The sequence below is a fragment of the Perognathus longimembris genome, chromosome 16 (assembly GCF_023159225.1).
Source record: "Perognathus longimembris pacificus isolate PPM17 chromosome 16, ASM2315922v1, whole genome shotgun sequence".
Taxonomy (NCBI): Eukaryota; Metazoa; Chordata; class Mammalia; order Rodentia; family Heteromyidae; genus Perognathus; species Perognathus longimembris.
This window is the reverse complement of record NC_063176.1, coordinates 3572686-3644774: the sequence shown is the minus strand read 5'-3', so window position 1 is coordinate 3644774 and position 72089 is coordinate 3572686. Positions and strand designations below refer to the sequence as shown.

Below are 72089 nucleotides of genomic sequence, written 5' to 3'. Positions count from 1 at the left end.
GTGTATTAGTAACCATAATAAGGGCCACATACTACTTTTACAATACAAAAACAAGATTTATGTTTTTATTTTGAAAAGAAATTACAATTCTTTAGCAAAAACTAATGATTTAAGTACTGTCCTAGGATAGTCAATCTTGTATGTCAACTTGAATGTGTACCAAGGTGTTTAGGTAGTTGGTCAAGAAGATTTTGGACGTGTCTATGAGGGTCTTTCTCAGTAAAACTAACATTTGAATCCATAAAGCAAATTTCCCTGCCCACTGTGAGTGGGACTTGTTCTTCTGGTTGAAGAGATGAATGGAGCTGAAAAGATGATCATCTCAGAGAAAAAGGGATTCCTGCTGTCTGCCTACCTAGTCACTGGGACCTTAGGTTTTCTGCCTTCAGGCTTCACTCACACAACAATCCTTCTAGCTTTCATTAAGAAGCATATTTTGAGCCAGGCAAGGGAACATGGCTCAAGTGTTAGATGTCCTAACTAGCAAGCATGAGGCCAAGTTCAAATCCCAGTACCATGAGAAAAATAATGTTTAAAACATAGGTAAGTAAGAAATCAAATAAATTAGTAAGTTTAGCCTAGGCTAAAGAATAAACTCAAATCCAACCTGAAATCTGTTTTTTGGTTTGGTTTTTTGCCAGTCCTGGGGCTTGAACTCTGGGCCTGAGCACTGTCCCTGGCTTCTTTTTGCTCAAGGCTAGCACTCTGCCACTTGAGCCCCAGCACCACTTCTGGCTTTTTCTGTGTATGTGGTGCTGAGGAATTGAACCCAGGGCTTCATGCGTGCAAGGCAAGCACTCTACCACTAAGCCCCCAGCTCCCTGAAGTCTGTTTATTTAAATTATTCCTTACAGTTCATAATGTTGTACCCATGTATTGCTCTCAGACACATTTATTCTGTGTGCTATGACAAGGAGAAGAGAAAGCATTTAAGACATACAGCAGATATGAAAAACCACAATGTCTACCCAAACAAGGATGGTAACACAGACAAGTGAAACCAACTACATAGAATATGACTGTAAAGAACATTTTGCTCGGTTGATGAGAACAATCGATACTAAGCTTGTCACATGTACCATTCAGAAGAACAGATGCTTCTCCAAGGTTTTAAATGAGATAATGCATATCATGTAATAAGAACACTGTAGATAGTGTAAGAATTAATTAATATTCATTATTTTACAAAATTATTTAGCCTTTATTAGTAGTCACCTATCTAAAGGAATCACGCAGAGCAAAGAAACTGCATGACAAATTTGCATTTTCTAATTCCTTAACACATTTTTATCTCACAAGTGTTAAAACACTCTCCTCATTCTGATTGCTCTCCTGACTGTCTCATGAAAGCCTAAAACTTAAGGCCTGCTGACTCTTCTCATTTACTTCTGCTCATGAGTCACTCATTTGAAGGAAAACATCTACCCATTTCTTATTCCTTCCGACCTATATTTTCCCTAGATAATTATCCCCTGACATTTTCAGACATTGCCTACCAGGCAAAAATGAACAGTGGACAAACACAGTTTCCTCCAAGTTGATTTAGGCCTTTCATCAAAGACTGCCAGCTCCCAGCAGTTGCTCCAAAGCAAAGCCGTGTGTTTTCTTCTCTTTGAAGTCTTGACTCAATGAAGTGAACTAAGAAATGAGCAAAGAAAAGATCCTGAAAAACAAAATAGTAATGTAAAGTGCAACATGGAGAACACTTTACCATTCTTAACAGCTCTAGGACTTACAAGGGTAGAAATTGATTTTGTTTTTTAATGGATAAAGGCCTATCATCTGGATTGCAATACCTGCATCAAATATGTGATCTTCCTTCTTTTTACAACAATTATTAATTAATATAACTAACATTTCTGAAACACATCAAAATTTCAAGTATATAGGATTTTATGAACAGAACCCATTAAATCTAATTCCTGCGCAGGGGCAGTAGAAGTAGGGTTAGCTCCTACATGGGTGTGAGGGTTTTTTTTGGTGTTTTTTTTCTTCATTTCTTTATTGTCAAAGTGAAGTACAAAGGAGTTACAGTTTCATACACAAGGCAGTGAGTACATTTCTTATCCAACTTGTTACCTCCTCCTTCATTTTCCCCCCACTGCCTCCTCCCCCATTTCCCTCTCCCCCATGAGTTGTGCAGTTGGTTTACAGCATATAGTTTTGGAAGTATTGCTGTTTGCATTGGTTTGGTCTTTTTACCCTTTGTCTCTCCATTTTGATAGTCCCTTTCCTTTCCCTAGTTAGAGGCTTGCGTAGTTTTCTGCCCAGGATGGCTTCAAACTGTGATCTTCAGATCTCAGCCTCCTGAATAGTGAGGATTACAGGTATGAGGCACCGGCGCCCAGCAAGACAATAAAACTTTATAAGGCTGATATGAAAACTAAATGAAACAACATACAAAAAGCTTCCATTGTCTATCATATAGCAGACATTTAACAAATGGTTATTTTCTCCTTTCCAGTCTTCCTCCAGGGCAATGTAAGGACAAGGCAAGTTGCAAATGGATTTCAAATAGAGAGATGATACAAATTCCCCCCTCGCACCTTAGATAAGCACAGTTTCGTGTTTCCCCTCCATCCCAGGTAGATGATTCCGGATTCGCTGGATTGGAATGTTAGTTGTTCACTTCTTTATCCAACAAAACCTCTGATGCAATGGGCATTGAAGATACTGACAGCAAGTGATTCCGGTGTATCCTACACTGTGACACATTCACTTTTAACAGCGTTTCCGAATGTGTGGTGGGCAGAGCACCAGGCTCCCAGGCCATTGCCACGTTTGGGGGAAAGTTTCCAAAGTTTCTTTACCATGCAGTTTTTTAGAACGAGTGACATTCAGAGGGACATAAAATGCAGAGCGTATCAACAGGCTAGTTGAGCTTATTAGCACATGCTATGGGCATGTCGACATATGCAAGTCCCCCCCCCCCATCTTCTGTCACTTGCAGGCCCCTGGAGGAGACAAGGGAGACGTGGATATTCTTCTCCGGTGCCATCGTGAATCACCATGTCAACCCTATGTGCTCTGCAGTAATGGGACAGCTGTGAGCTTTGGGCCCAGACTGGATTGAAATTGGATTCGGAGCTTAACTGAAGAGATTAGGAGGGGGAAAAGGTATTTTATTCTTATTTCCTTATCTAAAAGTTCTTAGATCCTTATTTCCCAATGGATGTCATAAAATAACATATAACTATAATATATAAACCCTACTATCTGTTTCCTGGGGTTCCAGTTAAGAATAAATATACTATCATAGGGCAGGTCCCAAGTATGGAGTGAAAGTAGAACTTAACAGATACTATTCCCCTCCTCCCCGAGGTCTATGCGAGATTTTATTATATCCTAGGAAGTGCAGTACAATCAGCTGCAGATAAATACATTCTGCTGCTTTCAAGAACAAAATCATATGCTTCATCATCTGTACTTCCTCTACTATTTTGCTTGCGTTTTTGTACCTCTTTGCACTTCTATGGTTCAGCCCAAAGTGCTGAGATAACAGAAAGAAAACAGCAGGGTCGTCTTTTCTGAATGAGAAATCCTGACTGCTTTCTGCATAAAGCAGTTCTTACTTTTACCTGTCAAGTGATTCATCAGCCAAGCATCACCTGCTCTATCTAAAACTCAATGAAAACAATACATTGTATTCATAAACTGCTTTTGAAATGGAAATTCCTTTATACAACTATTTAAAGATAATTTTAAACAGTTTAATTCCAAAATTAAAAATAAATTTTTAAAAAACTCAGTAAAATCCAGTACAATTTGTCATTACTAAAATATGGAAGCAACCTAGATGTCCTTCAGTAGATGAGTAGATCAAGAAAATGGATCAAGAAAACATATACACAATGGAATTCTATGCCTCTATCAGAAAGAATAGCATTGCCCCATTCGTAAGGAGATGGAAGGACTTGGAAAAGATCATACTAAGTGAAATGAGCCAGACCCAAAGAAACATGGATGCCATGGTTTCCTTCATTGGGAATAATCCTAGCAGAAGATCACAATAGCTCAATAGCTATGTCCATGTGAACTCATAAGATGATGCTAAGCGAAATGAACTCCAAGTTATGGAAACAAGTGGTATATCATTGTTGTTGTTATTTTCAACATGCCATGTGAAATCATGCCCTTTTTCTTTTGTATTTCTTTTTTTTTTTTTTTTGGCCAGTCCTGGGCCTTGGACTCCGGGCCTGAGCACTGTCCCTGGCTTCTTCCTGCTCAAGGCTAGCACTCCGCCACTTGAGCCACAGCGCCGCTTCTGGCCGTTTTCTGTATATGTGGTGCTGGGGAATCGAACCTAGGGCCTCGTGTATCCGAGGCAGGCACTCTTGCCACTAGGCTATATCCCCAGCCCCTCTTTTGTATTTCTTTCCCGTGGTTTTACCCCCCATATCAGTGTAACTGATTTTGGTACCCTGGATATTGTATATACGTGTATTGGAACTAGGGAAGGAAAAGGGAATACCAAAATCAAGAGACAAAGGATAAAAAGGCAAACCCACTGCGATAGCAATACTTAAAAAACTATATGGTGTAAACCAACTGTACAACTCATTGGGGGGATGAGTAGGGAGGGGAGAGGCGGGGGAAAATGAAGGAGGAGGTAACAAGTTGGATAAGAAATGTACTCACTGCCTTATGCATGAAACTGTGACCCCCCTCTGTATATCACTTTGACAATAAAGAAATGGAAAAAAAAAAACTCAGTAAAGGCCTTCCAACTTTTCATCTGAGACATTCATGATCAAGAAATTCAAGAAAAGGAGGGAGTAGGATATTTTCGAATGTGTTCAAACCAACATTCCATACCCCCTATTAAATGCAGTACCACTCATCTAGAAATACCTTGAATTTCTTTTTTTTTTCTCAAATTTTTATTATCAAACTGACGTACAGAGAGGTTACCTTGAATTTCTTTTAGTGATAAAATTTACTTTGAAAGAAATAAGAATAAGGATCATCTTATTATGTGAAAGAATGAATATGTTTACAGGTATTACCTAATACATAATGTTCCAAAGCTGGGAATATGGCTTAGTGGTAGAGTTGCTTGCCTGGCATGCATGAAGCCCTGGGTTCGATTCCTCAGCACCACATACACAGAAAAGGCCTTAAGTGAAGCTGTGGATCAAGTGGTAGAGTGCTAGCCTTAAGCAAAAGAAGCTCAGGGACAGTGCCCAGGCTGAGTGCAAGCCACAGGACTGACAAAATAATGATAATGGTGATGGTGATGATGGTGATGGTGATGGTGATGGTGATGATGTATCATTCACTCCGTATATACCCAAGAGTGATCTGATTTCCTGTAAGTAAATTTTCCAGATGATTGAAGTTTATAGATGGCACATTTGTTCCCACCCTAATCCCAAATTTACTAAGAAACTAACTCTAGAAAGTACAGCTGAAAATGGACATGTGGAGAAAGGAAATGTCCCCATTGTTTCCAGAGTCATGTAGCTAGCCTGCGTGGAGAAGCTCTCTTCCTCACCATCGGGCCAAGGAGCAGCTCTCCAAGACCCTCAGGGGTGGCCTCCCAGCTCTCCAAGGCCCTCAGGGGTGGCCTCCATTGAAAGGAATAGACCATAGGATTAGAAACAAAACCTTTGTACTTAGAGATTTCTGAATTAAAACTTTGGTGAGATTCTCGTCTACAGCAATTGATTTAACACTGAAGGACTTGAAGGAATTCAGTCCTCATAGTCTCTGGAATTTAATGAGACAGTAAAGGTATCTCTAGGTCTTTTAATGAAGTAATCATCCTAAGTCAATAGTAGATTACCACAATTTGATTTTTGCCTTCACTACTATGAAAAGTGATTCTTTTCACACTGCATTTCTAATTACAATACAATTGTCACATTTCATTGTAACAATTTCATAGATGAATAAAATGTGGTCTCAAGGGCTGGGGATATAGCCTAGTGGCAAGAGTGCCTGCCTCGGATACACGAGGCCCTAGGTTCGATTCCCCAGCACCACATATACAGAAAACGGCCAGAAGCGGCGCTGTGGCTCAAGAGGCAGAGTGCTAGCCTTGAGCGGGAAGAAGCCAGGGACAGTGCTCAGGCCCTGAGTCCAAGGCCCAGGACTGGCCAAAAAAAAAAACAAAAAAACAAAATAAAATGTGGTCTCAACACCTTTGCTTCCTCTATTACATTCCTTCGCCACCTTCATCTCTCCTACCTCCCTTCCCAACAGTACTTGGTAGGTTTCATGATGTCTTCTTTCTCCAAACAAGCTCCTTAAATACAGAGATACAAAAGAATGAAATTGTTTGATCCATTTCCTATTTTAAAAGAAAAAGGAATAGGAAATGTTTCTGTACTTTTTTCTTCAAGTTGTTTTTTTTTTGTTGTTGTTTTGTTTTGTTTTTAAGCTAGATATCTCTGTGAGTCTGCCAGAATCCTTGGTGTGGTCACTATGGAAAGTGAGAAGGGTAAGGAATTGCAACACCATTTATTTATTTTATCATTTTACCTCTCTGCTTCTTTGACCAGAAATTCAAAGCATAATAGAACCTAAGTTTAATGACACAGTGACAAGGACAAGCATTCATTCATTCCTATTTTAAGAACGGTGCACTGAGAAACATTATCTTCTTTAACAGCCTCCAATGTTTTTGTGTTTTATTTTGGTTTTGTTGTTTTTTATGTTCGTCCTTCGTATCAGCTGTTATTCTGGTTTCTATAAATTTTCCTAACTTTTGGACAGACTTCTCTTTTTCTTCCTATTTGCTTTTTCTAATATCTTATGATCCAAAATGAGAAACTGCTTAATTTAAACATCCCTCAGATAAAAATCAAAAGGTACTAAGAATGTATCCTGCATATTATTTTAGTGCAATATGTTCTTTAGTTTTGGGTGGCTTTGAATAAATTTTTTCTAATTTTTTATTTAAACACATTCTGGGAATCTGCATTTGGAGAAAGATAGCATCCATATACATGAACAACAGATTCACTTGATGAGCTCTGTGTCGTTCTTGGTTGCTTTCTTTTTCCTCTCACCCCACAAAAAGTCCATTAATGTCTCTAGTGATTTATCTTGAAAACATTTGAAATCTAACCATACTTCATCCATTCTAGTACTCCCTTTCTAGCTAAACCACTATTCTCTACCAGTGAATTACTGCAATGTCTTCAATGCTGTGTCTATACTGTTACCTTGAACCCCTCTTTCAATTTATCAGAGCCAGACAGTCCTATTAAAATGCTATCAGACACACTATGTCCTTTTTCTGCTCCAAATCCTCCAATGGCTTCTTATTTCATTCAGAGTTAAAACCAAAGCCATGGCAGGCATCGTGGTACCTACGTGCAATCCCTGCTCTTGGAAGGCGAAGGCAGGATATCATGTTTGAGGCCAGCTGTACTGTGCTACAGAACAAGATACTTTCTTTAAAAAAAAATCCATTACCATGACTACTGAGATCTTACTTGATTTCATCTTTAATAACTCTTTCTCATCTAAATCCCTTCTGCCCTCACCGGCCTCCCTCTCTCTCCTGCAAACACACCTTCAGCCATGTCCCTGCACTTTGGCTCTTTTATCTTCCTACAACATGCTTCCTTCAGGTAACCATATGCTCTTCTCGCTTCTTCCAGGTTTTTTTTTTCCAGATGTCCCATTCCCATCAAGATCTTCTAAATAACCACTCCATCTAACGTTGCAGCAACAATTCGTATGTACCTTAGCCACTTAATATTTTTCTGAATGGCATACTATACATGTGTGTAGTATGTGTCTTATTTACAATTTCTTTACTAGAAGGTAAACTCAATACATATTTTCCCTAAATATTGTTCTCTTTTGTATCCCCAGTGCATAGAACAATATCTGTACATATTGGCTGCTATGTAGTGCAATGAACAAGTAAACCCTTTCCAACTCTCCTTTAAGTTACAATGAAATTCAAACATTCCGTTGATTCTTATTTGTCTTCCTCTCATTAATTTTTTTTAATATTTTGGTTCAATCTCCCTCAATCACCAGTCAGACAGTCTTAGGGAGAATCTGGATTGCCTCTTGTTTTTTAATTTAATTTGATTGTCAAGGTGATGTACAGAGAGGTTACAGTTACATGTGTAAGGTAATGAGTACATTTCTTATCAAACATTGTGACCCCCTCCCTCGTTTTCCTCCCACTTTCCCTCCCCTCTAACTTCCCCCTTCAAATTGTAAACTTCATTTCCAACATATTGGACAAACTATTAAATCCTTCGCAACTCACTTTTCTCATCTATAAAACATGGACAATAACAATATCATTTGTGGGGCTGGGAATGTGGCTTAGCAGTAAAATGCTTGCCTAGCATGCATGAAGCCCTGGGTTTGATTCCTCAGCAGCACATAAACAGAAGAAGCTGGAAGTGGTGCTTTGGCTCAAGGGGCAGAGTGCTAACTTTGAGCAAAAAAGAAGCCAGGGACAGTGCTCAGGCCCTGAGTTCAAGGCCCAGGACTGGCAAAAAAGAAAGAAAGAAAAAAAGAAAGAAAGAAAGAAAGGAAGGAAGAAGGAAGGAAGGAAGGAAGGAAGGAAGGAAGGAAGGAAAGACAATATCACTTGTTCATGGAACTGTTTCAAGATTTACATAAAATAAATGCTCATATCTGGAACATAGACAGGACCGTAAATATAACTTTATTATTTTCATATAAAATTTTAAATACACGTTTCTAAATAACAGATTTTTATACTATGGAGGACAAAAAATCCAACCACTAAAATAAAAGTTTTAATTTTTGTGCCATTATCTTTTTTGGCTACTTATAGTTTAAATGCAGAGAAAGTGAAAGCAAGTGGGGGGTGGGGGAAGATTGAGAAAGAAGCCAAAAAGGAGAAAGTGATTCTAATTTGTCTCATGTTACCCTGGGCAGTTATTACATCTATCTTCCAAAAGGACAAACCATGGTGTCAGTATATTTGGCCTCACACTCAGATCCAATCCTACCAACCAGATACATTTTACTAGATGCCCTAACAATAACCAACCTCCAAAAATTTGCTTATATCTCACCATTATATAGTTAGCTCATTTCTTTTTACAAATTCTTCCTTCACTACATGCATAAGTCTGCCTACCAGTCTGCATTCTTTATATTTGTAAAAGTACTTCTATGATTAAGTCTATATTATTCTAATAACTTAGACATTCCTACAACATTCATGCTAAGTCAACGACTATTTGTATTAACTGTGTGCTTACAATGTACTAGGCACTTTCCTTAGGGAGCTATTTCCCTTACTAATAAGATAGTCCCTTATTTTTTTATTCTCTTTTATAGATGAGGAAACCAAAGTACAGAATACCTAAATGATTTACCCAAAACACAAAGCTGGAGAATAAAAAAACCTCTAATCCAACTAAGCAATCTGATCCCAGTACCCACATTTTTCACAATTAAGCTGTTCATGCTCTACTGATTCTACATAAAGTTTTTGCAAAATATCACTACCACCAGCTCACCTGTCAATGTCATAGTTTCTCCCACTAGATTGTAACCTTTTGAGGGAAACGTTTTTCTCTTTCCCCTCACTAAACCTAATAGGAGGTCTGCACAAGATTGTTGGAAAGCATTCTTTCACAAACTCAGCCTTTAAGAAATTGGCATGCGACATGTTGCTTGCTCACTTTCAAGTTACTTACACCAGAAATGCTGCCATTGTGCAGCAGCAACACCGTCTGGAGAGCTCAACACAGCTTTACCGAGGTTAGCAATAGCGAATCGTAATCCAACAGAAACTAGATGAATCACTGCCTTGACATACACAGCAGGTAGGCAAGCAGCCAACAGCTACTGTGTCTATTACACATAATTCCGCTACAAACTCCCTCAGTTGTAAGGTTGTAATGCCAACTTTGTTCACTGTTTCTAAGTACGTGACTTCAAAATCTACCATGCCAAGAAATGCAGGAGGGAAAGAAGGATGGGACGAACCTGGATCTATAAAGTACATATGTAATGCATATTATATAAAAATTACTATGAAACTATGTACACTTACATACATGGAGGGAGGAAGAGAGGAAGTGGGAGAGAGAGAATGTCTTCTGCAGCAGTTTTTTTTTCAAATTTTTATTATCAAACTGATGTACAGAGAGGTTACAGTTTCATATGTTAGGCATTGGATACATTTCTTATACTGTTTGTTACCTTGTCCCTCAAACCCCCTCCCTCCTCCCCCTTTTCCTTCCCCCCCCCCACCCTGGAGGTGTTCAGTTCACTTACACCAAACAGTTTTGCAAGTATTGCTTTTGTAGTTATTTGTCTTTTTTTACCCTGTGTCTCTCAAATTTGATATTCCCTTTCAATTTCCTACTTCCAATACCAGTATACACGGTTTCCAATATACTCAGATAAGATTACAGAGATAGTGTAGGTACAACCACAGGAAGGTGATACAAGAACATCATCAATAATAGAAGCTACAGATACACATAGGATGTTGAAAGTAGTTACAACTATGATATAATCATTGTTTCCATAACATGGAGTTCACTTCACTTAGCATCATCTTATGTGTTCATAAGGGTATAGCTATTGGGCCTTGTGATGCTCTGCTATGACTTGCCTAAACCTGTGCTAATTATTTCCTATGAGGGAGACCATAGAATCCATGTTTCTTTGGGTCTGGCTCACTTCACTTAGTATAATTTTTTCCAAGTCCTTCCATTTCCTTACAAATGGGGCAATGTCATTCTTTCTGATAGAGGCATAAAATTCCATTGTGTGTATGTACCACATTTTCCTGATCCATTCGTCTACTGAGGGGCATCTGGGTTGGTTCCAGATTCTCGCTATGACAAATTGTGCTGCGATGAACTTTGTTGTTCTGCAGCAGTTTTCAACTGTTTAAACTGATGATCTTTGGAGCTCAGTATTTTTTGTTGGTTTGTTTTTTGTGGAGCTCTGAACTCCTGATCTCTACTTAATAGATGTCAGCAGAAAATTCCTTCTCTTTCCCAAACCATAAAAAATTATGACAACCAAAAATATTCCACCCCCATTCCTAGGAGAGAGCCAATGTTCTCCAGGGTCAGGGGTAATCTGTAATTGAGAATCTGTTCTGTAACATTCTTTTTTGAAGGTTAATCCATGCGGGTTTATGCTTTTGGATAATATATTTTAATGAAGTTGTTGATTAGTATACATTTGAATGATTTTATATATCTTTTTTAAATATCTAATTAATTTCCTACAGACTGGATGGAGTGTTATACTCCTTTGAATCATTCTTTTACTTGGAAATTTATTTTATTTTGACATGATAGATAAAAACAAGAACTCTAGAATAGAAGACTAAGTCTTATCATGTATTAAAAGAAGAGGAAAAGCTGGGCACTGGTGGCTCACATGGGCAATCCTAGCTACTCAGGAGGCTGAGACCTGAGAACTGCAATTCAAAGCCAGCCTCGTTAAGAAAATCCAGGAGATTCTTAGGTCCAATTAACCACCAGAAAACAGGAAGTGGAACTGTGACTTGAAGAGGTACAGCAATAGTCTTAAGCAAAAAAGCTGAGGGACAGCACCCAGGTCCCAAGTTCAAGCCACAACTGACACATACATACATATATACATATATACATACATACATACATACATACATACATACATACATACATAAAAGCATCTTCTTCACAGAGTTCTTGTGATGATTAAATAAATACATGTAAAACAAATGAATGCCAGTCATGTTGAACACTATCCAAATATTGATTGGTACGATATACATCAAACATCAAAGAATGCAAGTTAGCATGTTGAGTTTTACCTTATAGAAATGTTTCATGTCATTAAAAAAAAAACAACATTTTCATACCACATCCCAAAAATTAAAGCACATTTATAAAGTAAAATGTAAAAGGTGTCATAATGTAATGTATGAATGATTGCCAAATGAATGGGGTGTGTGTGTGTGTGTGTGTGTGTGTGTGTGTGTGTGTGTGTGTGTGTGTGTGTATTTGGAACATATATACATTCGGAATATATATATTTGGGATATATTCAGAATATATGTACATATTAGGAATATATACATATATTCGGAATTTAAAGAAGAGAAAAAGTCGTGTTGCAGTAATAGGTGTAAGGTTTTTTAAAGCAGATAGCCGCTGAAGGAGACCACCACGCTGTATTTAGGCAGAAGAGAAAAGTTTATTCCTGAAGCTGCTGGCCTGTGGCCGAAATGATGCATGGTGGGAAAGAAATGCCAAACCACCACTGGGCCCTCTCTGTCTTATCTAGGTCAGGGGCGGGAGATCTGGCCAGGTGGATTGCATATGACCTCAGAGAACCGGGAGGTAACGGCCTCCAGGTGTGCCAGTTACCTAGGTAACTCAGGTACTAGACGCAGACTCAAACATGTGGGGGACATCAGCATGGAGCCCTCCCGGGGGTGAACCTTACAGTAATAAGGAATCATGAAAGAAGTAAAAGTTGAGAAGGACTTTTAAACCTAAATTGAAAAGAAGCGATAAAAATGTTTAGGAAAAGCTACTGTGCTCATAGCCACATTGTTCACAACAGCTTAAGATGGGAAATAACCCAAATGTTTGTTGACAGATGAATGCACAATAAAAATATCATATATAAATATCATGTTTTATATATATGTACATATATATTCTATTTCAAGAGCAGGAAATCCTGCTGTATACAGCTACATAAATGAGACTAAAAGACATTACACCAAATTTAATGAAACGGTCACATAAGGTCAAACACTACATGATTCCAATGTGAGATACCTAGAGTAGTCAAACACACTGAAGCAGAGAATGGAATGGTGACTGTCAGGAAATAGAAAAAGAGGGAAACAAAGAATTTGTTTACAGTGGAGGACCAGCTGTCCGTCATTCAGCTGTAGTTCTACAGAGCTGCTATAGCCCGGTGTCTATAATTAACATTGTATTATATATGTAATAAAATATGCTGATAGTTGGATATGGTGGTACACTCTCATAATCATAGCTACCAGAAAGTATAGCATTAACATATATAAAAAGACTCAAACTAATCCCTGCCCACAATAAATACTATCAAAATAGAATAGGGTAGAATTCAAGACATCCAAGGCACAAGCATGATATTCTATTTGAAAAATAAATTAATTAAAAAGGGCTAGGAGTCTATCTAGTGTAGTAGAGTGCCTTCCTAAAAATCACAAGATCCTGAGTTCAAAACCTCAACTGGAAGGGGAAAATGCTACCCAACTGATTCTACAAAGCTAGTACTTTTCCAATACCAAAACTAGAAAATGACACAATCAAATATATATTCCAATTACTTTGATGAATATAGATGCACATTTTTTTCAATAAGTAAATACTTGCAAACTGAGTTCAAAAAGATCATATACTATTATCATTTTGTTTTCATTCTAGGCATTAATGGCTAGGTTAACAGACACAATTAGTAAATACAATATAACACACAAACAATAAAGGGCAAAAATCACATAATTATCCTAATAGATGAAAAAAAGAAAAGGCCTTTGACAAAGTTCAACATCCATCATGGGAAAGGCCCTGAGGAAACTAGGAATTGAAGGTCTATACCTCAATAACATAAACATTGTACATGATAAGTTTATAGCCAATATCACATGAAACAGAGAAAAACTGAAATCATTCCTTCTAAAGTCAGAAGCAAGACAAGTATATCTACTTTTTCCACTTATTCTATATAGTTCTTGAATTTTTAGTCCAATAAGCTAGAAGAAAGACTTAAGAAAAATAAAAATTACAAATGAAGAAGTCAAATTATCCCTACTTGCAGCTATATGATCCTATCTGTACTTAAAAGATCCTAAAGACTCCACACACAAAAACAATCTTAGATTTGACAAATACTTTTGGCAATTACTGGGATAATAAACCAAGGTAAAAAAATCAGTAACTTTTCTACATACCAATATTTGACATGCTAGGAAATTAATCAAGAAAATAATCCCATTCACAATAGCCTCAAAAATAAAACCCCTAGGAATAAACCTAATAGCCTCAAAAAATAAAACCCCTAAGAATAAACCTAACTATGGAGTTAAAGAGTATAGTATAGTCTAAAAGGAAGACTATAAAAGTTAAAGAAAGCACTAGAAAATGGAAAGATGTTTCATGTTCATTGGATTGGAAAAATTAATACTGTAAACATATCTATCCTACCAAAAGCAATGCAATTCCCATCAAAATTCCAGTGTCATTTTTCACAGAAATAGGATAATCAATCCTAAAATCTATTTGAAAATTTAAAATATCCTGGGTATTGGGAATGTGGCCCAGTTGTAGAGTGCTGGCCTAGCATGCGTGAAGCCCTGAGTTCCATTCCTCAGCACCACATAAACAGAAAAGCCCGGAATTGATGCTGTGGCTCAAGTGGTAGAGTGCTAGCCTTGAGAAAAAGTTGCTTAGGGACAGCATCCAGGCCTAGAGGTCAAGGCCCAGGACTGGCAATAAATAAATAAAGATCGTGAACAGCCAAAATAATACTGATCACAATATCATTTTTCACAGAAATAGAATAATCAATCGTAAAATCTATTTGAAAATATAAAAGATCCTAAACAGCCAAAATAGTACCGATCATATAGAACATTTTAGGTGTCACAATACCTCATTTTAATTATACTACAAAGCTATAGTAACAGAAATATCATGATACACAAAAACAGACACATAAAACAATAAAATAGAATAGAAATAAACCCAACAACCACATCAATATGATGTTTTTACAAATAAGGCAAAAATATACTTTGGCAAAAGAGAGTCTATCTTCAACAAATGATATACAGAAAACCGGACATTCCCATGTAGAATATTGAAACTGGGTCCTTATTTGTCATCCTTGTGATAAAAATCGATTCAAAGTGGATCAAAGATGTTTATGGAAGACCTGAACTTTGAAACTGCAAGAGGAAAACAGAGAAAAGACTTAAATAAGCACAAACAACATCTTTCTGAATAGCACTCATTTACTGAGGAAATAAGAATAAGAATTGACAAACTAGACATAGTGCCTCATGCTCGTAATCTTAGCTACTTGGAAGGCTGAGATCAGAAACCTCAAGGTGCAAAGACATTCAAATCAAAAAGGTTGAGAGACTCTATTTCAACCAATAAGCTAGGTAGGTTGTGTCACATGCCTGTAATCCCATCTATGAGGGAAGCATAAATGAAAAAAAAAATCACAGTCCAAGCCAGCCCAAGAAAGAATTGATTCTCTATCTGAAAAATAACCAAAGCAAAAAGGGCTGGAAATGTGGCCCTAGTGGTAGAACACCTGCCTAGCAAGTATAAGACCCCAGCTGAGTTCAGCCAGGTGCTAGTTTCTCACTCCTATAATCCTAGCTACTCAGGAGGCTATGATTTGAGGTTCATGGTTTTACATGAAAGTCTATGAGGTTTATATCTCCAGTTAGGCCCCCCAAAACTGTGGCTCAAGTGGTAGAGTGCTAGCTTTGAACAAACAAATCTCGGGGACAGTGTCCCAGACCCCAGAGTTCAAACCCTAGGACTGTATCAAATTTAAACAGGTTCTACACACCAAAAGATGCTATTGCCAGATGAAGAGACAACATACAAAAGGGATAGATCTTTGCCGACTGTTCATCAAAGGAGTAATAATATCTACAATATGTAAAAATCTGAAAACTTAAACCCCAAATGAACAAAATGAATTAGACAGCCCTCAAAAGAAATACAAATAGGAAATAACTACATGAAAAAAAATATTCAACATCCTTGGCTATCAAAGAAATGCAAATCAAAACTACACTCCAATTCCATCTCACCCCATCAGAATAGCTATAATCAGGACAGCAAACAACAAATGTTAATGAGGATTCAGAAAAACAAAATCCTTATACACTGTTGGTAGGAATATAAAAAGCTCAGCCACTATAGAAATCAGTGTGGAGATTCCTCATAAAACTGAAAATAGAGTCACCTTGCTATGCTTACTTCTGGGCATTTATCTACAAGAATATTATTCTACATACAATAGAGGAATCTATACATACCCACAGTTATAGTAGCAGTATTCACAATAGCCACATTGTGGAGTCAGCCTATTTGCCCATCAACAAATACATAGGTAACAAAAATGGGGTGTATATATACATAGTGGAATATTATACAACCATAGATAAGACTTAAATTATATGCAGGAAAATGAATGGACCCACAGATCATCATGTAAAGAAAGTAGCCAGATTCAGAAAGGTAAATATCACATTTTTCTCTCATATATAGAATCTGGACCTAAAGGAAATTGGCATCAATATAAAACAAGGATTTGGAGAGGCTAAAGCCTGTAGGAGAGGTAAACCGGAAGAAGAGGAATGCAAATAAGACCAATGCCCTTCATATAAATGTATACAACAGAAAGAATCAAAACTTATTAAAATTATAAATAGCTTGGAATGGGCCTCACACCTGTAATCTACTCACAAAGTAGAAGTTGGGAGGAACATAGCTAAAGGCCAACCCACACGAGGTTTGCAAGACCCCTTCTCACCCATAGCTGAGCATGGTAATACACACTACCATCCAACCTGTATTAGAGGCTGAGATTGGAGGCATCATGGTTCCAGGCCAATCTAAGCAGAAAACTTCCCAAGACCCTCATGCCAACAGAAAAAGCTGAGCACATGGTAGGTGTGTGCCATCTCAGCGATGGTGAACAAAATAGGAGACTGTGTTCCCGGTGTGGGCCTAGGCAAATAGTGGGACCCTATCTCAAAATAACCAGTGCAACAAAAGAGCATGGAGGTAATGTTCAGCAACCACAAGGCCCTGAATTTAAATCCCTCTACCACACAAAAAAAAAGCTTTCAAATAAAAAGGAAGAAAGAGTAATGAAGGAGTAGATTTGTTAAAAGCACACTATATACCTATGTATGCATACCTCTTTATACAGAAAAAATATAGCAATTTTAAGAAATGATATACTAAATATGTATAACTCTATGTACCAATTAAATCCCATAAAATCCAAAGAAGTCACCATAAAGCAATTTTACAGCACATTTGTTTGAGGAATAGTTCATTATCATTGAACACTTTTTGAACACTAAGTAGTCTGATATATCTGTGACACTTCATATTCTTTTACATATTATATCTTATACATTATATTCTTCTATTTAAGTTGAACTAAATGCTGAGCTGCGGTAATTTATATTTCACAGAGTAAAATATGTGTGTGTGTGTTATTTGTATATGTGAACTGCTCATCAATAACCACATGGTTAGTCAGCAAGTATCGCAGAGGAAATGGATCTATCTACGTATTTATTATTGACTGATTGAGTTAGTGCCCGTACCAGGCTTTGAACTCAGGGCCTCCAGTTCTCATCTGCTCATGGCTGACACGCTACCAACTGAGCCGTGCCAGCATTTTACTTACACTAATTTCTGATTTGTTTCAAATCAGCACAGGGACATATTTACCCTGTAAATATATGTTTACAAATAAATATTATACTATTTATAAACCAATATATACCATATATTATTGTGAATATTATATATCATACACATGAAACCAATTCCAACTAATTAGAATAATCATTATCACCATTATCAATGCACAGTATCACATATAAAGTGGTAGATAATATTGGAAAAGTGAAAATAAATGTTCAGTTTGGTGTACAATTATAGAAGAGGAATTTTACTTGTTAGCCTTAGGGATCCTGAAAAGTTCTGAGTGTGGTAGTGAGCTGCTAAAAGTAATATTTCTGAAAAATGTTTGGTGCTGTTAAGGAGGATATTGGAGGGGGAAATGTCAAGTAAGCATCTGAGAAACAATAAACCATAAACAATAAGTGTGAACACGTTTAAAAACAGGAAGGAACAATAGCCACTATGAAATGCCTTATAGTTGGCTTAACAGGAAAGCAGAACGTAAAAATTATGCTAAACCTTATTTCCATGTCAAGAAAAACAAAAAAAAAAGAACTGTGAGGCCATTGACACGTAACGTTTTCCAGTTGAATCATCCACTGGAAAGGTCAAGTCAAAGGATTCAGCGTCAGTGTCAATGCAAAGGAAATGCCTTCACGGGATCCCTCTCCACCTTCCCTGGAGTTCATGGAGCTAACTGAAGTACATCTCCCCTCTCTCCCCACTCCCTATCCCCCATTCTCTCTCTCTCTCACACACACACACACACACACACACACACACACACACACACACACACGGTGTCCTTGTGGCTACATGTTTACACAATTTCTCCCACAAGAAGGACAACTCACTCATTTACTCAGAGTCTACTCTTTGTCATTTTCAAGACAAGCCTGTGGTTGTAAAACAATTATCCTTATAGACAAAGAAAATGGGGCCCAGACAGATTAAGAGACTTGATCAAGCACTGAAACTGGAACAGGAGAGGGAATAATAGTTTTATTTCAATAAATTTTTGCAAAATACATTGACATTATTTCTTTGCTTCCTAAAATAATTCCATTACTGATGAGAGGAGGAGTTGTTGTTGTTGTTTCAGGGATTCCTAGTTAGGTAACATTATTTGATGCTTTGGGGCCTGTCTTTAGTTAGGGTGATGACTTTCTCCCAAAATACTGGCTTCCTCAAAAATCCCTGTAATTGTAAAGATCTCTACTTCCCTGTAGAGTATACTGAGTCATCCCTTCTTCAAAAACCAATCTTAAATGCTTACCCCATATGTGAAATCATACCCTTGGAAAGACTCAGAGGGCAGATAAATAACAAAAGCAATTGATGTTCCATCTACGTATAAGACATGCTTACCTGTTTAGGGAGAAAAAAGTGCATCCATAAGACTCAATGAAGTAACCCAAATATACCTTAGTCATCTGGCTCAGGGCCTTATCTAAAAATAGAAAGAAACAATAGCAACTATTAAGTGCTGAAGTGAGAGTTCTACTCATTGTTTTGTTTAATTCATGGAGAAGTCTGAATTTTGCCTCTTTTCCTTACAAAGAATGGGAGCAAAAGGTTTACCCCAACTGATTCTTGTAAACAGTCCAAGTGAAATGCCTTGTAAAAGCTTGGCTATCCCTAAGTAATGAAGTTCAGATACAAAAACACCTAGCAAATTCTGAGGGGAAAATATCACAATATTTTCATTACCCATGTATCATGTTCATATTCTCTTTAAAACTCCAGGAAATTATTTTAGTGTTTCACTGTAGAATTTGTGTGCACCATTCTTTGGAGTAAAGGAAAGGAGTTAGTTTTATCACAATCAACAAGAGAGTGAAAATCCTCAGTCTAATAACTTTGGGTCAATAGTTTTATCTACATATAAACAAACAAAACAGATAATTGCTTGCTTTGCATATATTTTATATATATTTCCCCCCCCTCCCCAAAAACGATTATCTTCACAGCCTATATGCCTTTACTGTCTTCCCTGCAATTCAGTCCTCTGAATAAATACAGGGGCTGAGTTACAATTAAAAATAATGAGCCCCTTCGGGGGCCAATGTCCTTGCATGAAATAAAAGGGTGTGGACTAATTGCAGGAGCAGGGATTTTTTTCCTCCATTTTGCTTCACTTTGATTGGTGGATTGGCACTTTAAATAAAGGTTTCTGATCTTCTCGGAATGAGAGGTACAGAGTGAGTCCCAGGCACAGTCCAGACAAAAACTGAATCTTCTTTTCTTAGAACTATCTTTACTGGCATCACCAGGCCCTGAGAACACAGTGAATGTCAGCATCCAAGGTAAAATGTGATTTTATGATTTCCATGTATTTCCTGTAAGTTCTTTTTTTCCTATTTTCAGGCAGTCTTTATAAAGAAGACTTATCTTTATTTGTTACCAGATGCTGCCTAATAGCTTATTGTAATCCATTAGAATGTTCCAGGAAAGTCATGACTAATACCCATCTAGATAAGCAAAAAATAAAAATAAAAAATGCTTACCTTTAGATCTTTTTAAAGGATTCCTGATTATTAGTGACAATGACTAACTTTTGAAAAATATTAGGAGATAAGCATATGTCTTTGCTAGTCAGATCTCTATTTATGAAAGGGTAAAGAGTATTTTGAATATAGAATAAATTTAAAGATATAATTTTATTTTAGTATAAGAAGCCAAGTTTGGGGACATATTTTCCACTAACACCAAAATATAGTTTGGGAATGGTTATATAGATAACCTATTATATGTGTGTAAGTGTGTATATACATATGTACATATGTATATTCATACACAAATAAAGGTTTATTGTGAATGATTGTTGGTTACATTTCAAGTGCATGCCAAAATTTATCCCAGTAGTTAAAATGTGAATGTGAATTGTACTTCATAGCTAATATTTCACCAGGTAGAGGGATTTTTTTTTAACTTTATAATTCATCTTACTAAATAAAGCACAGCATTTAAAGACTATCCATAGAGGCTTTCCCAAACTGTTTATTTAGATTGTAGGTCCATTAAAAAGTGGTTAGGTCTTCTCTAACTAATTGTTGACTCATTCCATGAACTTCTGAATACAAACCAGCTGTTAAAAAATATTTGGGGGTGTGGTGTTTTTTTTTACGCCTGACCATTTTAGAACAGAGATACTTATTTTGTAAAATATTTTTTAACCATTCTGAAGTAAAAGCAATTGTGTTTTAGATTCCACTCTTCAAAATGAAGGACCTGATATTGTTCCTGTGCCTTCTGAAAATGAGTTTTGCAGTGCCGGTAAGTCTAGCTTCCAAAGGGGCTTCTGATTGTTGGACACCAAGCAATCCTGAAGGGATACAGTCCCTATGCAGTGACTCATTTAATTTAAATGAGCAATATAGTTCCTATTGAATAACAAGTCATAGTAGCCTAGATGCTTGCCTTACTATCAAAAATCAGGAAGGCAAATACATAGTGTATCTATTCTAAACAATATTTAAACTATCCAAAAGACAATTTCTAAGTCTTATTTCACCTTTTATAAGCCAAAAGATTTAGATGGTCTCCACAATGCCATGGCACAATTTTATTGTAGATTCCTTGCTTATGACTACAGAATTGAAATAGAAAGAGGAAATTTCTCTGAAAAAAAAAAGTAGATGTTCTTTGTTTTAATAAGGACATTATTAGTCGGATTATCATGGTTTCAAAACTGAGCTAGATAATTGTAGTTAAAGCTAACAACTAATAAATTTACTTTGTAGAGGTTTAACTATGTGACTTAAGGCTAAAATTCCTCAGATCAAAATATATCAGGACAATGAGTGGCACACTTGGTAATTTTATCATATATCCAAAGGATATATCTCATATAATATATAATATATATACATACATATACATACATATACATATATATATCACAGGGCTGGGAAAGTGGCTTAGTGGTAGAGTGCTTGCCTAGCATACATGAAACCATGGGTTCAATTCCTCAGCACCACATATACAGAAAAAGCCAGAAGTGGTGCTGTGGCTCAAGTGGTAGAGTGCTAGCCTTGAGCAAAAGGAAGACAGGGACAGTGTTCAGGCCCTGAATTCAAGAGCCAGGACTGGAAAATATATATATTACATACAAATCCAACCCTTTGAGTACTGAACTATTGCAGCCAATATGCAATATGCAATATGCAATTCTGACAACATCATTTCATCCCTACATGATAAGACTTTTGTCTCAAAGAAAGAAAAACAAGCAGGACTGTAGATGGAGCTCAGTGGTAGAGCACTTGTTTAGCATGCCCAAGGCCATATCTTTGATCATCAATACTATAAAAATAAAAATTCAATTTTATTCTATTCCTACTTGCTTTTATTCTCCTTTTATTCAACTGCTATTTGTACTTATTAATAGGTGAAATAATAAGAATTCTTTATAAAGGGAAACACCTTAAACATTTAAAAAGCTAACTTATAAAACAGTAATATTTTGAATAGCTTCTTAGTAGATACAGTAATTATGACAGCATAGTAGTTAGCGCTGACATACATTTTAGCAAAGGAAAATGCCTTAAAAAAAAATATATATATATATATAGCAACAGGCTGAAACATAAAATAAGCATGATGGAGGATTTGTTGTAGCTTTTTGAATGAAAGACAAGTTGGGTTTTCCACATGATTTTCTCAAGGCCATGTTCCCAAAACATATGCATAAACCAAAAAATGTGGGTTTTCAGAAAGATCATGAAAATTCAGCTTTCTTTGTGAACATTTTTAAGAATATCAAATAATATTAGTTTGATATTTTGTTAATTTAGTATTCATTATGTTTCCCTTCAAACTACACCAAATTTTACTTCTAAAATTCAAAAGATACATTCAAAAGATAGATAATTGACGTAGGAGCAAAATCATTAAATGTTCTATTTAGGAGCTGGGGATATGGCCTAGTGGCAAAGAGTGTTTGCCTCATATACATGAAGCCCTGAGTTCAATTCCCCAGCACCACATAGACAGAAAAAAATGGCCAGGAGTGGCGCTGTAGCTCAAGTGGCAGAGTGCTAGCCTTGAACAAAAAGAAGCCAGGGACAGTACTCAGGCCCTGAGTTCAAGCCCCAGGACTGGCAAAAAAATAAATAAAGTTTACACTTTAATACAAAATATATAACTAGAAAAATATTTTTAAATGTTCTATTTAACAATATTTGGGAGAATTATAATAATTCACCCAAGTAGCTGAAATTTTTCTTCAGTCTATCCTAAAGACCAAGTTATTTCCATTATAAATTTAAATGGTGACCTCTCTGCCAGCTCTCTGTGCTGGAGTAACTTTCTATTCCCAGTGTTTATTTAAGAAAGTTCCTAATGAAGGGCATTCAAAATTATTTTTCTTTCCATCCAGGCATTTCCTCAGGGGCCTGGGACACAGGGTATGGCACCGCCAGGCATGGCTAGTTTGAGCCTTGAGGTATGGATTACTAGAATGTTTCTATATTACCTTTACACTTAATCAGAAGTTTGCAAGCGGTTCTAAAGAAGTTAACAACAGTTACTGGGATTTAAACTTATAATTTTACTCTCAGTTGTTTTACTTTTTAGAGCATCATTTATATATAAAATCAAAGTAATACTAATAATCAATATTTATCATTCATACACACATTAATTGAAACATCTTGCTATATGTTCTCAGAGAGTTCATAAAAGCTCTGTTGTCATGTCTTATATGATAAAATAAAATTATCTAAAAATTAATTTAAAAAAAGAAAGTGTTAGTAAAAATGTGTTCATCAAAAGTCTATGGAAAGCCTTAACATTGTCCTATGATATATACTATATACCCTGTATTAATTTTATTACAGTTCTCATAAATAAGTCTCTTCAGAAAATTAAAGCAAAATAGAACTGTTTCACAGTAACAATTAAAATTTGAAAGAAAGATACAAGATCATAACTAAGTACATATAGGGGCAAGGTGTTTATTTCATGTGTAGGCTAATTTTTCTGAGATTTGTTTTATTTTGCTTTCCTTGCTTATACTTTCTAGCTTAAACTAAATTCAGAGCACTCTAAATCCCTTCCCATCAAAAAATGTGAAATGGAGGGGGTGGCAAGTGTAACGAGAAATGTGCTCACTGACTGCCTTTCATATGAATCTGTAAGCCCTCTGTACCACTTTGACGATAAAGGAAAAAAAAGTTTTTAAGAAAAAAAATGTGAAACTGATTTTCTGTACAATAGTGGCATTCTTGACAAACTATCGAGATACCATTTCTTCCTAAGTTTTCTGTATTTATTATTTTGAGATCTGTTTTTCATTTGGGGCAAAAAAGGTGATGGTTAATTTGCTTGCGTGTTTTCCCAAAATTCATCTTAAGGCTGAATTTATGAAACATAAATTAATTGGAGAGGGTAAAAAATAGTTAACGGAGCAATATTTTCCTAAGTACACTTATATTCCAGTTTAATGAGTGAGTTTCTCATGTTTCAATGCAACTCCCACTCAACGAATACTTTTTTTCTCTTCTAGTTAGTGATAAAAGCAAGCTCAATGCTTTACTAGAATAACAACAGCAAACCCATACTTCAGAGTTCCATCTTTCAGAGATGATTTGTGTCTATACAAAGTTGTATCTTCAGTGATGATTTTGTTTTAGACAAATGGACCCACCCCAAACTTCGTGTTGACGATGTTTAACTTCATTAGAAACCAGGTGAACCAAAATGACAGGTAACGTATGTCACAAACACTAATATGAAGCCTTTTTTTTTTCTTGGTAGACAATGAGACAGTTGGGAAGTTTGCAAGGATTAAATGCACTTTCTCAGGTAATTATATCTCAAATACTAATCACAAGAATAAATAGTGGTGGCTGTGATACCAGCAACATTGTAAATCATAAAACTGATAAATATACAAGGTACTAAATATTGAAACACTAAAAAAGTAACTGAGGTATCTTGAAACAAAATAAATATACTAACAAAAGAAATAACAATGCTGACCGTCATTCAGGAGGCTGATAGAGGAGGAATAGGAGTCTAAGGCTCCCCTTAGGTCCATAATGAATTTTCTTTGGTTACTCTGTCTCAAAAAATAAAAATAGGGGCTGGGTTTGTAGCTTAGCAGTAGAGTGCTTGCTTAGCATGCACAAAGCCCTGGGTTCGATTCCTCAGCACCACATACACAGAAAAAGCCGGAAGTGGTGCTGTGGCTCAAGTGGTAGAGTGCTAGCCTTGAGCAAAAAGAAGCCAGGGACAGTGCTCAGGCCCTGAGTCCAAGCCCCAGGACTGGCAAAAAAAAAAAAAAAAAAAATAGAAAACTAAAAACAAAACTAAAGCACAATACTGACTTTTCTTTAGTACGTTAAAAAATATATATATATTCTTTCTAGCACTATCAATTTTAAGCAGTGGCCTAAAGCACAGGTCTTAAGAAGGCAAGTTCATGAGCATGACAGTCAGAGCCAGCACGTTTACACACACAGCATGGTTTTTGTTTTTTATCTTCCGTTTCACGGTAGATGATGAAATGTGAGCCTGTGCATTGCTTTCTCACTGTCTGTAGTATTCGAGGTTCGGCTTTGGCAAGGCGCTCAACTCTCTGTGGTTGCATGGTCTCCTCCCGCCACCGGCCTCCTTCCCATGGATGAGACCCGGGGAACATGAAACTCAGCAGGTGCGTTCATCCCCTCTCGGTGTTTGAACCTCCAAGCTCTCGCCTCTTTCTCCACTTTGCTTTCTTGACTATGTACCTACCGGCAGTGAAGAACCAGTGTGTACCCAAAATTAAAAAAAAAAAAAAATGTCCTAAAACCACATTAATAAAAGCCTATACCTATCCTGACTGCTTAGGAAGAGGTCAGGATTCCCAGATGTATTTCAAGTGGAAAGATGGGGCCTCCAAAGCACAAGAGCTTAAAGATCTTACCCACCTCAAGACCCCAAACATGAAAATGGATTGTATCCTGGGCCATTTTCCTTGTGTACAAAATTGTCCAGATGGTTAGTCCAGGGTTGATGTAAAACAATGCTAAGCGTCTGGTTAGAATAGGAAGAGACTCAGCTGGGGGCCGAAGGCTCACTCCTGTAGTCCTAGCTACTTGGGAGGCTGAGACCTGAGGGTCACGGTTCAAGGTCACCTGGTCAGCAAAGTGTGCAAGGCCGCGTGCCCTCCAATGCGCCCCCACCCGCCCGCCTGCCTGCAGCCCCTCAGGCTCTAGAGATCCTGACGCTCTTTTCACGTTTCTCTACAGTATGAATATTCTTTGCCTGTGCATCCCCCACCTCCCCAATCACAGCCGCCCCTGCATCCTCCACAGCCAGGGATGAAGGCCTTCCTGCAGCCCACCGCCCCCACCACCGCCTTCCAGGCCACCGCCCAGAAGGGGGGGCCACGCGGGCCCCTGCACCCGCCGCAGCTGCCCCTGCAGGATGGAGACCTGCCCGACGCCGTGCAGCAGCAGCAGCAGGGAGGGGTGGCGCCCTCCGAGCCGCCGCCCACCTCCCAGGTGAGTGCTCCCCCTCCGCGGGTCCCATCCACCCATCCACACGCAGAACAATACATACTCATCATCCGCAAGTCAGGACAACACACGCTCATCATCCGCAAGCCCCGGGGCCTACTGCCCTAAAATGCAAAATGACCTGCCGAACCTGCCTTTGATTTCCAGGCTCTGTGTGTGGGATGTTGGGTGTGTTTGTTGTTTTTTTCTTTTAACCCAATAAATATCCATTTCTGTCCTTTGCGCTCAGAGAAGATAGTGAATCCCTTCTTGAAAGATCTGATGCCTTTTTACATTTTGGTTTCTGGGTTGCCAAAGATGACAGGTTCCATAGGAAGTAGGGGTGGGAGGTTGGGGGGGGGGGGTGGTCATACCCTCAAAAGGTGAAAAGAACATACAACAGAAATGCATCTTAACTTGCCTTATTGTGATGGCAAACAACCTAAGTGCATGTTGAGTTTGTTCTGTCCCTTTTGACTGGTCATTTCAATATTTATGATACAGATGCCACTCATGGATTTTGCTGGTCAAGAACTTCCAACGGTAAGTACAAGTCTCAGGGGCAAATGCCTTGAAAAATAACCCCCTCCTCTATGTCCAAAAGAGTGAGTTGGATGTGACTTTTTAAATTATCTCATGTATTCATGAATATGAAGAAAGGTTTGTTTCTTAAATGGTAATGTTTCATGCTGATCTCTCTGAAATGTGTTTTGTGTAATTCTTGAAAATTTGTTGTCATTGGACAATAGGCAAATAAAGCTTTCTAGCTTAAGAAAGAATGAGAGAATACTGCCATGAGAATTTTCCTGTGAGAATTATATTTTTTTTATGTTTTCTACCAATTAAAGGTGTTCCATTTGGCCCGTTTGATATCTCGGGCACCAATAGCAGACAATAAGCCATCTACAGTAAGTTTTCTTTTTTAAATTTCAGTTCTCTGAAACTTAAGTAGAAGTGTTGTTGTTTTTTACTCTGGAAAATGCATTTTTATAACTATTTTGTTTTCTTTAGCTTTATCCAGGAATGTTTTATATGTCATATGGAACAAATCAACTGGTAAGTTCCTAGTCTAGAAAAGGTATCCTTTTTAATTAAATATTCTTTTAATGGCTAACATGATAAAATCCAGGTCCTATACAAGCTGTTCCAAATAAATTCCTAAATGCCTAATTAGCTATTGAAAAGTAAAGTACCTTTCTTATCCAACTTTCTAGCCAAATGCGCACACGCGCACACACACACACACACACACACACACACACAATGGCATTAAATTGGCTACATTTATTCAATAATGACTCAGCTCTTCTCTGCCTCTGAACACAGCATTAATATTAAGGCTTAAGGGAATACTACTAAGAAACTTTTAACTTTGCCATCAGTAAATAAGAAGATAATATAAGACAGCTGGTTCATAATGTGATGCACTATTTCTTTTTGAACAGAATACTCCTGCCCGACTTGGCTTCATGAGTTCAGAAGAAATGCCCGTGAGTAGTATTTTCTAACTCTTCTTAAAATATCGGCCAGGGAAAATGCTTACAGGCGACTGCCTATAATGAACACTGGCCGTGAAAGTACTCAAAGGAGCATAGAACTCAAATATTTTCACTCCAAAACCAAAAGCTTGATTCATTGCCTTCCCCATTCATTCTTTTCTTCTCCTTTTTCTTTCTTTTTTTTTTTTAATTTTTGGTGCCCTTACTGGGATTGAATTCAGGTCCTGTGCACTATCCTTGAGCTTTTTTGTTCAAGGTTAAGGCTCTATCACTTGAGCCACAGCTCCTTTCCAGCTTTTTTTGTGCTTAATGGGATAAAAAGTCTTGAAGATTTTCCTCCCCCAGGCTGCCTTTGAACCTAAATCCTCAGATCTCAGCCTCATAAGTAGCTAAGGTTATAGGTGCAAGCCATTGATGCCCCAGCTATAAGTTATTCTTTTCTAAGTAATGACAATTCTTGAGCATAGGGTTTTGCTCAATTCCTTATATGTAAGAAGAAGAGATGCTTTCACTCAAAAACTGTAATTGAACTGTGAACATTTCAAACCCAAAAAGATATGCAGAGTTCATTTGAGTTCCCACTCCTTTTAGAATCATTTATCCACCCCCAAAAAATTCAACAGTGGCACAAAGTAATTCAAGCTTCAAAATTAAAAAACCAAAGAGAAAAGAAAATTGATCAAGTATGAAATTTGATTACTATGAACTTAAAAATATATTGAGGGGCTGGGGATATAGCCTAGTGGCAAGAGTGCCTGCCTCGGATACATGAGGCCCTAGGTTCGATTCCCCAGCACCACATATACAGAAAACGGCCAGAAGCGGCGCTGTGGCTCAAGTGGCAGAGTGCTAGCCTTGAGCGGGAAGAAGCCAGGGACAGTGCTCAGGCCCTGAGTCCAAGGCCCAGGACTGGCCAAAAAAAAAAAAAAAATGTATTGAGTAATAACAATAGTTACTGTTTGCAAGTTTTTCTGTGTATGTTTGCAAGTTTCAGATGTGAGATAAACTCTAATAACTTGACATTTTTACTCTGAAGCCTCTACCTGTTACAATTGTTAGAGCACAAAACAAAAACCTCAGTGGATTAAGAAGGCATTAATTATACATCCTATTGAATAAATAAACATACGCATATACTAATCACTAAAAGAAAATGCACATATAAATATTTTAAGTGCCTTCTGTGTGCCAGATACATAGAAAAATACTGTAGATAAGATAAATATTCTCAATGATTTTAATAATTTAATGAATAGAAATATATATATATATATACAATAAAGAAAATGTTAAATTCATAGGCAAGAAGTACTTTAGTAGGAGGAAAATGGAAGACAGGAAAGATGGCCTAGACTAGAGAACAGAACAATCTCTGGATGAGATGACAGGACAATTGAAAGTTAATAAAGAGACAAGAAAAGATAGAAGGAAAGTGTATTGTATTGTATTGTACAATAATAACATAAGTAGCTGAAAACGAAGAACTCAAGTGCTAATTGCCATCTATGAAATTATGTTATTTATATTGTGCTTCATTTATGTGAAGCAATCAATAAAGATTTTTAAAACTTGAGGCAGGTTTTAAAGTGAGTCAAAACTGCAAGAAAATCAGAATATGTATACACAAGTCAGATATCCCTGCTCACTTGCAATTCGTTGCTGGTAGTTTCCATATGTCCAGTAGAACAGGGAGAAAAAGAAACAAGGTAAGTTCTGAAATTATGCATGCCCACAGAAATAAAATATTTTAATTCCTCCACAGAAATCAAGCTTTTGTTAAAAAAGGAAGGGTAGGAAGAGGGAAGGAGGGAGGGGAGCAAGGAAAACTTATATTGAGGCTTCATTCATTTGGAGCCATAGGTAAGAGCTTTTAAAACTTTCCTCAACAAGCACTGCTAAGGGTTTATAATAAGGGTTTATAATGGCAGTACACATTTCAACTTCTCGTTGCTTTCTCAAAGTGAGCAGGGTGAAAGGTCCCTACCTTTCCTAGAAGTGGCCTTTCTTTCCACAGGTAATGCAGACTCCTCTCCATTCCGTTTCAAAGCTAAGACGTGTGCTTTCACAAAGCTACCAACCAAATGCTCTGTTCTCTATCAGTTTGTGTGTGTGTGTGTGTGTGTGTGTGTGTGTGTGTGTGTGTGTGTGTGTGTGTGTTTTAATATTGCTTCTCAGTAAATATGATCGGGTATAATTATGTGGCATCACTACCAGCATATAGTAACAGTGCCTTTGATAACCATTTGTTTTCCAGGGAGCAAGAGGTCCCATGGCCTACGGAGCTATGTTCCCAGGATTTGAAGGCCTGAGGCACACCCTCAGAGGACTAGGCCCCAACACAGCCAAAGGAGGAGACTTTACCCTGGAATTTGACTCCCCCGTGTCCGTTACCAAAGGAACCAAGGGTCCTGAGAAGGGAGAAGAAGAGCCCCAAGGGTCCCCTCTGCACGAGGGCAATCCGGAGGGCCCGGCTCTCCTCTCCCACATAGCGCCTGGCGCGCATGCAGGGCTCCTGGCCTTCCCCGATGACAACATTCCCAGCTTGGCAAGGGGTCCCGCTGGGCAAAGGCAGGAATCCCCAGGGGTCACCCCAGCCACCGATGATCTACTGATGACCCCTGAATTGGCTGGAGTTTATGACGCCTACGGAGGTGATGTGACCACCCCCCTGGGTGAGGGAGAGGCTACCATAGATACCACAATGTCCCCAGACATTCAGGAAACACGGGTCCCCGGAAACAAAATGCACCACCCCCAGATGGTACATGATGCATGGCGTTTCCAAGAGCCCTGAAAACCTTGACTTAGCAGCTACGTTCTGTATGCACAAGCTCCCTAGCTTGGTTCCCACAGTGTACCTTCTTGCTAACACACTGATTACCCTGCTGCAGCAAAGGCATTAAAAGCGCTCTGCATGTATTAATAAATACAAGTGGCTAGACATAGTGTAGGTCCCCTCCTTGCTTTCATTCTCTCATTAAAATAAAACGTGTCAACTGTCTCTGTGATATAGAAAACCTATTAATCACATTAGAGCAAGCCTAACAGACTCCGAATTTGTTAATCTTGCTTCTTAGCTATCTTAGACATAATAGAAATTCTCTTACTGGCCTGACACTATTATATCAAGGAGAAGTGGCACCACTTTTTCCTTCAAGCAAAAGCATACAGTCTCAGAATTTCACGGTATTGCGTCTAAGCTTTATTAAATGAGGATTGGTGGAGGACCCCTGGCTGGTATGACTGGGTTTAATATATTGGATTTAAAGTTCTCATTTGTAGCATATTTTATTTAATCTAGTAAAAGAAAAACAATTAGCCTATTTTAAATAAAGAATTTTTCTCACTGAAAATATCAGGAATTGTATGCTTATTATTTATATACTTAAATAGTTGAGAAAAGCATACTCATCCTTTCTATTTGCTATTTACTAACTCTTTTTATAAAGTTCATTAATTTTTATCATCTAAAGTTTACTAATTAATCTAAGTCCTAGGCACAGTGCTGAGGCATCAAACATGCAGACCTTTCCTTCCAAGATTATAATGGATATGACTGACAAGTAGATAGATAATCACAATAAAAACAAAAATAGCCCCCTAAGCCATACTCAGATATGGCACATGTATTGTCTCAAACAAGCACTGCACATCCTACATTCTGTGAAAAGACATAATGCAAAGTGCCCTGTTTTTGGAGCAGAGTCTTCAAGCTAAGCACCACTGAAGGGACTGGGAGATATCAGACGAGTTTTTCTTACAACACAATAAAAAAAAAAAAAAAAAAAAAAAAAACCTCCGGAATGAAGATGTTTCCCCAAGAGGAAGAAATACAAAATGAGTTATGTAGGAATTAATCCATTCCTGTGAAACATAACATGAGAAAGGGTTAAAGAACACGATCCTTGCTTGTTACCATGACTGCCTATATGTCCATCAGAAATTAAGAGGTTTCCAGTCCACATCTAGTCCTCCCTGAAAATTAGCCCTCCACTTTATTTTCTCCACTGCTTCTAAGTTGCCCAGCCCAGGTCTTAGACCCTGTGGGACTCAGACTCTCCTCTCTGCCCTGGCCAAGAGTTTATGGCTATCGCCAAGGAAAAAGAGCCCTAAGATACCTCCTAACCCGGCAATCCTCGGAAGTCTTAGCAGGAGCATGTTACCATGCTTACTGTTTCCCTCTCCTTAGGTAGCTTTCCTCAGTCCCTTAATGAGAGCGGAAAGAGAGATACAAAAAAAATAAAAATTAAGTTTGCCTCCCTTAGTGATTCTGACAAAAGTATAAGGATAGGAAAATGACTTTTATACTGGCATCAAATAATCCCGGAGACCAACCTTTTCATTCAAGACAGTCTTCTAAAAAAGCTATGGGAAAAGACACAGAAAAAAGAAAGAGATCTAGCTCTAATCCTTGACAACAAATCTTACCAGTCATGATACTTTAGATGTGAAAATCTTTGTGTGTGTACTTTATTTCTGTAATGAGACTACTGCCTAGCTCACAGGTTTATGAAGAGAACTAAGTGAACTGATGTACAGAAATGAAATTGGTGAATTATAGCAGTTTTTTCTTTCTGATACACTTCATAAAGATAATTCAGCAATAACATCACTAATGGTGAGAAATAGAATTATTCCCGTTACCTGACGAATTTGTGCTTTTTCATTCATACTCTACATGTAGTCCCCTTCTCTTCCTACTTTGAAAATCACAGCCCTCATTTTTAAGACAAAGTATTCTAGGGAACATTGTCAAATCAGGGTTCAAAATTACCCTCTGCTATTTGTAGGCTGGGTGTTTAAGAGAGGTATAAGCTAAATTTACTTTAGTTAATAGAGTTGTCATATTGCTATGACCTTTTTCTTTTTCTTGTGCTGAGACTTGAACTCAGGGCCTGGGCTTTGTCCCTTAGCTTTCTACCACTTTCTTAGATTGGTTTTCTACCACTTGAGCCATGCCTCTACCACTGGCATTTTGCTGGTTAATTGGAGATAAGAGTTTCACAGAGTTTCCTTCCTGGGCTGCCTTCAAACCATGATCCTCAATCTCAGCCTTATGAGTAACTAACATCAAAGGAATATGCCATCAGCATCCAGCTTGTTAAGTTCTTTAGTAACTTCTATCTCTGCCATCAGAGTTATTTCAACAGTGATATATTGAACCAACGTGGTGGCAAGGGGAAGAAGCTAAATGCCACCACAAGAAAGTGCCATCTTAACTTTGAGAATTTTCTCTTGTGATTTCCTTCACAATAAATGCTTCACAGACATTTACATGAATAACAAAAATCTTCATATGTGTCCCATCCTACAAGGCCTAGCCAAAAAACTTTGTACTAGTATCTCCTTATCACCAATTCTTTTCAAATGTTTTATTCTTTTCTAATTTATGGGCAGGTGACCATTCTGGAATATCCTGAATCAGTTTAATTCTGTATATTAAGGCATGCAACTTTCTATGAAAAATATAAAACAAGATATCATTTAAAGGTTGTAGTTTATTGACTATCCACTTATAAATCATAACAAAATACCAGGCTGAAATATGTGAACCAAGCATACACTCTTTTCTCTCCATAAACTAGTCATATACAGGGTAAGCAAATAAGTGATTCTGTAAACTAGGACACTTTTGACAATAAAAAGGGTGTCATTAATGATTATGATGGGTACCACGTACAAACTAGTACTACCTAAGACAGATTTGGACATCTTGTTAGTCTAGACACATAGAAGTCCCTATGATGACAAACCTATGGATTGGTAGAAAGTCATCAAAGTATAAAGAGAAAATATATGAAAGACTAAAATGACACAATGTACTTGTGCACTCTAGACGTGGTATAATATTTAACATTCCCATGGCTCTTGCTTATGTTCTATTTTTGTTTCACTGACTCTTTACCACCTAGTCCAAAATGAGCAATTTAAATAACCTAATCACTTGGCCTCTCATAGGAAGGCAAGGCAAAGGTTTTCAGAAAACCCAAGGGTTCTAGGATGGCATGGCTCGTGATAAAGCAACTGCCTAACAAGCACTAGGCCCTGAATTCAAACAGCAATACAGCCAAAAGAAAGAGAAGAAGAGATGGGGGTAGGAAGAACAGAAAGAAGAAGGGAGGGAAGGAGGGAGGGAGGGAGGGAGGGAGGGAGGGAGGGAGGGAAGATAGGAAGGAAAAGGAGAGGAGAAGGTAAAATACAGATACTGGGTCTCAGTAACGCCATCTTGTCTTCACGGCCTCTTGGCATCTTAATACATGACAAGGACTTTTCACCCAGTTCAGGAAACTCTAGAGGTGATATAGGTCATTCTTTGAATTGCAGATATGTCACCAAGTTGTTTTGCTCCAGCAAAGACTTTCTGGGGGAATTCTTGCCCTGAGTCCCTGATCCACCTAGCTTGCTTTGCTTCTGTAAAAATGATTTGGGTAGGTTTAGTTCCTCATACCAATCATGACATTTCTGCCTTTGTAAGCTTTGTATTCGCTGCAGAGTGGCGGTGAGTTCTTTGACATGAGTCTACTCACAGTCACAGGCTTTGTAATAAAGATTTGTGATTCGACCTCTCAGAGTGTAGCTTCTCTGTATCTTCCTCATTGAATTCCCATATAACTGGGCTGGGGATATGGCCTAGTGGCAAGAGTGCCTGCCTCATATACATGAGGCCCTGGGTTCGATTCCCCAGCACCACATATACAGAAAATGGCCAGAAGTGGCGCCGTGGCTCAAGTGGCAGAGTGCTAGCCTTGAGTAAAAAGAAGCCAGGGACAGTGCTCAGGCCCTGAGTCCAAGCCCCAGGACTGGCAAAAAAAAAAAAAAAAAAAGAAAAAAAAAAGAAAGAAAGAATTCCCATATAACTAAAGAAAATGGGGAAGGGAACAAGGGGGGGAGGGGGGAAGAGAGGGCGGGAGAAAATCTTAGGAGATAATCTCCTAAGATTCAATACTGTTATTCTCATGTTAGGGCTGGCTGTATGTACCGTACTTCCACAGATGCATATATGTAAATGGCATCACAAGGAGTAACAACTTGCCAACAACTTTAGCTATCCCAGTATGCCTTGTAGAATCTACTATGCCTTATAGAGCCTACTAGAACTCAAGAAATCCTTTATCACTGTGAACATTCGCAGTATTTTATGTTCTAGCCTGTGAGATCCCTATGGCCTTGTGAGAAATGTGATTGGCCACAGAGAATTTGAGAGGTGTCTCAATGATAACCATAGAAAAACCAGGCTGTGTGAGGGTTTTGATCTGCAATCATTCTGTCAAAAGACAAGAATCCCTCTTATTTACTCAACATAGTGATTCTTGGCATTCTGGATCTGCTACCAAAACTAGCTATCTCAGTACTTCCTGATGTCTTGTCATCTACCTCTTGGAATAAACCCTTTCATTTTCCCCATAACTCCATTCATCTAGCCCCAGGCCAATCTGAATTTATAAAGCAGAGGTGGAGGAAGAGAACTACTTAACTATGTCTGTTAACCCATTCCTCACCCCATGGTGGTATTGGATTATTACTTATTTCACATTAAAATTATTAAAACGAAATATCACAACTGCATGGACACTTCTTCATTCCTCACCCCAGAATCTGCTGGTCAGACAAGCACTATCCTGGTTTTTGCTATTATATGATAATGAAACGGTTGCATTATATCTTCCATGTGTGGACAGTCATGGTTTACTTTGGGGCACAAAGATGATCAAGGACTCTGAGAATTATATTATCACAGATTGCAGGACATCTTGTATAGTTCTAAGACAAAACATTAAAAGCCAGGGGCTGGGAATGTGACTTAGCGATAGAGTGCTTGCCTAGCATACACGAAGCCCTGGGTTCAATTCCTCAGCACCACATGAAGAGCGAAAGCCGGAAGTGGAGCTGTGGCTCAAGAGGTCGAGCGCTAGCCTTGAGGGAAAAGAAGACAGGAATAGTGCTCAGGCCCTGAGTCCAAGCCCCAGGACTGGTGTTGGTGTTTTTTAAAAGCAAACTATAGCCAGCATAATCCTACCTACTCAGAAGGCTGAGATCTGAGAATCCAGCCTAAAGCCAGCCCAGGCAGGAAAATCTGTGTGATTCTATCTCCAATTAACCACCAAAAAGCCAGAAGAGAGGGGCTGGGGATATGGCCTAGTGGCAAGAGTGCTTGCCTCGTATACATGAGGCCCTGGGTTCAATTCCCCAGCACCACATATACAGAAAATGGCCAGAAGTGGTGCTGTGGCTCAAGTGGCAGAGTGCTAGCCTTGAGCAAAAAGAAGCCAGGGACAGTGCTCAGGCCCTGAGTCCAAGGCCCAGGACTGGCCAAATTAAAAAAAATAATAAACCAGAAGAGGAACTCTGACTCATGTAGTAGAGCTCCATTTTTAAGAAAAAACAACCTAAGGGAGTTCAAGGCCCAGGAGTTTAAGCCACATTATCACACACACACACACACACACACACACACACACACACAGAGCAAGATAATATCTACATATGAAGTGCTGTGTTCTATATCAATGTGTTCCAGGAAATTTAGCACTTTTAGAAATAAATCTGAAACTAGCAACACTACTTGGTTGAGTTCACAATCACCCACTGTAACACTTCACGACTACGTGACTTCTGTACAACCCACAAAGATGAGTTAAACGGGGAGATAAACCCCTTCCAGGGATCTCTCACATTTTCAATGGTAAACTTAATCTCTGCAGTTTCTCCTAAAGTACTTACTATCTTGTTAGGAATGAGGAAGAAGGAATACAGTTCCAGGGTCTGCTTCCCAGGTGGCCTTTCCTACCATAGCTTTCATCTCGTTGGTGTAGGAACAGGAACCAGCTATATCAATACAGATAGATTAGATAGATGATAGATAGATAGATAGATAGATAGATAGATAGATAGATAGATAGATTCTTATTGTGCAGTCTGTGATTGGAGAAATAGGTAATCACATGATAGATTCATTTTTGCAAGTAATCCGATGGATGTGGATAAAGATTCCATCTCCCATTTGACTTCTATAAATATTCACTAGTAAACTGTAAAGGCATTTCAGGTTCAGAAACATTATGCAATAGCCCCACAAAAAAAAAGTTTTCCCTTCCCATCCTCTACTTTCTTCTGGGTAAACTACCTCAAGACTCTCTCCAGGAGGCATAGGGAAACTTTCATGATATACACATGTATAAACAGGTATAAATACATATATAAGCATGTTGCAAGGAACTCTCTCATAGAGATCTAGTATCAACCTAATTGAATTTTTAGATCTGGTAACTAGATAAGAACCTATGAATCTTATTTTGGTGATTAGTTTAGTTCATTGAACCTAGAATTTCTGTATCAACTATTACCACAACAGGATGTCTATTATTTTTTGCCTAGCACTCTGGTTCAACTGGCAATCATCACAGAAAATTGTTGTGAAGGAGCCTTGACTAGCATTCCATAATATGGGTTTTTGTGGTCACTGAATCTTCCTTGACTCTCAGATGCAAGCACCATAATCTAGCCTCCTTTACTTTTTTTTTTTTTTTGGCCAGTCCTGGGCCTTGGACTCAGGGCCTGAGCACTGTCCCTGGCTTCCTTTTGCTCAAGGCTAGCACTCTGCCACTTGAGCCACAGCGCCACTTCTGGCCATTTTCTGTATATGTGGTGCTGGGGAATCGAACCCAGGGCCTCATGTATACGAGGCAAGCTCTCTTGCCATTAGGCCATATCCCCAGCCCCTACTTCTTTTTTTAAATTAAATTTTATTGACAAGGTGTTGTGCAAAGGGGGTACAGTTACATAATAAGGCAGTGAATACATTTCTTATGATATCTTACATCCTCATTTTTCTTTCCCTTCCCTAGATCAGGTAGGCATATATACAATATCTAGTGTACCAAAATCATATACAGTAACCACGTAGGGTATGCCAAAGTAAAGTATCCTTTACTTCTGATAACGATTTTTTTTCCCATTAAGACTCCAAAACAGCATCCTTCCATTGTATCTAGTCTACAGAGAATAAAATCACAGAGATTTTCACTTCTTAATGCTAGAGTAAGACTGTTTTCTGGTCTCTTGTGGGTGGAGAGAGTAAGAAGTAAATCTATGTTTGCAAAACGAACATCTCATTACCACCACTATGTGCAGTGGAGCACACTGACCATTGCTATAAAAATAATAATCTTTATGCAAAATATGAATAATCTTTTTAACTTGCATCAAGTAGCACTTCCCTTCCATGTATAGATGCAAAGAGGTTCCTTCTTAAATGTTTCACATTTTTAATGTTTAGATGAAAAGTATAAAGTAAACAATATATGTTACAAATCAGATATGGCAATAATCATAGACCATGAAAGACTGTATACTTGAATAATTCTGGGGAAAATGCATTTAATTCATTTGAAAATGCATTTGATTGAGCAGACTAATACCTCAAAGAATGTATCTCTTTCAAAGTTTAGTTCAAGAGCTGGGGATATGGCCTAGTGGGAGAGTGCTTGCCTCGTATACGTGAAGCCTTGGATTCAGTTCCTCAGCACCACCTATACAGAAAAAGCCAGAAGTGGCGCTGTGGCTCAAGTGGCAGAGTGCTAGCCTTGAGCAAAAAGAAGCCAGGGGGGCTGAGGATATAGCCTAGTGGCAAGAGTGCCTGCCTCGGATACACGAGGCTCTAGGTTCGATTCCCCAGCACCACATATACAGAAAACGGCCAGAAGCGGCGCTGTGGCTCAAGTGGCAGAGTGCTAGCCTTGAGCAAAAAGAAGCCAGGGACAGTGCTCAGGCCCTGAGTCCAAGGCCCAGGACTGGCCAAAAAAAAAAAAAAGAAGCCAGGGACAGTGCTCAGGCCCTGAGTCCAGTCCCCAGGACTGGCAAAAAACAAAATGAAGTTTATTTAGTTCAAGTTTTAGGTTCTTTTGAAGGTTAATGAATGCAGGTCTCCAAACTTTTCATTCTGAATCCTCCCACACTGGCCCTGCAGAGCAGTCAAACTGCTGTTTTGTTTGTGTGCTTGCTTCTGGAAGGGGCTGGCTCTGTGTTTTTTGTTTTTGTTTGTTGGTATTTTTTCATCTACTGAAAGTCAGGAATCGTATCTTTCCGGTGGCAGGGGCAGGGTCCTGAGGCCTGAACTCAAGAGCCTGAGCGCTGTCCCTGAGGTTTTTTTTTTTGCACAAGGCTAGTACTCTACCACTTGAGCCACAGCTTCACTTCCAGAGTTTTGGGTGGTTAATTGGAAATAAGAGTCTCAAGGACTTTCCTGTCCAAGCTGGCTTCAAACCATGATCTTTAGATCTCAGCCTCCTGAGTAGCTAGGATTACAGATGTGACTCTCTGGTGTCCCGCCATCTTTCTGTGGAAAGGACACATAAATTTCCAGCTATGATGTTAGTGATAAATTCGATAAAGTAGTCCTTTTTTGAAAGTAAGTTTAAACAATCCTAATCATTTAAATACCCACCTAAGAGATGAAAGAGATTTTTCACTTTGACCCAAATTAAGTGTAAAAATTCATTAGAACTTGAAACATGCTCTTCAGGACAATATTTCTCATACACACGAAAGCTTCCACTTACGTTCTCTTCCCCAGGTAAACAGTGGCTCACACCTGAAATCCTAGCTACTCAAGAGGCTGAGATCTGAGGATAGCAGTTCAAAGACAGTCCAGGCAGGAAAATCTGTGAGGTTCTGATCTCCAGTTAACCACTATGCCCTGAGTTTGAACCCCATGACCAGCATGTACACATTGCTAAGCACCAAAAGGTTGACTCCAATAGACAACATCTGGCTACCGACATCAACAGACAGCCAGTGCTGCATTTTGCAAAGAAGGAGAGCAAACTAGAAGCTTCAACTATCTCTTTCTTCCATAAACACTAGAGCCCAGAGGAAAAGCAAAAGCAGCAGAAACCACACTTGATGGAAACCAGACGTTAGAAGCAAAAATTTTCAGTTTGAGAAATGATCATTATTGTCATAATAACGTCTGCTGATGTCTTCGGCTCTCGCTGCACTTTTATCTTTTCCCAAGGTTCAGCAGCTTTCTCCCCAGACACTCAGCTAACAACCAGTTTGGAAATCACTTAAAGATAAGCTGTAGTGGGCATAGCTAAGGAAATGACTGTGGGTTTTTCCAGAGTGGGTGGGAATTTACATTCTCATTTATTCACAAGATAGAAATGTGCAGGTGTTAAAGATATACTTTGGAAAAACTGGCATTCAAAACAGGTCAACCCTGGACTTAAGTGTCTCGCGTCCTTTGGACATCCTTTCAGTATGACTGTTTAAGGCTGTGGAAATCCAAACAAGAAAGGTAGATTCCCAAAAGACAGAAATGATAACTGCTTCTAAGAGTAGCAAGCTACTGTAACTTCTCATATAGGATAACATGGAAGAAACAAAGAAATCCCGGTAGACTTTGACTCTGACTTAACTCGCGATGTGTTCCCTTCATATGTATCCAAGGCCCAGATAGGCCAAGTCAGGTACTTTCAAGCCAAGGTAATGAACTGCAGTTTTCTCTTTAACAATAGATTCTAAGAGATTTGTTTTTCTTTCTTCAGTTTTGGAATTGCTAATGCCAAGCATATTTTTGAATCTTTTTTTTTTTTTTGTCAGTCATGGGGCTTGAATTCAGGACCTGGAGGCTGTCCCTGAGCTTTTGTGCTCGAGGCTAGCACTCTACCACTTTGAGCCACAGCTCCACTTCCAGTTTCTGGGTGGTTAATTAGAGCTAACACTTGCCTGAACTGGCTCAAGCCACAATCTTCAGATCTCAGCCTCCTGAGGAACTAGAACTACATGTGTGAGCCACCAGGGCCTGGCTCAAGCATATATTTTTGGGAAAGCTCCCATGCTGGCACTGAGAGGTGTTGTCTGTCTCACTGTATTGGAAAACACATTAATTATTTCAGTAAAGGTTCAAGGGGGCATGATGTACCAAGAAATACTACTAAACAAAAATTTCAAAAACCAAAGCAAAACATCAAATTTGAAGCCAGGCGTTGGCCCACGCCTGTAATCCTAGCTGCTCGAGAGGCTGAGATCTGAGGATGGTGGTTCAAAGCCAGCTGGGCAGGAAAGTCCATGAGATTCTTATCGTGAATTAACTACCAGAACACTGGAAGTGGCGCTGTGGCTCAAAGTGATAGAGCACTGCCCCGAGCAAAAAAGGTTGGGGACAGCGCTAAGGCTCTCAGATATAACCCCACGAGCAATAAACACAAAAACCATCAAATCTAAAATACGGTCTCAGATCGTGATAAGCTCTAATAAAAAACCAAAGGAGGATGAGAGATGGAAAAAAACTAAGAGGGACACTTGGATGGTCAGGAAGATCTTCTCAAGGAAAAGATACCTGCATGCAAATCATTGCACCAAACCAGAAAAGTCCTTACAAAACAACTATCCTAAGGCACATTTTAAGATCTCTAACTGCTAAATAAGCTAGACTCCTTGCCCATGTTGTACACAGAGGATTACATGGCCTGCAATTAGAAGTCAGACAGATGTCTCTTTGGCTGAAGTAGTTCCAGTCTAGTATTCACGGTAAACTTCTGCTACAATTTGAAGCACTTTCTTAGTCATTGTGATATGCTGATGCAGAAAAACAAACAAACAAACATAAAAACAGCTAAATTGACCTGTATTCCATACCTGGTTTCATTAGAATTTCAAAATACTCCTTTTTATGGTAATACTCAATAGCAATATATCATACTAGCTCAAATCCTGGCCATGGCCAGGAATTTCTGTGCCACAACTTCCACATGTGGGGGGAAAAAAAGATAGTAACAACCCAAAACTCAAGAATAAGAGAAATACTGAAACTCCTTCCAACATGAAAGAACAACTACTTGTACATATAACGAGATCAATAAATAGCAGGTATTACTGTTCTTCTCAGAGATGCTGGTACATATAATAGCAACTGTTATTACAGTAGTTCTACCTATTATTACAAGGACAAAAAAGTCATTATTTGTATATATTTAAGACTTGCAATTCTGGTAACCCATAAGCATTTTGATTGCAGCAGTAGCATTTGTCTTAGCAGTGTCTGCAAGCCTGATATGGAATAGATGCATAATGAATATTCACTAAGTTAATTTAAATGCATGTTTTCCATAGTCATTGAAAGGAAAAACATGGTAAAAATCTTATCAGCAAAACCTACCAATGGACAATGATTTAAATACGGCTCTAAGCTACAACTTATTTGTGCCACAAGAGAGACGATTAAGCAGTAACCTAATTTTCATTTGTATAATCAGCCAAGTACACGTGATCCCTACCTCTTATGATCCATAATCACTTATCATGAGAACAAAATTCAGTTAAGCTACAGTTAATTCACTCAGATAAAACATCTGGGCATCTATTAGCCCCTGGCACTGTGGTACCCCTGGAGACATAATAATTCCACTGTTAGAAACATAGACACTGTAACAAATGTTACCTCCAAGCAAAGAGGACTCAGTTTCTATGGACACACAGAGGACCAATATTCTAGCTCTGCAAGGAGAGCAGAGGAAGTTTCACAGAGGAGGATTTTTGAGATGACGCTTTGAAAATATGAGAACTTTCCCAAGTAGAAGAAATAAGAGGATATTCTCTGCCCAGTAAACTATACATGCAACTGGACAAAAATGGAGAAAGATCAGAAAAATCTGAAAGAAAAACAGTAGAACACTGTGACATAAGTGTCAATATATCAGGGAAAAGTATGTGTGTCAAGTTGAGAAAAACAGGAGGAAATAAATGGTAAATTTATATGCCAAGTTAAGAAGTGTACTTTTTGTTCTGTATTTCCCTGGGAAACACCAAAGGCTCATAGATGGTATTACAACTTACATAAGACTTTATTGACAAGGAAACTTGAAGGAAACAAGAGACTTACCTCAGCAGACTTTCAGAGAAAGTATTCCAGACATAGGACACAGCCAATGCCAAGGTCCAGACGCAGGGACATGTCTGGTATGACCCAGATAAAGTACTAAGGCCTGTGTAACTACAGCAGAGGAAGAATAGTTTAGAAAGCTGGACATTGGAGAGATCGGATATGAGTACAAAGGGTCCTGCAGTTCATAGCCTACCATGAGGAGCTGCTGGAGGAAGGTTAAGATTTGACTTGTGTTTTGAAAGCAACATTGGCTGTTGATATGAGAAAATACTGAAGAAGTACAAGAGAGAGAGGTGGTAAGATTGTCCTGCAATGGATGGGGTTTTGTTACCTAGTCTCATTCTGGATCTATCTAGAAGGTAGCTAACAGGATTTACCTGAAGAGAATGGAGTCAAGGTTCTCCCCAAGGTTTTAGGCCTGGACTAACCTCTTCTGACTATGACACTCTATCATTGGTAGACGCTTTTTGCTTTCTTTCTTCATGATGAAACTAATTTGTACTTATTTAGAAATTATTTTAAAACTGAAAGTACCTATCATCTTTTAAATTCATTTTTGTCTTCAAAAAGCTTTATCATAGTACTGGTGAGTGGCTCAAAATATAAAGCACCTGTCTAGGAAGCATAAGGTCCTGAGTTCAATCCCCAGTACCCAAATATGTTTTAAAAATAAATGAAGAGACGACATGTATATATATATTTAAATGTTTTATAATAAAAAAGAAAGTGTGTAGCAAATGTTTTAAGTAAAAGCACTGAGAACAATGTCTATTATAAAAATATTTTTATTTTATTTTATGGTAAAGGTGATGGGCAGAAGGGTTACAGTTACATAAGTAAGGTAATGAGTACATTTCTTTTCGAGCAGTGGTACCACTCCCTCTCATTTTCTCGTGCTTTCCCTCCCTCCACGGCTCCCACCCTCTCATCTTGTAAAGTTCAATAAAAATATATTCTAATTACTTATCTCTGACTGCTAAATTCCACTATGTTCCTACATTTCTTGTAAATAAGGCAGGTATTTAATTGATGGTGGACTCCGAATGATCTTATCATCTTATCAGAGGAAAGCAGAAGAAGAGAAATAGTCTGAACCCAGACATCTGAAACACAGTGCTGGTAACACTCCCAAATTCTAACACTAGTGTCTTGGCCCACCAGTATTCTTTGAAATAAAGCTATCAGGAACTAGAGGTAGGTAGATCTTGTTGCAAATCCTGACACCAAGTTGGTTCCCTATTCACTCAGAGCTTTAGGTTCCATATGTTTTAAAAACCTCATGTTCAGAAATTTGAAAACATAAAAGCTTCTAAAGTATAAAACCTAAGAGTCCAACTACTTTCAGTGTAACATCTTGAGAGTGGATTTTTTTTTTTAGATTTTCAAATGGATGGATGATTTGTGTGTAAAGGAACCTGCACAAAACGAAAGCAGGACACAGAGGGTAGCACCTAATGTATATGGACCTTGTGTGGGGGGAACATGGCTTGAACTGAGTGCATCCTTTGGATGTAGATGTAGGTGCTCACATGGCTTGAACTGAGTGCATCCTTTGGATATAGATGTAGGTGCTAACATGGCACAGGTGCTAACATTTCTGGAAAAAGTGATTAGATGGTGTCTGGTAAGAAATGACATAATAGACTAAGCTTCAACTAACACAATTATCTAGTCTGCTTCTGTTTATTTAAAACATGATTCATCTTTCCCAGTACATGATGCATTTCCAATACCAAAAGAGTAATCTGCCTTCAAGAAAAGCAAATGTTTCTTGTCTCACATTTCATTCAATAGAATTTTTTAAGTCTTAATTCATATGAGTATTTGGAATTCAAATTTTACAAGTCTGTTATATTTAAGTTTGCACCTTACTTTGTTATTACATAGAAGACCTTTAGAGCATACTGGTCCTATTATCCTAATTTCACTAGTGAAAAAGATATACTGACAACAAATGGCTCACACCTGTAATCCTAGTTACTCAGGAGGCTGAGATCCAAGGACCATCGTTCAAATGAATCTCAGCAGAAAAGTCTGTGAGACTATCTCCAACTAATCATTAAAAAAAAAAGCCTGGACTGGAGGAGTGGCTCAAATGACAGAGCACCAGTTATAAGTGAAAAAAGCTAAGCAAGAATGTGAGTTCAAGCACTTACCAGTACACACACACACACACACACACACACACACACACACACACACGACTGAAAATAGCCTATATCCAGTGAGATGGTTAATGGTTAAACACAAACAGATCTAAGCCAAAATACCTCTTCTACCACTTAGCCTTGAACAAGTTATTCAACTTCATTACGATTCCATTCATTTCAACAGTAAAATGGCTGAAGAAAGAGCATAGTACCTCTCAGGGCTTTTGTTAATATAAATAAGTCACCTAAAGCACTTAACAGTGCTTAGCATATAGTAAGTGAAGTTATCATTGACATGCATACCAAAATGTATGAGAATGTTATGTAATGCCAATATAAATATTGGCACTGTTTTATTTCATACATGTGTATTTTATATATTTTGTGTGTATATATGTATGTATATATGTGTGTGCATTTGTATGCATATATACATATCCTCCCAAAATTACTTTGTAGAGCATTCATAGCAAGAGGTAAGAATGATAACGTTAGAAGAAAAGCACAAGCACAAAGAAAGTCTCTGGGCAGGCTTAGTGTCGGGTCAGATGCAGAGTCAATGAAAAGTGTGAAACAGGCTCCTTCCATACTCTACAAGCGGTGCCCTCAGGTGGAACTTGGGTCATGTGTTCACATGGCCATGAGATTTTTAAAATTTTTCTCCCCAACTGGCTAAAACTTCTACCTTTCTATTCCAATAATTTTCTCTGCCCCACTTCTAAAATGAAATGGCGTTGGAATCACCAGGGATATCTTAAGGAATTTGAGAGGGGGAGACATAAAATTTGAGTTTAGTAGAGTGTACTTATGAAATTCTAAATCAATTTCTGTGTCGTGTACAGTGAAAATATTACTGGCCATCTCATGTAGGAATGATTTCCAAGCATATTCCTATACTTTCTGCAGAAATCTCAATTACCAAACATTCATTTTGCTATGTAACTCAAAAGTCCAGGACCGGCAATTTTACTGTGATATGAAAATGTCCTTGCTGGCACCAGAAACAAATGATAACAAAGGAAAACAGCTCCTAAAATGCACAGAATGAGATATTATAGAGGTGCATCAGGCAGGTAGGAAAAAAACGTTGTTTTCTGAATTCTGTAGTGGTTGTACTGTCACCTTTTTTAAAATATGAAATTTGTTGCAATTTCTTTTCTAATAAAAATGAATATTTGCTTTCCTAGCTATTTTTTCTGTTGTTTTTCTTACAGAGGTCCCATAAACGTTTTTTTAGCACAGTCATCATATAACCTCCATCCTTTTTGAATTAAGCATTAAATTTAGCTCTGGGTTTCCTAGTAATCTGTGAAAGGGAAACACAGAATGGTACAGTTTTTCTAGCCAAAAGAGGAAATAAACTAAAATAAAGTCATTTTTTTTAAAAAGGGGGTAATCAGGGCTGGGATTGTGGCTAGTGGTAGAGTGCTTGCCCAGCATGCATGAGGCCCTGAGTTCCATTCCTCAGCACCACATAAATAGAAAAGGCCTGAAGTGGCACTGTGGCTCAAGAGGTAGAGTTCTAGGCAAAAAAAGCCAGGGACAGTGCTCAGGCCCTGAGTTCAAGCCCAAAGACTGGCAAAAAAAAAAAAGGTAATCAAATATGAGCTTGTTTCTATCATAAGGTAACAACACAATCAGTTTACCTGAAGTATAAGTTAAAAAACAACCCATATGAAATACTGTAAATCAAGTGCTATTTTAAACATTCGGTAGTGCCAATCCCAAGGCCTAAATTCTTAGCCATTGGTTATGATAAAAGTTTTATTTCTTGGGGATTCTAATGAGACAATCGTCTTTGATGCGGAATCTTTTTAAAGCTAATTTTGTGCAAACATACTGTGTGTGTGTATATACATATATATATATATATATATATATATCCTATATGAATTGTGATTGCACAAAGCTCCAAGAAGTAAAACTCTGAGGGCAATCCAAATAAATAACCAACATTAACTCACTGACTCCGTTGGCTCATTTTCCTACTCACATCTGAAAAGCTTTATGATATAGTTTCCTTTTTATGGTCTATATATGTAGACGCTTAGTTTCTGTTTTATCTATTCTGATGAACAAATAAGCACAGGAAGATCATTCCTCAAAAGTCTTTAGGACTGCTGGGAATATGGCCTAGTGGCAAGATTGCTTGCCTCGTGTACATGAAGCCCTGGGTTCGATTCCCCAGCACCACATATACAGAAAACGGCCAGAAGGGGTGCTGTGGCTCAAGTGGCAGAGTGCTAGCCTTGAGCAAAAAGAAGCCAGGGACAGTACTCAGGCCCTGAGTCCAAGGCCCAGGACTGGCAAAAAAAAAAAAAAAAGTCTTTAGGAAATGTGTTGCTGGTCAAAAATAAAGTAACTATTGAGAAACATCTAATAATTATAATAAGTGGCATTTGTCTGGTTTTTTTTTTTTTGCCAGTCCTGGAGCTCGAACTCGGGGCCTGGAGCACTGTCCATTAGGTTCTTTCGTTCAAGACTAGCACTCTTAAGACTTGAGCCACATGGCACCACTTCCAGCTTTTTCTGTGTATATGGTACTGAAGAATCAACCCAAGGGCTTCCTGCGTGCTAGGTAAGCGCTCTACCGCTAAGCTACCTTTCCAGTCCTTGACCAAAAAAACAAGCAAGTTGTAGAACTTAAATCCACTACTGAGTCCTAAGCTCAAACATGTCCTATCCTGATGTCCCATACAGAATAAGTGAGTGCTTTGCATGACAGGCTGCTCTACAACTGTAGGAACCATTTGCTCAAGGAGATTAAGCTACTCTTTTTGTTTTACTAAAAAAAAAAGTTTCTCTTAACTGCCCCCTTAATAAATGGGCTAAAGACTTAAAGAGAGACTTCTCTGAAGAGGAAATGAGAATGGCCAAGAGGCACATGAAGAAGGGCTCAACATCACTGGCCATAAAAGAAACGCGAATCAAAACAACACTGAGATTCCACCTCACCCCAGTAAGAATGGCCATTTTCAAGAAAACTAATAACAACAGATGCTCGTGGGGATATGGTCAAAAGGGAACCCTATTAAACTGTTGGTGGGAATGAAACTTGTTCAACCACACTGGAAAGCAGTGTGGAGGTTCCTGAAAAGGCTAAACATAGAGCTCCCCTATGACCCAACAACCCCACTTTGGGGCATCTACTCAAAAGACCACAAGCAAGACCATACTAAAGCCACCAGCACAACTTTGTTCATCACAACACAATTTACCATCACTTAAATAAGGGAACCAACCCAGATGCCCCTCAGTAGATGAGTGGATCAGGAAAATGTGGTACATATACACAATGGAATTCTATGCTTCTATCAGAAAGAATGATACTGCCCCATTCATAAGGAAATGGACGGACTTGGGAAAAAACAATATTAAGTGAAGTGAGCCAGACTCAAAGAAACATAGACTCTATGGTTTCCCCTCACTGGGAATAATTAGTACATGTCTATGATACTCCTAGCAGAAGATTGCAATAGTTCAATAGCTAGTACATATGAACATATAAGATAATGCTAAGCAAAATGAACTCCAAGTTATGGAAATGATATTGCTGTTGTTATTTTCAGTGTACCATGTGAAATTATGCCTTTTTCTTTTGTCTTTCTTCTGTATCAGGGTTTTACCCCTGATGTCACTGTAACCAACTTTGGTACCCTGGATACTGTATATACCTTTACCGGAAGTAGGGAAGGGAAGGGGAACATCCAAATGGAGAGACAAAGGGTAAAAGGCAAAGAAATGCAACAGCAATACTTACAAGACAATATGCTATAAACCACTGTACAACTCTGGGGGAGATGAGGGAGCTGAGGAGGAGAGAAGGTGGGACAAAAATGAGGGAGGAGGTAACAAGTTTGCTAAGAAATGTACTCACTGCCGTACCTATGAAACCGTAGCCCCTCTGCACATCACTTTGACAATAAATAATTTTTTTAATTTCTCTTATATAACTGTAACCCCTCTGCATATCACCTTTATAGTAAGAATTTAAAATTTTTGTAAAGAAAACATTAACACCAAACTTTAAAAAATAGTTTCTCATAGTTGTGACCTGAGAACATTCTACTTGGTTGATTTCAGGCAGAAGCCGAAGTTTTGGGTCCGTAACACACGGTTTCATGCCCGCAATGGAACCTTAAGACCACCTGAATCTCAAGAGCTTTGTTCAGGGATCCTGTGGGGTTAGCCTGCCCAGCTACTGACCAGCCACAGAATTTCAGCTCAGTGGAGAGACATGGAAAAGGATTTTTTTTCTCTACTATATATGATTGTATTTCTCAAGTCATTAATAAACCATTGTGAAGTACAGTGTACCTTCCTTTGCCTTGATTTGCCTATCACTGACAGTTATCTAGTCAATATGATGCATTTTGCATATACTATTTCACTTTTACTAGAAGAAACTTCTGGGGCATGTAATTTTACTAAACAAAAAAAAATAGGTGCGCTATGGAAAATTTAAACTTATCTGGTAACTTAAAACCTGGTCTCTTTATAAGAGTTACAGATCAAGACTTTTCTGTTACTAGTAACTTTAAATCTACATTAATAAGAATGTCTTGGCAATTAAACTCAAAGAGAATGATTGTCAGACCTTTGGGAGATGTGTGCTCTCTCTTGAGAAGAAGAGCATTTGCACAGAAATCACAAATTCCAATCCCCAACTTGTGATTGTAAATGAGAGCTTAGTTTTAGGGATAAGAAGCAGAATATAGAAAGCAGCAACAACAACAAAGCCAGGCACTGGTGGCTCGTGCCTGCAATTCCCCCCCTCTCCCCACAGAAGGCTGGGATCTGGGGATCATGATTTGAAGCCAGCTAGAGCAGGAAAGCCCATGAGACCCTTATCATCAATTAACTAGCAAAAAGCCATATGTTGAGCCGTGGCTCAAGTTGTGCTCAGAGACAGCCTCTAGGCCCTAAGTCCAAGCCCCAAGACAGGCACCAAAAAATAATAATACTATACACTTAAGAACATTTTAAGCCAAATCATAACGCATGCTCACAAACAAAAGGAGAATTTATAAAGTAAGTGATCGCTGGAGTAAATGGGGAAAACTCACAGGCCTGTTTCTTTTTGTTTTGCTGCTTCTTGTTTTATTTTCTAAGGAAAAGTAAACAAATTTGGCACCAGTGGCTCAATCTGTAATCCATAAGTCTGCAGAAATCAGCTTTGGGTCAATCGTTCTGTTCTTAGAACTCCAGCCTTAAGCTAAGCAAACATAATCATGTTAAACATTTTTCTCTCATGGAGACATAAGAGAACAGAAGCGTCAAGCTCAACAAAGAAAGCGAACCTTGCTCTTGTCGATGGAAAGTATATTAAGAGTTATTTAGAGGTGAAATTTTCATTATCAATAGTCAGGTTGAAGGCTGAATACCCTTTCAGTGAATTTCTGTTTTGTCCAACTCTTCTGAAACTGTAAATTCCCAGTAACTGAACTTTATTTGACTTTAAAAAGAAGCTACATCCTAGAAGCCTTACATAATTCAAATCAAGTCACTGAACTGGAGATAGATCTAACACTTAAGTTGATTTTAATTACACATTAACTATATATTAATTAAATATATTAAACTGAATATATTATTGTCTTTTGATAATGGCCAATAATGTCTGACAATAGTGTATAGTTAATACTCACCTTTGTTCCCAAAATATATTTGTATAAATGAAGTATCTACACTTCAAAACCCAAATTCACAAGGAAAGCATCTTCTAAATCTTACTGCTGTAAGCTCCTTTTCATAAACTGTTATTATACATAATAAGAGACTTGATTTCACAGCTCCTATAATAACACATTATAAATTTTACATTGGATGTTTTTTTAACCTTAAGCTCTTTTGATGGCCAAACCATTTTCCTCCAAGCTGATTGGTTGCACATGTCCAGAACAGTGCTTATATGTGATCTTGCTATGCCAAGCTTTCTGACAAGGAGGAATACTTTTATTTTAAGCCTTCTAGGTACTGAACATGGCACCTTCATGAAGAATTTTTGTTTTGTTATTAAGAAATAAATGTGTCTGGCTCCTTGGTTCTCTCTGGCTTCAGCAATTTGTAGTCATTTCCATATAGACCATTAAGAATATATTTCCAAGACAGTCTAACAAGGTTCAAGTAAAAGTTTATTTTTTATATATATTGCAGCTTCTACCTGGCACTGGGTGAGTATTAGAGATTATCAAGAAAAACTGTATAAATTGCCAAATAATGAACTTAATTCATAGAGGTTGATGGATTTTTTTTTTATTGAATTCCTTGGTGGTGGTTACTTAACTGTGTTTGTAGACTAATCTGATAGAAGTATCAACTCCTTGTCTTATTTAGAATGTTTGTTTTTTCTTGTAGGCTTTCTTCCAAACTCCTTAGACCTCTTAAATACCTATCTTTGTACATTTCCCCATAAAGAAGTCAAGTTTTGCACTAGAAGTATCTTAAAATACAATGCCCATGTCATTTTCTCTCTGATTTAGCATTCATCCTAATCTTAAAGCAACAGAAGATTAAACTTGATTTTGAGGACCGTCTAATAAGGGTATGATCGGATAAAATAATTAACATGACATGTGCTACCTTAGAGGTGAAGCTTTGCTATTTGTTTCATTTACTTATTCCACTTCAATATTTGAATTCGTTTCTCATGCTAAACCTTTATTTTTCCCAAAAGGCTTATGAAAATTTTGGTGGAAAAATGTTGCTGCTTCAGTGCAGAAATAGAATCTCTTTTCCTAAACTACACAACTTGGTGAGTATTTTCTTTTTTTTTTTTTCCTAGTACTTATTCTATCAAATTATCGAGTTACTTGAAAGGAAAAAAAACACTACCTAAATATGTAAAAAGAACCAAAGAGCATCTGTGTTCACAGATGAAATGGAAGAAGTAAAAACTTAAGTGATCATGACACTTATAGCAATCATTATTATTTCAAGTTCAAAAAACAATTATAGGCTTTTATCCACTCATGCTTTTTTTTCACTCTTAAAAATGGGCATTTATTGTAATTTGTTCCTTTAAAAGTACCCAAATAGTCATGTGTTCACCAATCATATACTTCTAAAGGTAGGACACATCTTAAGAAATCATCTGACGGAATATACTAATTTTACAAAAAGAGAAAATAAGTAATATTTTATATTTGTAAAATAAAGACCATGGTTATCACTGTGCATAGTTACCTCTGTGAAACATACTGTACAGATTAAATAGATAACTAACAACGAAATAAATTAAATATCCAAAAGTTTTCAAAAATATTGATTTTTTTAAGAAAAATTTAGAATGAAACCTCCCCCAGAATTCTGGGTTCTTTTTCTGTTGTTGTTGTTTTGTTTTGTTTTGTTTTGTGTTGGGGCGTGTTTTTGGTGGTGGTGGTGGTGGTACTTGAACTCAGGGCCTAGGCATTGTTCCAGAGCTTTTTCCTCTCAAGAGAAGTGCTCTACCACTTTGAGCCACAGCACCACTTCCTCCCAGAATTCTTTTTTTAGCCTCTGTGTGTTGTACTAAACACTCATTACTAAACACACCTATATGAAATATGCACATTTCAGCTGTTATTTCTCTAACAAAGAGATAAATTTATATCTCTGCCTATGACTTCCGGTCAGGTCCTTCAGCAGAAATTCTTTTTAATGATAAAATAGGAGGAGGAGAAGTAGTAGTGATGATGATTATGATAATAATAATAATATTTTTAAAAAGAGAAACAGAGGAAAGAAGAAAAATCAGGATTCTGAAATTTTCTATTTTATTTAATTACATTGTTAATTCACTTCTGTACTGGAATGTTGTCAATAGTATCTTAGAAAGTAGTGCAAAGTCCTGATTTTGAAATGTGTATGCTGACTGAAAATGAGATTATACTGTATAATGAGTATAGTTGGACCTCACTATGCCTTTCTAGCACCTTGGTAACTCTTCTTAATTTTTAATTTCCACATTTGTATTGTTATGAATGATATTAGCATCGTTGTGTTCTTTCCTTCTTTCTCTCCCCCTCCCTCTCCCCACTCACTGTTATCTTTCCTTTTCAATCTGGTTTCTTTAAGGAACAACTATTTAGTAGTTTCTTAACATAAAAAGGACAGCAGACCCTCCTTATATTTCTCTTCTCTACTTGACAGACAAGCAAGCATCTAAATAACCATAGTGATCTAAGAAAAATTATTTTGTAGTTCAAAAATAATATTCAGTTTTATATTTAGGTACCAGATGGGAAAATGAAGATTTTCCTGGTCTTTCTAGGTCTGCTTGGCAATTCTGCTGCTATGCCAGTGAGTATTTTAAGTGTAAGACTTCCCTTTGTTTCTGTTGTTGCATAGCTGGGGGATAATTATTGGGATTTTTTTTCAACTGAGATTTCGCATTTGTCATTGATATTCTTTCAGTTCCAGATGCCCATGCCCCGAATGCCTGGATTTAGCAGTAAAAGCGAGGAGGTATGTATGCTCAGTATCAGAGGATGTTTTCAGAGCTGGATCCTAGAAATTCCTTTAAAAGTAAAAATACTGATGGATGGACAATGGGTGAACAAAGGCAGCCATAGTACTAACTAGATACTATGATGAAAATGAGCTATTCAAATTGCAAGTGGGGACTAGAGAGAAAAACTGTGAAAGAGCAAGGGAAGCAATGACATTGTCCAAAAACAATGAGCTCATTACCTGCCTTATGTAACTGTAACCCCTTTGTATATCACCATTATAATAACTTTTTTATTTACAGTTCTGGAGCTCGAACTCAGGGCCTGAGCACTGTCCCTGGCTTCTTTTTTGCTCAAGGCTAGCACTCTGACACTTGAGCCACAGCGCCACTTCTGGCTTTTTCTATGTATGTGGTGCTGAGGAATCAAACCCAGGGCTTCATGTATATGAAGCAAGCACTTTACCACTAGGCCATGTTCCCAGCCCCTACAGTAACAAATTTTTTAAGAAAAAAATAAAAATACTGGTAAATTTTCTAACTTAAAATTCTTATGTCCATGATAAAAGGAAAGGAGAATTGAAAGTCTTAAACTCTCAAATCAAGACAAAGTAGTAATTGTGCCTAATATGCTCCTACTTGTGCTTCAGTATTTCTTTTTAAGATACTATATTTTTATAATATATTTTCAAGATACTATTATAATATCTCAAGATATTATCTTTTCAAGATAAATGTAAATTTATGCTAAAATTAGCTTAGTAATTTAGCTAACCTCTTGATAACTTTGTTACCCAGTCATTTATATCAAAGGTTGTTAAAAGTAGATGCTTAACTATATAAATATATTTTATATAACTCATACTAAGGATCAAAAACCAAATTCAATATACATCAGAAAAGAAAAATCATCTTAGAATTATCTTATTCTCAATTCTGAACTTCAAATAGAAAGAACATTCAAAATTTTCAAAGTAAATCATGTTTATTTTCTATTATTCTTTATTGATTCTTCACAAAATAAAATTCTGAGGGCTAGGAATGTGGCTTAGTGGTAGAGAGCTTGCCTAGCACGCATGAAGCCCTGGGTTCAATTCCTCAACACCACGTAAACACGAAAAGCTGGAAGTGGTGCTGTGGCTCAAGTGATAGAGTTTGCTAGCCTTGAGCAAAAAAGCTCAGGAACAGTGCCCAGGCTCTGAGTTCAAGTCCCAGAACTGGCAAAAAATAAAATACAATAAATAAACAAAATAAAATAATGTCATTAAAAAAATAAAATTCTGACACTAAAATGCCCCTACATTTTTAAAGAAATTATTTATTGTTATTGTAAAGGTGACGTGCAGAGGAATTAGTTACATAAGTCAGATAAAGAGTATATTTCTTTAGAACAATGTCATCCCTTTGGCCACCCCTACATCTTTAAATGAATACTCATTTTAAATTCATGTATAATTAGAAAAAGTCATTATAACAAGCATGCCTTAAAATAAGAAAAATGACATATTTCTTAAGATTTAGATAAAAACTTTTTTGTATCACATTAATAGATTCCTTCCATTGCAGATGATGCGTTATGGTCAATTCAACTTTATGAGTCCCCCATATGTAAGTTCTTTTTTATATTATTTCTGAGGACTTTTTACTTATATTCAGATAGCTGCTATATGGTTTATCTTAAGTAACAAAGACACTAAGCACCATCCATGGTCTTCAATTATGCTATAATCATTATAAAAAAAAATTCACTGTGCCTTCATGCAAGATTTTTTCCTTATTTATTACTGTTGTCTTTTACTACAACTAAAAATTCTTCATACCTAACAAAAAAAATAGTTTTGGGAATATATCACAGAAGATATGGCCAAGGTAATGACAAAAATAGCATAGTAAGTGCCATTAGTGAATTTTGTTTGCATTATCTTGAAAAGTAACACAAAAAGTGTGAGATTTTTATTTTATTAAAATAAATGTTGGTTACTTATCGTTGGATTCTTATTCTCAGAACAAACTAAACCAAGAATTGAATCAAGCATCAATTGGAATGTTTGCAAAGTTTGTCTAATAAAATTGTATAGTAGGACCAAGAACACAACATGTCACATTTTGTGGCATTATCATAACTGGTCCAACTTTATCACAGCTTCATTCCTGGTTTTAGTGCCTCTGCCAATGAGATGAAATTTTTGCCAACATAACTATCGTAAAATCCTTCATTTTAATGCAAGATTTACAATACTGTCTTCCATCAGTTCTATAATCTTTGCACTGTATTGTGAGTATCCAATAGATAATAAAAGAATAACTTTAGAAACAGAGTTTAGCATTAAATCAGGGTAAAAATATTTCCATGGGACCTGACTGATGTCAGACTTACATCACCTGATGAACTGGTATTGTAAAGTCATAACCACTTTGGCGTTCCTGTCCAATCTGTGTTTTGAAGATTCTGATAATGTAATCAGAATTAATGAGGACCAGCCTCTAACAAAGGGGCCTAGGAACAGATAGGGGTGTTTACGCAAACATAATATTTAATCTTTATTTATCTCTTGTTCTACTTTTTCTATTTTGCTTTGCAAACTCACTTCCTGTTTTTTTTCTTCTGTCAGACGTATAATAAGTCATATGGGCTTTTAAGTTTGACATCAAATACTCTGTTAGTTATACTTCTTACACCTGTTTTAAGGTTTCAGATTTAGGAAATCATTATCAAATATTTAAACTAAAAAATTCTGCCTTTCCGTTCATTTGGTTGTTTGGTTTCCTTGAAAAACTGAAGTCTATTGTGCAAAACAATAATTAAGGAAGTCCTGCTAAAGAGGCTAAAGCTCTCATTGTTACGCTCCATGGACTATGTTCTTCCCCGTAGGACTTGTTCATTCCTTGGCAGGATTGTGGAGACTGCTTTCAGAAGGCAGGGAGTCGACCTCTCACCCCTAACGGGCTTTCACTGTCTTTGCAACGCTTTCAGATGCCACCTATGATGCCTTACGGAAACGGTTTGCCATTTCCTCAGCAGTTCCCACAGTTCCAGATGCCTATGTGGCCTCAGCCACCACCCAGTGGATGGCAGAATCCCCCAACACCCAAACACCAGGGCAAGGATGATCAAACCCCTGATACCCCGAAATCCAACCAGACCCAGACAAACAACGCAACCCAGAAGCAGCCTTCAACATCCCCACCACACGAGCCAACTCAGGGCAAACAGGAGACCCCACCACCTCAGGTGAGACTTGCACCCAAAACTACAAACCTATCATAAGCAGGTTCTGATCTGAAGGGGATTTGGACGGTAAAAACCCCTAAACACATACTGCTTCCTAGCTATATACACACTTCTTCCAGAAGTAAATGCAAGCATCACCCCATGGTGATACAATATTCACTTTCCATATTTACCTAAAACTGCCAAATGAATCAATGCCAGCCTTGTTTGTTTCTAAAGCATCCGAATATTATTACCTTAAAAAAATCCTTTTAAAATATGGAGTTGTCGTGGCAAAACTATGATAGTCAAAACAAAGGTTCAAGTTCTATCCCTAGCCCTTATTGGATGTATGAGCAAACCATTTCACCTTTCTAGACACAAGTTTCCCCATGAATAAGCTAAATGATCTCTAAGTTCTTTTCAGAGCTATGCTTTGGTGAGCTACAATATGGTTCTGAAAGTAACACTACTCTCATACTTCAGAATGACATAAATACAGTCCTGATATAAGGCATGAAGATATACAAATGGTTTCCCAAATCTCATCTTAAATAGAAGATAAAAAAAATGCCAACTTTGGGTCATGTATTATTATCCTGTGTAGTTATAGGTAAAGAATATAAAAAGATGACTAAAAATACACTCTTAGGCCTGGCACTGGTGACTCACATCTATAATATCAGCTACTGAGGGGGCTGAGACCTGAGGATTGCGTTTTGAAGCCAGGCCCAGGCAGGAAAGCCAGTAAGACTCTTATCTCCAATTAACAACAACATCAACAAAAAGTCAAAAGTGGAACTGTGGCTCAATTGGTAGAGCGCTAGCCTTTAGCAAAGAAGCTCGCGGACAGGGACAGCTTACTACAAGACTGGCACCCCCCGCCCATAAAAAGGTAGACTTAGTCTTGAATACTAGCTTGTTTTTGTTTTATATTTTGGGGGTTTTTTTTGGTTTTGTTTTTTATTTTTGGTGCCAGTCCCAGAGCTCAAACTCAGGTCCTGGGCACCGTCCCTGAGAGCTTCTTTTATTCAAGGCCAGAGCTCTACCACTTAGCCACAGTGTAATTTCTGGATTATTCAGAGTAGTTTATTGGCGATAAAAGTCTCACTAATTTTCTACCTGGGTTGGATTTGAACCACGATCCTCAGATTTCAGCCCCCCGAGTAGCTAAGATTGTCGGCATGAGCCACCAGTATCCCACTTGAATACTAGTTTAAATATTTCTCTGCCATAAGATTTTTGGCAAGGGAAATCATGTCCCTGAAACCCAGAATCTTAAAGTGGGAATATGAATATTACACATGTAAGTAATTTACATCTATAAGAATGTTTTGGTCAGGGGGAAGTGGATAGAGGCGACTAGCATAGGAAGTATGGAGGATACATTGTATGCATGTATAGAAGTAACAATGGAATTCCACTTGTACAATTAATATATGATCATAAAAATAGTACATATCTTCCATGATTATCTGAGAATTTAACAATGTAAACTTCTCATGATAGCTGGGTGCTGGCGGCTCATAGCTATAATCCTAGCTACTCAGGAGACTGAGATCTGAGTATGGCAGTTCAAAGCCAACCCAAGCAGAGAAGTCCCCATGAGACTCTTATCTCCAATTAATCACCAGAAAACCAGAAGTATCGCTGTGGCTCAGGTGGTAGAACACTGGCCTTGAGCTGAAGAGCTTAGGGATAGTAACCAGGCCCAGAGTTCAAGCCCAACGAACAACAACAACAAAAATTCTCATGACAGGGCTTATATCATGTTCCATAGCTAGTGTTTAATATTAGTAATTATCACTATCTCTGCTCAGAAATACACACAAAGAAAGAAGAGAGAGAGAGAAGAGTATAAAAGAAAATACACCTATCAAGTTTCAAATAAGAACATCTGGTTAATCTGATTCATTTTTCATTTATGCTTCTTATTTCCACATAACTCTGATGATTCTTTCTTTTTCTAGCCATTTCCATTTGGCAATGGGCTATTTCCCTTTCAACAACCACCATGGCCAATTCCGCAGGTGAGAATTTCTTTTTTTTCTTTTTTTTTCTGTTTGTCAGTCATGGGGCTTGAACTCAGGGTCTTGGTGCTATGCCTGAACTTTTATGCTCAAAGCCACTTTGAGCCATGGTGCCACTTCTGGTTTTCTGGTAGTTACTTCAAGAGAAGAGTTTCATGGACCTTCCTGACCGGGGTTGGCTTTGAACCCCAATCCTCAGATCTCAGTCTTCTGAGTAGCTAGAATTACATGCATGAGCCACCAGTGCCCAACTTTTCTTTTTCTTTACACTAGAAATGAAAGATAATATGCACGTTACATCTTAAAGTAATATAGTTCAGTCACTCTGCTAGAATGTCAGTCCAAACAGTAGACAGTATGAAACAAAATCATCACAACAATAATTATTCAGGAAAATATCGGATAAAGAATTTTTTAGGAGCTAAGTGTGTTGGCACATAGCCGTAATCCCAGCTATTAGGAAGGCTAAAACAGGAAGAATTCGAGACAAGCCAGGCTACGTGAGGAATTCAAGTTCAGTTTGAGCAATATGGAGAGACTTTGTCTGAAATAGCAACATTAATTAACTGAGTTTTTAGCAGGTACTAGAATTTGAGCTCAGGGCATTGTAACTGCGAGGCTTGCTTGCCTTGGCAGTGCTCTGAAGCTTGAGCCTTGCCTCCAGCTTGGTTTTATGGCTGGTTATTTTGAAGATGGAATCTCATGGACTTCCCTGCCCAGGTTGATTTCAAGCCAATGTCTTCTGAATCTCTGCCTCCTGAGTCACTGCAATTACAGGCTATGACGCCCATGCAAATTAAGATTATGAATAAAAATTGCTGGCATGACCACAGTTTAAATCACTGAACAGCCATTATTTATCAACTAATAAGCTAATCGTAAAGATTTGTGCTACTTTACGTCTATTCCCTCACTTCTCTAAAAGATTCAAAGTAACAATGATTAATCCTATTTAATGCAGCGGAGATAGTGATATAAAATGAAATTCAAAAACCACTAAGTAAGTTATGATTAGACTAAGATTTCCCATCTTATCCTATTGTTTCTAGCCACAGATATATAATTATAAAGAACCTTACAAAACAGTTATATGAATTTTCAAATTTTAAAATCATTACAGCGAAATGTAATACTGCAATTATATTGCAGGCATCAAAATATGAAGTCAAATAAATTATTTGAATTAAAGAAATAATTAAGACCAGTTATTGAAAAACCAAACAATGTCAAGAAATACTTAGAATAAAAAGTACTTGATGGCTGTTCATTCCACTATAGCATACGTTTTTCTTGCCTACAATTCTATAAGCAAGAGAACTTCTTATCTTAAAACGTTTACTTCTTTTTACTAGTCACAACGAACTAAGGAAACTAAGGAAGTTCCAGGTAAAGCTCAAAAACAATATGACTTTTACAATCTCATTGACATAGAATTTCTTGAAATAATAATAATAATAAATTACTGTATATAATGTTATATTACAAAGTATTATGTATAAATTATTATAAATATAAATTGTAAATTAATAATCTATTGATCTCATGACATAGAATTTCTTAAAATCCGGTGGGAACCAAACTATTTTTTCTAAACTCTCCAAATTTATAACACCTGATGGGCTGGGGATATAGCCTAGTGGCAAGAGTGCCTGCCTCGGATACATGAGGCCCTAGGTTCGATTCCCCAGCACCACATATACAGAAAACGGCCAGAAGCGGCGCTGTGGCTCAAGTGGCAGAGTGCTAGCCTTGAGCGGGAAGAAGCCAGGGACAGTGCTCAGGCCCTGAGTCCAAGGCCCAGAACTGGCCAAAAAAAAAAAAAATTTAAAAAAAAATTAAAAAAATAAAAAAAAAAATTTATAACACCTGAGCAAACACAGAATCTCCAAATACATTATTTAATCTAATCTAATATCACTCAAATAAATGTGTGTGTGTGTGTGTGTGTGTGTGTGTGTGTATTTTCATCTTCCCTTCTTCTTTCCCTTGTAAGGTAGGGTATGATATGTGGTTGGGAGTTAATGCGTGTTTGAGGTAGTGGTATAGGGTGGTTTCTAAGAGATGTGGACGTACAGGTATTTCAAGAAAGATAATCTAGGATCCATCTGAATCCTTACATTTGTCTCTAGTCACTAATAGATCATCTTAATAGTCTTAACAGTCATCTTAATAGTGAGAACCAGTGACATAGGATCCAAAACATCACAGAATTCACGTGCAAATCAAATTGAACTTCAGTCTTACAAATAAATAGCAGCACAGTGGTTCCTCCTGTGTTCACTGCAGTTTTTTACCTTTCAGAGGGTACCACCACCAGGGTTTGGACGTCCACCTCTCAGCAGTGAAGATGGAGGAGGAGTAAGTTTAAGTAAAGCTATATTCCCCATTAAGAATTACAGCTTCATGCCTGTAATCTTAGCAGCTCAGAAGTCTGAGATCGGAAGATCATGGTTAGAAGCCAGTTCAAGCAGAAAAGTCCATGAAACTCTTATCTCCAATGAGCTACCAAAAAAAAAGGAAAGAGAGGAAGGAAGGAAGGAAGGAAGGAAGGAAGGAAGGAAGGAAGGAAGGAAGGAAGGAAGGAAGGAAGGAAGGAAGGAAGGAAGGGAGAAAAAAGAAAGAGCCAGAAGTTGGGCTGGGAATGTAGCTTAGTGGTAGAGTGCTTGCCTAGCATACATAAACCCACGGCTCATAAACAGAAAAAGGCAGAAGTGGCACTATGGTTTAAGTGGCAGAGTGCTAGCTTGAGCAAAAGAAGCTCAAGGACAGTGCCCAGGCCCTGAGTTCAAGTCCCAGGACTGGTGGAAAAAAAGCTGGAAATGAAGCTGTGGCTCAAGTGGTAGAGCACTAGCAAAAAAGCTCAGTGATAGTACCCAAGCCCTGAGTTCAAGTCCCAGAACAAGGAAGGAAGGAAGGAAGGAAGGAAGGAAGGAAGGAAGGAAGGAAGGAAGTCAGGGATAGAGACAGAAAGAGAGAGGAAGGCAGAACAAAAAAACAACAAAGAATTCTTAAAATATTGACATTAAAGATTAATATTTTAGTAACCATAAAAAGTGCTTTCAAAAATATTATTATAAAATACTCAAATAAAAATAATTCAGATATCCACATATAACCTAACCCAAAAACTGGTATTTCAGATTTTCACAAACAAAATTAGAAAGTAAAACAGAATACCTAAGTAGTTAACAAATCCATTAACTCTGTATTCTACCTCTTGAAGACACTTTCCAATTTCCTGCATGATGTTGGAGACATCTTCTTACCTGTCTGTCTCATCATATAGGTCCACAAATGAGGATTAAAAAAGAATACCTTTTTTCTATAGTGTGTTGATTTTAAGATAAAAGCTAAGGTTTGGGAGGCAGCTCAGAAGTAAAGGGCTTGCCTACCATGTACAAAGCCCTTGATCACCAACACCATGAAACAAACAAAAATTAAACACCAGACAGATTTTTTTTTTTAAGTGACAGGCTGGGGTTGAGATGCTTCAATCATCCATTAACTGACGAAATAAAAAATGTAGGCCTTCCCCCTGTGCTTGAAAACTTGTATAAAAAACATTCTCACTCAAAACTTTATATAGAAAAAGGCTAACGGAAGAATCCCAAGAAAATAAGTAACTGATCTCCGGTGTAACGATAATTATGGCAGAGGTTCTGCACTGCTTATGGACACTCGTGAGTAGAGTCTGGTCCAAATTCTACCCACTGAAGTCAGGACACAAAAGTTAACAGCCAAGCTGTGTCCCAGAAGATGAGTTGAGGTATAATGCCAGGAGATAGAAACATGTCATTGGAAAAGCTGGATATGAAGAAGCCAATTTCAAACACACTGAAAGAAAGAATTAAGTACTCAAAGAACTAATAAAAAGTTATGATTTTCAAGGGCAGAATGTACAAGTGGGAGGAAATAAGGTTGAACGGTACGTCTCGAATTGTAAAAATGGTATATATGCTATATATAGTTATGTTGTCATGTAATTATATAGTATATGTATGTTATAAAAATAATAATTATATAATATAGAACACTTGTTAGTACTCAGCTTGTTCCGGGTGCTATCTTTTTTGACCCTCATGAAAAACTATAAAGTCGGTGTTATTTTATTATTTGCTCCATAGTACAAATGAAGAAAATCAAGTTAGTCAAGAGTGATGGTACTAATATTGGTGAAACAAGGCTTTCAACTCACCTCTTTAGAGGCCCTCTTTCAGTACAAAGTTGTACTAGTGTCTATGCTTTGCTAAGGGTTTGACTGTATTCTTATAAGTAAAGAGCTTTATATATTTCAAGAAGAAAGTGGCAGAATCATACATATGAATGACTAACCTCTAGTCTCTGACTGCATTGGTCAAAGAAGTAAAGATAATAGAGTGGACAATTAGGAAATGACTATATTCGCTTAGAATAAGGAGACAAAGGATGAAAGGACAGATGCATTCTAAGACTTGGCAATTCGTTGAAGAAATAAAGGAAAGAGCAAAACTTGAAACAGTGGGTTAACGGTCTTGGAGAATGAAGTTTGGGGGTGATGAGCCCAGTTCTTGTGCATTCCTTTGGAGATACTTGTAAAATCTGTAGTGCAGTCTTGCTGACCTACAGTTGTATGCAGCCAGGAATGAGGAGACTGTACCTACATTGGGAGTGTTGACATGCAAACAGATTGCACAAGGTAAATCTGTAAGATGAGAACAGAAAAATGGATAGAGGATAGAATTTAAAAAAATTAAATTAAAAACTCTTAGATTTAAGATCTAGGCCCAAAATATCAGAAAGTACTATCAGGAAGAAATCGAGTTTCAAGAAAGGAGCCGATGGTGTAAAGGCAGCATGCAACTTCTAAGGTTTCCCTATTATATTAAAAAAAAAAAAAAAATCCAAGCAAGACTATGGAGGGAAATAAAGAATAATTCTTGTCTTCCCTCTTCTTTCCTACAGAATCCTTATTTTGGATATTTTGGATATCATGGCTTTGGGGGTCGCCCTTATTATTCAGAAGAGATGTTTGACGACTACGAAAAGCCTAAAGAAAAAGATCCTCCCAAAGAGGAGAGCCCAGCCACGGAAACCTCAGCGAACGCCACCATCCCGGAGACGAATGCCACCCAGCCAAACTCAGGGGGGAGCCCAGGGGGAAACGACACCAGTGCCACGGGAAGCAGCGCCCCTGGGCGGAACCCCGGAGGCAACCCCACCGCTCAGAGCAGGGTCTTCCCTCTCCCTAGAGTCAATGCCTCAGGCCCGGCAGCTCCCAGAAACCAAGTCCCATGGAGACCCAGCCAGCCACACATTTATAAAAACTATCCAAATCCGAACATCCGAAATCTTCCTGCCGGTAAGCCATGGCCCCCCACCACCGGTCCCGTGACACAGCCCAGACCCTTTGGGCCTTTTTACCCCAATCCACCGACCCCAAGGGGTGCTCAGTGGAACTCCCTTGCCTGGGAAGGCAAACCAGGGAATCCCACGGCTCGCCCAGCGAGTCCCACGGCTCGCCCAGGAAATCCAACTTACCGAAAGCCTTACCCTCCCACGCCAAGGGTCAGCTATCCCAGCTATGCGGGCAATCCAGCCAACTTCAGAAGGAAACCTCAGGGACCCAACGCTGCCTCCCTGGGCCCCAAACAGGGCCCTGCTGGCCGCCAGGAACAAATGCAAAACCCAAAGATCAAGTTACCAGGTCAAAAAATCACCCCTGCGAAGGCCACACCTGCCCCCTGGAGAAATTCCCAGCAACGCTACGGAATTGACCGACCAAATTACCCAGTGCCCGGCCCGGAGGGTCACATGCTAGGCCCAAATTTCAACTCTGTCAATCAACGTGAAAACTCCTATTACCCAAGAAGGGACCCCAAAAGAATACCGAGTTCCAATGCGCAAACCCAGAGCCATCATTTACCCAAAGGGATCGCTTTAGAGCCGAGAAGAATCCCTTCTGAGTCCGAAACGAAACAGCACGAATCAAAGCAGAACACACACCAGCCTGTGCATCCTAAGGAAACCCCTCCTCCCACAAGAGGACGTTTTCCTGCTGGAAGAAACACCTGGAACCACCAAGGAAGCCCTCCACCCTTTAAGGAGGACCCTGGGAGGCAAGAAAAACATTTACCTCATCCGCCCCATGGCTCTAGCAGAAACGTTTTCTACCCTAATTATGGCCCTTATTATCCTAGGGAAAACGCATTAGACATCGGAGGCAATGTATGGGATGAGAGAGTGGATGCTCCCAAAACTCTGAGGCAGCCAGAAAATTCACGGTATGTCATGAACGCTCTGGACCAGAAAGACACACTTCATTATAATGAAGAAGACCCGATTGATCCGACTGGGGATGAATCTTTTACAGAACAAAACAAATGGGGTGAGGATGAGACAGACTATAAAGGAGGCTCAACAGTTAGGCCTTTCAAAGGTGGACGATATGCCTCACATCAAGCAAAGGAATATGTCCCCTATTCCTTCGGCAATCCATCAAAACCCAGGGAAGATTTTCCTTATGGTGAATTTTATCCCTGGAGTCCAGATGAGACTTTCCCACCGTATAGTCCCGGCCCCACTCTGTCACCACCTGTGGAGAATGGGTACTATTATCTTAATAATGCTATTGGACAGGAAGAAAGAACTCTCTTCCCTTCGTTGAACTCCTGGGACCACAAGATTCAAACCCGAGAGCAAAAAGAAAGAGACCCATATTTCAACAAAATTTTCTGGGAGCAGTCAACAACTTTACACGCAGCTAATCTACCAGACCAAAATGAGAACTATCTCTATCCCAGGAATTCCCCAGTTGGACTTCAGAAAAATCCAACGTGGCATGAAGATGAGAATTTGAACTACGACTTGCAAATTACTAGGTCAAATTTACCAGAAAGAGAACCTTTGGCTTTCCCAGATTTAATTCCTCAAACTTACCCATCAGGTCAAAAAGGAGCACATTTATTTCACCAAGGCCAGAGAGGTTCCTGCTGTATTGGTGGCTCCATAAGGCCTAAAGACAATCCAATGGCTCTACAAGACTATACATCGTCCTATACTCTTGCCCTAGGAGAGAATCAAGACACAAACCCTATGTATACCGAAAGTAGCAATGCAAAATACACAAGATCTGTTGTCTCTCCCACAACTATCCTACCTGATCAAAGAAACAACTCAGAGAAGGAACTGGCTGGAGAAAGGCAAAGCCCAAGTCTTTTTAGAGATGACATGTCCACTGTGAGAAGGAATACACCGTGTTCTGTAAATAATCAACTGGGACAAATCGGAATTGTGTCCTTTCCTGATGCCGGCACCCTTCAATCAAAGAATGCACCTTGCCTCAAAAATGATTTGGGAGGAGATAGAAATAATGATCTGGAACAAATTTTTGAGAGCAACCAACCTAACAAAAGAACTGTTGCCCTTACTCCGGAACAGCTTGTTATTGGTACACCTGACAAAGATCCCAAACCAGAAGTCATTCGAAATGAAATTGAAGGAAAAGACAACAGAGAGCAGCAAAGACCACCTAATATCTTGAAGGTCCCGTGCGTTGGCTCCAAATTAACAAAGCTTCAAGACTCCACTACAGCAGCAACGCCATCTAGCAACAGAAGGCAAAGCTCATTTGGTAGTGATCTTTCTATGCCTACTGAAAGTCCTAATACATTAGTTGGGTTAGCTACAGGGGAACAATTTAAGAATATAAATGGAGACCAACTTGATACAGATAAACATACTTTGTTTGAATCCTTTCAAGGAGGTATCGACCTAGAGGACCAAGCAGAAGGCTGCTTATTACTTCAGGCCTAGGGATTATTTTAACCAAGCATTCTTAGGGGAAGGAAAATAATATTCCATGCCAATGGTTCCCCAACTTTTTTCTCCAAGAGTTAAGAATCCCCTTGGTGATCCTTAAGTGTTTCTTCATTCCAGTAGTAGTGGAATAGTGGCCTAGGTGGAGCTAATGGGATTGGGCTTCTTTGGGGTGGCTGAATCCATCTCTGTCACGTATTAGTGAAGACCTAGGAAAAGGTACAAAAGCCATAACCACCCCTGCCTTGAAACTTGGAAGCTATGTGTCTGAGTTTCCTTTTGCTTGCTGCTTCCACCTTTTTCTCCCCAAAGTCCCTATTTGCAAAATTATCTGATTTTTGTATGTCTTAAAGGCAGATGAACATTCTATTTTGTGTATGGAGACCTATACACGAGTATAATCCTGATGCACTGTATATTTTATTTTCTTGCATTTATTTTTGTTCAGTTTTTTCCTAGTTCATATTCTCTTTGCATTATTCTTTTACCATCATTATTTCCTTTCTTGCCATCGTTCCTTCTTTCTTAACCATTCTATAGTTAGCTTTCTATTTTGCTCCCTCATCTTTCTATCACCTCTATACAAGGATAACTATCGTTAACTATAATTAGTCTTTTAATGTTCACTTCTTCCATATGTCTTCCTTTCTTTCCACTTTCCTGTTCTGGTTCCTAATGTATCACTTGGTAATTAATCCCTTTCAATTATTCTCCCTCACTTCCCCCTGCCCCCTGTCAATTACTTTCTAAATTCTACTACTCTCCCATTTTTATTTCTTGTCCCAGCCAAACCATTACTGTAAGATATATTCCAAATAGCACACGCTGATACTTTTTCTAAAAGATCTTCTCATGATATCTACCAGGTAGACAGCTCAACTGAGGTAGTATATTCCAGGAGAAGGAAAGACCTAGGTACCAGAATTAGAAGCCTAGAGCAAATTCTTAGGAAAGTAGGAAATGAAGAACTAAGAAACTGTCACTGTGGAACTGATTATCCAGAAAAAAAAAAAAATACTGGAACTTGCCGCATCCCATCACCAATTCATAATTTCAGAATCCATAGAATTCTATGCAGATAAAATCCTCAATATATTTAGCTTTACCTAGTTCAGAAGAAATTATTCTACCAATGTATACTAGTACTAACATGCTTATTTTTCATTTCCTTGTAGAATTATTCACAGACACAGTTTCTTGGTATCTTGAATAAATAGTGTAAATTATTTTGTAAAGTAGATATTTCTATGTTGTCTTGAGTTTTATTATTATTTTATTACTATTAAAGGCATTTTGGCCTATTATTTGGATATTTGCTTGCATAGAGAGGGTTTCTGTGAAAGCTAAACCTTTAAACTCTGTGGCATTTCTAAGGAGAAAATTTTCTGGGACAGATTTCATAAACATCTCAGAGATCTGGGAAATGCAATATCAAAAAATTACTAGGAAAAGGAAGATAATTCTTTCCATTTTCATTGAATCTTCTAAAGTATCTATCACAGTCTCTTGTCCTTAGAAAGTTCCAGTAAAATTTATTGATTGATTTTTAATAGCTTTCAATATTTGCACAAAAATTCTATAGTCTCCTTTCCCTGCAAGTAAGTGTAAATGCTAAATTAAGTGATGCACTATATATATATACATATATATTCACTAACATTTACATCATAGAATTGTAAATTATTTATGCCATCCACTAGTATATTCAGTTCTTCACTAACCTGTCATACTTTAATCGTGTGTCAAAAATCATTAACTTATTCTGTATAAAACTATTCCTTAAGACTTACCCTCTCAAAATAAAATTATATTTGAGTGCTTTTTCAAATGACTTTTTAAAATGTCTATGTGAATACTTTCATTGTAAATACTCTATATTTTGTCAAAATATGAGTCACATAGTTGTTTTGAAAATTACTTTGACACCTATACATCCACAAATACCAGTGCTTGAATTATCATCTCAGGCTTCTGTAATTAAAAATATGTAAGATGTACAGTGTCACCAAAATAACTAATGCATTTTGAGAACATAATAAAAAAAAAAGAAGGGAAAATGAGGCTAGGAAAGTGGCTTAGTGGTAGAGAGCTTGCCTAGCATGCATGAAGCCCTGGGTTCGATTCCTCAGCACCACATAAACAGAAAAAGCAGAAAGTGGCGCTGTGGCTCAAATGGTAGAGCGGTAGCCTTGAGCAAAAAGAAGCCAGGGACAGTGGGACTGGCAAAAAAAAAAAAAAGAAGAAGAAGAAAAAAAAAAGGGGGGGAAATATCCCTGCAAAAAATGACTCTTCTCATGAGGACATGGAAATTTCTGCAAGTCTGAATACTAAACCTGAGTTGTTTATATTACAAAGGTTATTCACTCTGTGTATCCTAGTTAAATGATTCATAAAACTTTTAAACCTGCTCTACAGTTAAGGGACGTACAATAAAGATAACAGGTTCTGAAAATAAGCCCTCTCTTCTTTTTCATAGTGCTAGGTATCAATCCCTGGGCCTCCTTTTTCACAGTGCTGTTTATCAAACCCACGACATGCTACACAGGTGCTGTCTCTCTGAACGACATGCCTAGCACTGAAAATGATACCTCTCACTTCTAGTATCTCATCTACTAGTGACCCACTTTGAAGTGAGTTTGTACATCTAGCCAACACTTACGGATCAGTTTTTACTTATACTATCTTGAATTAGTAGAATAAAGACGAAAATAATATCTGAGTATTACAAACACGGGAGCCAATCCAGCAAGGCTAATACACACCTGTCTTTTCTGCCACACAGTCTATAATGAAGTTCTCTAGAGGTACTGGTCCAGTTGGTCCAAGAAATTTTATAGTTCTTCACTATTTAGAAGTCAAAGGAAGAAGATGAATGTAGCTGCTAGCCAAATCTCTGAAAATTCAGCCTACCAGACATTATTGTGAAGTTTCTTCCTCTGGCTTTTTGGAACATCTGAAAATGAAAATAACATGTTTTACTTTGGTCATCTCACATCAGAATCTTAACTTCATACATCTTCAAAGAGATTGGGGGTTGTTGGGGGGTTTTTTGCCAGTTCTGGGCCTTGGACTCAGGGCCTGAGCACTGTCCCTGGCTTCTTTTTTGCTCAAGGCTAGCACTCTGCCACTTGAGCCACAGCACCATTTCTGGTATATATGTGGTACTGGGGAATCGAACCCAGGACTTCATGTATACGAGGCAAGCACTCTTACCATCAGGCCATATTCCCAACCCACTTTTATCATTTTTTGTCTATATCTCTACCCATTTATTTCCTCTTCATTTACCCCAATCACCTTATGAAACCTAAAAAAGCTCTCAAATTGCCCTCGGGAATCAAAGTTCATTTTTAAGAACTGCAAAAGGAACTAGAAATGTTTGATTTAAAACCAATAGGTCATCAATCCCTGTCCCTTTTCACTAAATCTGAAAGGGTTCACTATGGCTCAGGCCAACTGGTAATTAAAACTCAGAAGAAAACTGTACTTGATGGAAAATAATCATCATTTTACAAATGGATATAGCATTTAGTTTTGTCCACCTGTCCTTCCTTTCCACTATGCCTTATTCTAATAACAACACCAGACCTTTTCCTCACACTTCTGAACTTAAACTCAATTTGATTTAGAGACATGATTCAACTGGTAACAAGAAAAATGTCCTGCTTGTAGAGAAGAAACCTTCAAAAGAGTCAAGGAATCAGATGAATTGTAATTTGGCACGGGCAAAATTGTTAAATAAATGAAGTTGTCATTTCTGATTCACCTCCCCAATCATTTCATAATGCCTTGCTCATCTGCGCTTCATCAGAACCTAGACAGGAATTACTCATGTCTTTCTGTAGTGTACAGCAGGTATTTCCTCTGGTTAAATCCTGTTTTGAATTTCTTTTTTTTGGCCAGTCCTGGGGCTTGGACTCAGGGCCTGAGCACTGTCCCTGGCTTCTTTTTGCTCAAGGCTAGCACTCTGCCACTTGAGCCACAGCGACACTTCTGGCCATTTTCTGTATATGTGGTGCTGGGGAATTGAACCCAGGGCTTCACGTATACCGAGGCGAGCACTCTTGCCACTAGGCCATATCCCCAGCCCCAATGTTTTGACTTTCTTAAAAGGAGGGTTTTTTTTCATGTGCTGGCTAATATGTAGTCTTTCTAGATCACCCTTCTTTAAAAAAAAAAATAGTCTAATCACAGTACACTTAGGGAAGGATAAAGGCAGAAATTTTTAGGAAAGACCATATTGTCCCTTAGCTGTTACATAATTGTGGCAACTGCATACTATAGCTAGGATTGTCATTGTGTTAAGACAGGGATGAATATCATATGAGCATTTCTCAAGTTACTATGTGTTATGAATCTCACTAAAATGAGGATGTTCATTTCAGAAGATGCATAGCAGGGACTTGTATAATATTAACACACTCCCAAGTGATAATGATTAAATGAGTTTCCCAAACTTTAATTGACAAAGTGCATAACTATAAGCTATGACTGTATACTAACCAGAGATGGATCAAAAAGGTCTTGACCATTTTTTAAAAAGTGAGCATTGTCAATTTGAGAGGAGTATATAACCAAAACATTTAAGTAAAAGATTTGACACAGAAGGGCTGGGAATGTGCTTAGCGGTAGAGTGTTTGCCTAGCGTGCACAAAGCCCTGGGTTCATTCCTTAGTGCCACATAAACAGAAAAAGCCAGAAGTGGCGCTGTGGCTCAAGTGGCAGAGTGCTAGTCTTAAGCAAAAAGAAGCCAAGAACAGTGCCCAGGCCCAGAGTCTAAGCCCCAGGACTGGCAAAAAGAAAAAAAAAAAAAAAAAAGACACAGAACCCAGAGGTTGGTCCTGTCTCTTCTCCTACGTTTGTCCTATGTTCCACATGCACACACCCTCCAACTCATTGTTGTAGAAGATTGAACACCCTCAAATGTGAAAACCCCAGTTTAGTTAACATCTTTTCCAACATTACTCCAGCCATTGTATTTCCAAGCTCATACCACATCGTCTTTTACATGTAATACACATTTGTCCTATATCGTGCACGAGTTTGGCCTACAGAAAGAATAGGAAAATGCTAGAGAGATCTGATCTGTCTTTATATATCTTTCATTGCAACTGACCCTGCACTGGGCAAAGGCTAAGTAAATATTACTTTCTCTTTAAACACTTATGTAAGTGGATAAAAATGTAAACTTTCTCAAACATTACCATAATTAAAATTCAAATAAAAATAATAAAGATACTGTTGATGGGAGTGTAAACACTCCCAGTATGGAGGTTCCTCAAAAGACTAAACATAGAGCTCCCCTATGACCCAGCAAAACCAGGCCATACCAAAGCTACTAGTACAATCATGTTCATTGTAGCATTGTTTATCAGAGCGAATATAGAGAATCAACCCAGATGCACTTGAGTGGATAAATGGATCAAGAAGGTGTGGTCTGGGCTGGGGATATAGCCTAGTGGCAAGAGTGCCTGCCTCGGATACATGAGGCCCTAGGTTCGATTCCCCAGCACCACATATACAGAAAACGGCCAGAAGCGGCGCTGTGGCTCAAGTGGCAGAGTGCTAGCCTTGAGCGGGAAGAAGCCAGGGACAGTGCTCAGGCCCTGAGTCCAAGCCCCAGGACTGGCCAAAAAAAAAAAAAAGAAGGTGTGGTCTATATACACAATGGAATTCTATTCACCCATCAGGAAAAAAAATGATATTGTACCATTCGTAAGGAAATGGAAAGACTTGGAAAAAATTATACTAGGCAATAAGCCCAACTCAAAGTAACATAGGTTGCATGGTTCACTAATCCTTTTCCCATGATTCTGCAGTCACGACTCAGCATTTACTTCCTCTAGCATGCTTACATAGATATGTCAATTAGCCTTGGCTTTCTGCCTAGAGTTTTTGGGGGGAGTTTTGTGTGTATGTGTGCTAGGGCTTGAACTCAGTACCTAGGTGTTGTCCCTGAATTTTTTCTCAAGGTTAGCACACGTGAGCTACAGCTCCAATTCCAGCTTTTTGGTGGCTGGATAGGTGAGGTTGAAAGGAGTGACACTGATTAAAAAAAAAAATTGTATCCATGAACTGCTTTGTTAAATGGCAATTCCTCTGTACAACTACTTAAGGATAATTTAAAAAGAAGAGTCTTAAGATTTTTTCTGCCAGAGTTGGATTGAAATCACGATCCTCAAATTTCAGCCTTCAGAGT

General features: G+C 38.1%; 2 protein-coding genes across 3 annotated transcripts; both read left to right on the top strand.

Moving 5' to 3' along the window:
* Positions 1-19702: 19702 nt before the first annotated feature.
* On the top strand, positions 19703-30187 carry Ambn (ameloblastin). Of its 2 annotated transcripts, none has more exons than XM_048364214.1 (11): positions 19703-19717; positions 20619-20687; positions 22792-22857; positions 24171-24218; positions 24958-25068; positions 25691-25900; positions 26399-26437; positions 26743-26802; positions 26906-26950; positions 27340-27384; positions 29648-30187. In XM_048364214.1, exons 1-11 carry the CDS (start codon positions 19703-19705, stop codon positions 30185-30187), a joined length of 1248 nt encoding a protein of 415 aa, XP_048220171.1. The 2 variants fall into 2 exon arrangements, with proteins under 2 accessions (XP_048220171.1, XP_048220170.1); XM_048364213.1 differs by having other exon boundaries at positions 25646-25900.
* A 20940-nt stretch (positions 30188-51127) lies between these two features.
* On the top strand, positions 51128-65887 carry Enam (enamelin). Its single transcript, XM_048364212.1, has 8 exons — positions 51128-51181; positions 52639-52707; positions 52828-52872; positions 54422-54463; positions 55830-56087; positions 58037-58096; positions 60398-60454; positions 63038-65887. The coding sequence occupies exons 1-8, from the start codon at positions 51128-51130 to the stop codon at positions 65885-65887; spliced, it is 3435 nt and encodes a 1144-aa protein (XP_048220169.1).
* The last annotated feature ends 6202 nt before the right edge of the window (positions 65888-72089 follow it).

Coding starts and splice junctions, on each gene's coding strand:
- Ambn (XM_048364213.1), top strand. Junction 25,069..25,645: donor GGGAACATGAAACTCAGCAG/GTGCGTTCATCC, acceptor GTTTCTCTACAG/TATGAATATTCTTTGCCTGT. Junction 26,438..26,742: donor CTGGTCAAGAACTTCCAACG/GTAAGTACAAGT, acceptor TACCAATTAAAG/GTGTTCCATTTGGCCCGTTT.
- Enam (XM_048364212.1), top strand. CDS start 51,128: ATGTTGCTGCTTCAGTGCAGAAATAGAATCTCTTTTCCTAAACTACAC. Junction 51,182..52,638: donor TTCCTAAACTACACAACTTG/GTGAGTATTTTC, acceptor TTTTATATTTAG/GTACCAGATGGGAAAATGAA. Junction 52,873..54,421: donor TTAGCAGTAAAAGCGAGGAG/GTATGTATGCTC, acceptor CTTCCATTGCAG/ATGATGCGTTATGGTCAATT.